At 38.8% G+C, this 72,089-nt stretch overlaps 1 protein-coding gene across 1 annotated transcript; it reads right to left on the bottom strand.

Annotated features, from left to right (window-relative positions):
* Positions 1–19,777: 19,777 nt before the first annotated feature.
* On the bottom strand, positions 19,778–60,686 carry CTSC (cathepsin C). The gene is made up of 7 exons (XM_082844514.1): positions 60,402–60,686; positions 57,807–57,952; positions 40,065–40,231; positions 36,907–37,062; positions 34,562–34,677; positions 27,907–28,038; positions 19,778–20,731 (listed from the first exon to the last, which is right to left on the bottom strand). Exons 1-7 carry the CDS (start codon positions 60,571–60,573, stop codon positions 20,229–20,231), a joined length of 1,392 nt encoding a protein of 463 aa, XP_082700640.1. The 5' UTR covers positions 60,574–60,686; the 3' UTR covers positions 19,778–20,228.
* Between the last annotated feature and the right edge of the window lie 11,403 nt (positions 60,687–72,089).

Below are 72,089 nucleotides of genomic sequence, written 5' to 3'. Positions count from 1 at the left end.
AACAGAATCCAACAGCACATTAAAAAGATCATACACCATGATCAAGTGGGGTTTATTCCAGGAATGCAAGGATTCTTCAATATACGCAAATCTATCAATGTGATAAACCATATTAACAAGCTGAAGGAGAAAAACCATATGATCATCTCAATAGATGCAGAGAAAACTTTTGACAAAATTCAACACCCATTTATGATAAAAACCCTGCAGAAAGTAGGCATAGAGGGAACTTTCCTCAACATAATAAAGGCCATATATGACAAGCCCACAGCAAACATCATCCTCAATGGTGAAAAACTGAAAGCATTTCCACTAAGATCAGGAACAAGACAAGGTTGCCCACTCTCACCACTCTTATTCAACATAGTTTTGGAAGTTTTAGCCACAGCAATGAGAGAAGAAAAGGAAATAAAAGGAATCCAAATCGGAAAAGAAGAAGTAAAGCTGTCACTGTTTGAAGATGACATGATCCTATACATAGAGAACCCTAAAGATGCTACCAGAAAACTACTAGAGCTAATCAATGAATTTGGTAAAGTGGCAGGATACAAAATTAATGCACAGAAATCTCTGGCATTCCTATATACTAATGATGAAAAATCTGAAAGTGAAATCAAGAAAACACTCCCATTTACCATTGCAACAAAAAGAATAAAATATCTAGGAATAAACCTACCTAAGGAGACAAAAGATCTGTATGCAGAAAATTATAAGACACTGATGAAAGAAATTAAAGAGGATACAAATAGATGGAGAGATATACCATGTTCTTGGATTGGAAGAATCAACATTGTGAAAATGACTCTACTACCGAAAGCAATCTATAGATTCAATGCAATCCCTATCAAACTACCACTGGCATTTTTCACAGAACTAGAACAAAAAATTTTGCAATTTGTATGGAAACACAAAAGACCCCGAATAGCCAAAGCAATCTTGAGAACGAAAGAAGGAACTGGGGGAATCAGGCTCCCAGACTTCAGACTATACTACAAAGCTACAGTTATCAAGACGGTATGGTACTGGCACAAAAACAGAAAGATAGATCAATGGAACAGGATAGAAAGCCCAGAGATAAACCCACGCACATATGGTCACCTTATCTTTGACAAAGGAGGCAGAAATGTACAGTGGAGAAAGGACAGCCTCTTCAATAAGTGGTGCTGGGAAAACTGGACAGCTACATGTAAAAGTATGAAATTAGATCACTCCCTAACACCGTACACAAAAATAAGCTCAAAATGGATTAAAGACCTAAATGTAAGGCCAGAAACTATCAAACTTTTAGAGGAAAACATAGGCAGAACACTCTATGACATAAATCACAGCAAGGTCCTTTTTGACCCACCTCCTAGAGAAATGGAAATAAAAAGAAGAGTAAACAAATGGGACCTAATGAAACTTAAAAGCTTTTGCGCAGCAAAGGAAACCATAAAGAAGACCAAAAGACAACCCTCAGAATGGGAGAAAATATTTGCAAATGAAGCAACTGACAAAGGATTGATCTCCAAAATTTATAAGCAGCTCATGCAGCTTAATAACAAAAAAACAAACAACCCAATCCAAAAATGGGCAGAAGACCTAAATAGACATTTCTCCAAAGAAGATATACAGAGTGCCAACAAACACATGAAAGAATGCTCAACATCACTAATCATGAGAGAAATGCAAATCAAAACTAGAATGAGATATCATCTCACACCAGTCAGAATGGCCATCATCAAAAAATCTAGAAACAATAAATGCTGGAGAGGGTGTGGAGAAAAGGGAACCCTCTTACACTGTTGGTGGGAATGTAAATTGATACAGCCACTGTGGAGAACAGTATGGAGGTTCCTTAAAAAGCTACAAATAGAACTACCATATGACCCAGCAATCCCACTACTGGGCATATACCCTGAGAAAACCATAATTCAAAAAGAGTCATGTACCAAAATGTTCATTGCAGCTCTATTTACAATAGCCCAGAGATGGAAACAACCTAAGTGTCCATCATCGGATGAATGGATAAAGAAGATGTGGCACATATATACAATGGAATATTACTCAGCCATAAAAAGAGACGAAATTGAGCTATTTGTAATGAGGTGGATAGACCTAGAGTCTGTCATACAGAGTGAAGTAAGTCAGAAAGAGAGAGACAAATACCGTATGCTAACACATATATATGGAATTTAAAAAAAAAATGTCATGAAAAACCTAGGGGTGAAACAGGAATAAAGACACAGACTTACTAGAGAATGGACTTGAGGCTATGGGGAGGGGGAAGGGTAAACGGTGACAAAGCGATAAAGAGACATGGACATATATACACTAACAAACGTAAGGTAGATAGCTAGTGGGAAGCAGCCGCATAGCACAGGGAGATCAGCTCGGTGCTTTGTGACCGCCTGGAGGGGTGGGATAGGGAGGGTGGGAGGGAGGGAGACGCAAGCGGGAAGAGATATGGGAATATATGTATATATATAACTGATTCATTTTGTTGTGAAGCTGAAACTAACATACCATTGTAAAGCAATTATACTCCAATAAAGATGTTAAAAAAAAAAAAAAAAGAACCAAGAATAGCTAAGTCACTCCTGAAGATGACAAGGTGTGAAAACTTGCTCTACCAGGTGTTGACTTATTATAAAGCCGTAGTAAATCAAACAATGTAGAATTTATGCAGAGATAGACAGACCATTTACACAGAAAAATAAAAATACTCTAGAAGGGATCAATAGCAGAATAACTGAGGCAGAAGAACAGATAAGTGACCTGGAAGGTAAAATAGTGGAAATAACTACTGCAGAGCAGAGTAAAGAAAAAAGACTGAAAAGAACTGAGGACAGTCTCAGAGACCTCTGGCACAACATAAAACACACCAACATTCGAATTATAGGGGTCCCAGAAGAAGAAGAGAAGAAGAAAGGGACTGAAAAATATTTGAAGAGATTATAGTTGAAAACGTCCTTAATATGGGAAAGGAAATAGTTAATCAAGTCCAGGAAGCACAGAGAGTCCCATACAGGATAAATCCAAGGAGAAATACGCCAAGACACATATTAATCAAACTATCAAAAATTAAATACAAAGAAAACATATTAAAGTCAGCAAGGGAAAAACAACAAACAACACACAAGGGAATCCCCATAAGGTTAACAGCTGATCTTTCAGCAGAAACTCTGCAAGCCAGAATGGAGTTGCAGGACATATTTAAAGTGATGAAAGGGAAGAACCTACAATGAAGATTACTCTACCCAGCAAGGATCTCACTCAGATTCAACGGAGAAATAAAAACCCTTACAGACAAGCGAAAGCTAAGAGAATTCAGCACCACCAAACCAGCTCTACAACAAATGCTAAAGGAACTTCTCTAAGCAGGAAACACAAGAGAAGGAAAAGACCTACAATAACAAACCCAAAACAATTAAGAAAATGGTAATAGGAACATACATATTGATAACTACCTTGAATGTAAATGGATTAAATGCTCCAACCAAAAGACACAGACTGGCTGAATGGATACAAAAACAAGACTCATATATATGCTGTCTACAAGAAACCCACTTCAGACCTAGGGACACACCAGACTGAATGTGAGGGGATGGAAGAAGATATTCTATGCAAAATGGAAATCAAAAGAAAGCTGGAGTAGCAATTCTCACATCAGACAAAATAGACTTTAAAATAAAGATTATTATAGAGACAAAGAAGGACACTACATAATGATCAAGGGATCAATCCAAGAACAAGATATAATAATTGTAAATAGTTATGTACCCAACACAGGAGCACCTCAATACATAAGGCAAATGCTAGCAGCCTTAAAAGGGGAAATTGAAAGTAACACAATCACAGTAGGGAACTTTAAAACCCCACTTCCACCAATAGACAGAGCCTCCAAAATGAAAATAAGTAAGGAAACAGAAGCTTTAAATGATACATTAAACAAGATGGACTTAATTGATATTTATAGGACATTTCATCCAAAAGAACAGAATACACTTTCTTCTCAAGTGCTCATGGAACATTCTGCAGGATACATCATATCTTGTGTCACATATCAAGCCTTGGGAAATTTAAGAAAATTGAAATCATATCAAGTATCTTTTCCAACCACACCGCTATGAGACTAGATATCAATTCCAGGAAAAAATCAGTAAAAAATACAAATACATGGAAGCTAAACACTACACTACTTAATACCCAAGAGATCACTGAAGAAATCAAAGAGGTAATCAAAAAATACCTAGAAACAAATGACAAAAACACGATGATCCAAAACCTATGGGATGCAGCAAAAGCAGTTCTAAGAGGGAGGTGTATAGCAATAAAATCCTACCTCAAGAAACAAGAACCATCTCAAATAAACAACCTAACCTTACACCTAAGGCAATTAGAGAATGAAGAACAAAAAAACCCCTAAGTCAGCAGAAGGAAAGAAATCATAAATATCACATCAGAAATAAATGAAAAAGAAATGAAGGAAACAATAGCAAAGATCAATAAAGCTAAAAGCTGGTTCTTTGAGAAGATAAACAAAATTGATAAACCATTAGCCAGACTCATCAAGAAAAAAAGGGAGAAGACTCAGCTCAATAGAATTAGAAATGAAAAAGGAGAAGTAACAACAGACACTGCAGAAATACAAAGGATCATGAGAGATTACTAAAAGCAACTAAATGCCAATAAAATGGACAACCTGGAAGAAATGGACAAATTCTTAGAAAAGCACAACCCTCCAAGACTGAACCAGGAAGAAATAGAAAATATAAACAGACGAATCAGAAGCACTGAAATTGAGACTGTGATTAAAAATCTTCCAACAGGGCTTCCCTGGTGGCGCAGTGGTTGAGAGTCCGCCTGCCGATGCAGGGGACACGGGTTCGTGCCCCGGTCTGGGAAGATCCCACATGCCATGGAGCTGCTAGGCCCGTGAGCCATGGCCACTGAGCCTGCGCATCCTGAGCCTGTGCTCTGCAACAGGAGAGGCCACAACAGTGACAGGCCCGTGTACCGCCAAAAAAAAAAAAAAAAACTTCCAACAAACAAAAGTCCAGGACCAGATGGCTTCACAGGCGAATTCTATCAAACATTTAGAGAAGAGCTAACACCTATTCTTCTCAAACTCTTCCAAAATATAGCAGAGGGAGGGACACTCCCCATCTCATTCTACCAGGCCACCATCACCCTGATACCAAAACCAGACAAAGATGTCACAAAGAAAGAAAACTACAGGCCAGTATCACTGATGAGCATAGATGCAAAAATCCTCAACCAAATACTAGCAAACAGAATCCAACAGCACATTAAAAGGATCATACACCATGATCAAGTGGGGTTTATCCCAGGAATGCAAGGATTCTTCAATACATGCAAATCAATCAATGTGATACACCATAATAACAAATAGAAGGATAAAAACCATATGATCATCTCACTAGATGCAGAAAGAGCTTTTGACAAACTTCAACACCCATTTATGATAAAAACCCTCCAGAAAGTAGTCATAGAGGGAACTTACCTCAACATAATAAAGGCCATTTATGACAAACCCACAGCCAACACCATTCTCAGTGGTGTAAAACTGAAACCATTTCCTCTAAGATCAGGAGCAAGACAAGGTTGCCCACTCTCACCACTATTATTCAACATAATTTTGGAAGTTTTAGCCACAGCAAACAGAGAAGAAAAAGAAATAAAAGGAATACAAATTGGGAAAGAAGAAGTAAAGCTGTCACTGTTTTTACTGATGACATGATAGAATACATAGAGAATCCAAAAGATGATACCAGAAAACTACTAGAGCTAATCAATGAATTTGGTAAAGTAGCAGGATACAAAATTAATGCACAGAAATCTCTGGCATTCCTATCCACTAATGATGAAAAATCTGAAAGAGAAATTAAGGAAACACTCCCATTTACCATTGCAACAAAAAGAATAAAATACCTAGGAATAAACATACCTAAGGAGAGAAAAGATCTGTATGCACAAAACTATAAGACACTGATGAAAGAAATTAAAGAAGATATAAACAGATGGAGAGATATGCAATGTTCTTGGATTGGAAAGATCAACATTGTGAAAATAACTATACTACCCAAAGCTATCTACAGATTCAATGCAATTCCCTATCTAACTATCAATGGCATTTTTCAGAGGCCTAGAGCAAAAAATTTCTCAATTTGTGTGGAAACACAAAAGACCCCGAGTAGCTGAAGCAATCTTGAGAAAGAAAAACGGAGCTGGAGGAATCAGGCTCCCTGACTTCACACTATACTACAAAGCTACAGTAATCAAGAAAGTATGGTACTAGCACAAAAAGAGAAATATGGATCAATGGAACAGGATAGAAAGCCCAGAGATAAACCCACACACATATGGTCACATTATTTTTGATAAAGGAGGCAAGAATATACAATGGAGAAAAGACAGCCTCTTCAATAAGTGGTGCTGGGAAAACTGGACAGCTACATGTAAAAGAATGAAATTAGAACACTCCCTAACACCATGCACAAAAGTAAACTCAAAATGGATTAAAGACCTAAATGTAAGGCCAGACACTGTAAAACTCTTAGAGGAAATGATAGGCAGCACACTCTATGACATAAATCACAGCAAGATCCTTTTTGACCCACCTCCTAGAGAAATGGAAATAAAAACAAAAATAAACAAATGGGTCTAATGAAACTTAAAAGCTTTTGCACTGCAAAGGAAACCATAAACAAGATGAAAAGACAACCCTCAGAATGGGAGAAAATATTTGCAAATGAAGCAACCAACAAAGGATCAATCTCCAAAATATACAAGCAGCTCATGCAGCTCAATATCAAAAAAACAAACAACCCAATCCAAAACTGGGCAGAAGACCTGAATAGACACTTTTCCAAAGAGGACATACAGATGGCCAAGAAGCACATGAAAAGCTGCTCAACATCACTATTAGAGAAATGCAAATAAAACTACATTGAGGTATCACCTCACACCAGTTAGAATGGGCATCATCAGAAAATCTATAAACAACAAATGCTGGAGAGGGTGTGGAGAAAAGGGAACCCTCTTGCACTGATGGTGGGAATGTAAATTGATACAGGCACTATGGAGAACAGTATGGAGGTTCCTTAAAATCTAAGAATAGAACTACTATATGACCCAGCAATCCCACTACTGGGCATATACCCTGAGAAAACCATAATTCAAAAAGTCATGTACCACAATGTTCATTGCAGCTCTCTTTACAATAGCCAGAACATGGAAGCAACTGAAGTGTCCGTCGACATATGAATGGATAAAGAAGATGTGGCACATATATACAGTGGAATATTACTCAGCCATAAAAATATACAAAATTGAGTTCTTTGTGGTGAGGTGGATGGACTTGGAGTCTGTCATGCAGAGTGAATTAAGTCAGAAAGAGAAAAGCAAATACCGTATGCTAACACATATATCTGGAATCTAAAAAAAAAAAAAAAAGTATGAAGAACCTAGGGGCAGGACAGGAATAAAGACGCAGGTGTAGAGAATGGACCTGAGGACACGGGGAGGGGGAATGGTAAGTTGGGACGAAGTGAGAGAGTTGCATGGACATATATACACTACCAAATGTGAAATAGATATCTAGTGGGAAGCAGCCGCATAGCACAGGGAGATCAGCTTGGTGCTTTGTGACTACCTAGAGGGGTGGGATAGGGAGGGTGGGAGGGAGGCACAGGAGGGAGGAGATATGGGGATATATGTATATGTATAGCTGATTCCCTTTGTTATAGAGCAGAAACTAACACACCATTGTAAAGCAGTTATACTCTGATAAAGATTTTTTTAAAAACTAATAAATAAAATGACCCAACTATATATTGTTTACAAGTAACACATAAAAACACAAACAAGTTAAATGAAAAATATATAAAATAATATATTCTTCAAACATAATGAAGTTGAATTGACTTGTGATGCAAAATGTTTGCCTACCTGATAACACGTTGCTATAAGAATCAATCAACCTTTCCCTTTTGACATATCTGTATCCCTGAATAAAACATCTTAAACCTCCTTTTCTCTGCTCATACCATGCTTTATTTGCCACACTTTCTATTTTTCACTGAACAGTACCCATGTATTTTTCTGATTGTTTGTTATAAACGTAACACTATGAAACATCTAAATTCATCAAATACCTCAAAGTTCACAACCTCATAATACAGAAACAGATAATAAGTGTTAGATGATTTGGTAAGGTACAGATATTTGGAAAAAGAAGTCTGGCAAAGACGAAGGTGAGGCAGATCATTACTTGAAGATATCCACGGCCCTCTAATTGGTCTCCTTGTTTCTAGTTTTTCCTTCCTCTCCAACTTTCCTTAACAACAGGTAAAAATATTATCAAAGTAAAGATCTAATTATATTCTTTCCCTGCTCAAAATGTTTTTCCCCACTGACCCTATCCTCACCAGCAGGTGGGTCTATTAAGACCCAGCGTATGTGGAATGAAACCCAGGCCCAAAGCTGCAGGCTTTCTTCCTCTCCAGAACCTTGAACACTCTCCTAGATTGTACTCCAGCCCTCCCCTCCCCCACACCTCCCTCCTGGAGCTCTGGCTCATTTTCCTGGGTCCAGATAACCTGCTTATCTATTATTTTATTGGGTCCTGACACTATGCCTATCTACTGCATCCAGGCACTAACTGGGAATCTTTTGCCAAAATTTAAACCATGTTACTGCTCCCATTTGTGCCCAGGAGGCTCCTGCCACCATGTTCCATCAACTGTTTAGGATGTCCCCTTAAATATCAATGCTGCCTAGCTCACATCACCGTGTTTCATTGGAATTTATATATTGGACTCTTGCTTCCCTTTATTTCACACCAACCCACCTCTGAGGTCCTAGATTGCTTTACAAGCATAGGTTTATCACACTGTTCCCTTTGACTCTTCCCTCATCAACTTCTAATCTTCCTTCCCCAAGAAAAAGAACAGAGGGTGATAAGAAGCAATAGACACAAGATAGAAATAAGCCAGAATTTCAATTATCAAATTGGAAGACAGTGAATTAATGCTTTTTTTTTCTTTTCCCAAACTCCGTAACTATCCCTTCCCTCCACCCTTCCCCCTCTGCTAACCATAAGCTTATTCTCTAAGTCTGTAAGTCTGTTTCTGTTTTGTAAATACGTTCATTTGTATCATTTCTTTTTAGATTCCGCATGTAAGCGATATCATGTGATGTATCTCTTTCTCTTCTATTGGCTTTTACTGTAGGGGAGAAGGCTATGTCCTTGTCTCATAACAAACACTCCATTTGGAGGTCCCAAAGCATTAAATGATATGAGGATATGGGTTAGAGGATGGTTAATTTACAGAGGCAGGGAATCCTGGTTAAAATAAATTTTCTAGGAAAAAAGAACATGGGTGATCCTAATTTTGGCAACAGGACATACTTATTTATGGGTACATTTGTAGACAACAAAGCCCACACTTGTTTTATAATAATACATCAGTCACAGGTAGGATAATTACCTTCAAAAATAGCGTACAAGTACTAATACTAAGGAAAGCATAAATAATTCTCCGAGTCATTATTGACTAAGAGTGGTGTATAATTTTCTGTCAGGTACAGTTAAAGGAAGAATTACTAACTTAATGCCTGATACGTTGCATTTCAGAAAATAAACATTGAAAAGAATGGGCAAGATAGAGAGTAGGCTTAAGTCTGAAGCTATGGGCTCAAGCACTGGTTCTTACAAATACTGTGAGCCAGACTTTTGGTCTCACAGAACCTCAGTTTTATATCTGTAAAATGGACTGTTAAAACCTTTCCTGTCTATCTCAGAGATTATTTGAAGAACAATATAAACAGTATACTTCCATTCAAAAGGTAATTATTTTGTCTGTTATTATGGCCACTTGGACAGGCACAGTGACTCATAATCAGGTCAACGTAATGTTTCAGTTTTGACACGTAAATGGTCATTAAGTGTTCTAAATCCTTTTTAACACAAGAGAGTTGAAGATCAGCTTTTGAGACCAGAGTTTTGAGCAGAGACCAAGATAATTCAGCTGCCAGCTACAAAGTACTACAGCAAGTGCCCGAAACACTACTCATTTTTGCATGGGAAAATATTTCTGCCAAACCAAGTTCTTTCCTATACGTCTCTATGAAAATGTTATTTTTCTTATCTCATTTTTGAATGGGGCTGTCAGGAATACGAGTATCAGCTGTTTTCCAGGCCTGGGAAATTGATGCAGTTCAACTGAATTTAAGGTTGAGGAGTCTTTTAGGGAATCCCGTGAGTTATGTCTCGAGGATAGGGACAGCACAGATTAAAATAAGCGCAGGTGTTTGGCCTCCAGTTTATAGCTGGCACATCAGGTCTGCTTCTGCAGAGACAACTCCGAGATAAACATTCCAGAACTGGCATCAGTGCCTCCTGGGGACAACAATTAGGAAAATATTTAACAACCAGTCATGTTATAACTGATTAGGAAATGCCATTTTCACTCTTAGTCATCCCAGCCACATGGCCAGAGTAGAAAAAGAGGGAGGTTTACTAAAAGCAGACAACAATATTGCTGAATTCCAAGCAACTGTAATCGAATATGGTCTGGGGAGGAATTAGACTTCTGATCTTGTATGTGCAGGTCCTTGCCTTTGCCAAGACTGTACAGGAACATTTTCCTGTTCTTATATTGTCATCCTGTGAGCTAGCAAAGACTCTGAGAGATTAAAATGTTGGAATAAATAGGTCTGAGTTTCTGACAACTGTTATGAAACTTTTACTAAATGAAAATACCTGGAAAGTTATATGGTTGAACTTTCGTTATTTGATAGAAAATATCTTCAAGGAATTCTGGCTTCCAAAAAGATAACATTTTAAAGAAAAACTGATGGCAGTTACTACAGACAGATACAACTGTTTTGACCTTACGTCTCCCATATTTGATATACCACACTAAACCACTTGCATCCTACTTAGGAGTTTCAAATAGAAAACTATTTTCCTCATAATATTTGTCACTCAACTTCTGTGTATCCCTACCAGCCAAGAAGATTTTGCTGAGTTTAAATTTCTGAAGTCCGCATTATGAAAACCACAGGTTTATTGAATGTCCATTTTTAGGTTACTAGCCTGTCCACCTTGAAATATTCCTGAGCTATGGGAAGCCATTAAAGGTTTTAAACAGAGATGTGACATCGTCAACTTTGCTGTGGTGAGGATTGGAGAGAGCAAGGCTGGAAGTAGAAAGGTATGTTAGGAGGATATACCAGTGACACAATGTACAGATCATGATAGTTTAAGGCAGAATAGTTTAAGGCAGATGTGTGGAGAGACAGATTTAACAGGTATTTAGAAATTAGAATTGGTAGGAGGTCACGACCAATTGAACATCGCGTGGGTGAGGAAGAGGAATAAATCAATGAAATACCTAGGTTTCTGATTTTGGAAACTGGGTGAATGAGGGTGCCAATAACTAAAAGAATGGAAATGAGCTTGCTTCAGGGATGGGACAAAGATGATGTACTCAGATTTGTGCATTTTGCACTGGCTAATGGGACTCATAAATCTAGGTACAAGTAGGAAGGGAGATATCTGGTTTAAAGTTATGGTAAGTACCATTATCATGGCCCCAATGATCTCCACCTCTTGGTATTCAGGCTTTCTGTAATACTCCGTCCTTGAGTAATTTGCTTCTGACCAATAGAATGTGGGAACATTGAGGATATCTCACGGAATATCTCTTCCATGATTAGGTTACAAAGATTTTGAATCCTACCTTGTTAGTACACTCCCTCTATTGCTATCATAGCTTGCACACTTAGGTGAACAAGCTCTCATATTGGAGAGGCCCATATGGCAAGGCACTGAGGGTAGCCTCTGGGCAGCAGCCAGCAAGAAACTGAGGCCTTTAATCCAAGAATCTGCAAGGAACTGAATACTGCCTACAATTTCTGGGTGAGCCTTCCCCAGGTGAACCTTCAGATGAGACTGAAGACCATAGGCTGACACCTTGACTGCAGCCTTGTGAGAGGCCCATGAAGCACAGAATCCAGTGAAACTGCACCTGGATTCCAGACCCACATCAATTATAAGATAACAAATTTGTGTTAGTTTAAACCACTGGGTCTTTGGGTATTGTGTTATGCCACAATTAGATAACTAATATATGAGCTCTGGAGATGGAGGCTAGATTTGGGATTCACCAGCACATAGATAATATATACTGACTGTGAAAAAGCTCAACTTGAGATAATATATAGTGATGGGGAAAGAGGATTGTATAGAGACTGGAGGAATAGTAAAATTAGGGAATGGGTGGGGGACCAGGAGTCTGAAAAGGGAACTGCAAAGAAATAGAGATCTGAAAGCTGGGAGGTGCAAGGTTAAGGAAGGCATGACCAAATATCAAATGCTGAGAAAAAGACTGAAAACTGCTTTAAGTAACAAGGCGTTTTTTTGCTTACCTTGATGTGAACAACTTCAATGAAGTGACCTGGTGGAAGGCAGATTTCATGACATTAAGGAGAAAACACAAAGAGAGAAGGTAAAAAAAAAAGCTTCCTTGAAGAAGCTTAGCTGTTGAAAGAAGGAAAAAATAATGGGATATTTGCTCTAGGATGAAAAGTTGGTGGCTTTTTATGAGGGGAGAGAGACCTGAGCATATTTACGTGATGAGGGCTTCTTGGCTGTGCAAATTTTGATTACATTTTCTGTTATATATAACATAGCTGTTATAACAAAACCAATACAGGAAATAACTTTATCCATTCATAACCCTCCTGCCCCTTTGAAGGTGCTTACACGTCCATTTGCTTTTTATGTAACAAAACACGGTATCATTTTTCTATGTATCATAACATAAACATTTCTTAATGTTGTTATATTGGAGGCACAGTTATTTTTACTACTGTGTAATATATTGTCAAGCTTGTGTACTGTAAATGACATATTTCCTATTTCTTGGACCACTAGGTTGTTTCCAACTTCTTATAACTGTAAATAATGCTGTCATTAATTGTGCAAAGTTGCTACAAAACAAAAACAGAGAGGCTCCTCCTAAGAGGTGTTTTCTGGATGATTGCCAAAGCCAGCACTCTTCATGCTGAAGGACTCTGAGCTGAATTCAGTAAAAATTTATGCAAAAATTGCAGGAGCCATTTCTTTTTTAATTTATTTTTTATTATCCCAAACTTTAAAATCCCAACAGGCAGGCAGTTCAAATATATAGAAAGAAATCCTTGAGTGCCCAGATTGACTTTAAACTTTCTGTGAACCCAGATGTGTTCTGTGAACCCATCCTGCATTGATACCTTTTCTACCAACATCCTGAGGTACACGTGGAATACAGCAGAGAAGGCCTCAGTCATCTTTCTTCTTTAATTAATTAATTAATTTTATACTGGAAAGAAGTTACTGTCCTTAATACCTTCCTTGCCATATCACTCCAAGTAAAATAATCCACCCTCCCTTGGAGGGCTGGACGCACTGCCAGAAGATACCTTCCATTTGAGCTTAGAGTTATTGTTGCAAATCTGCTAAATATTAGGTTTGCCAAATCCTTCCTGAGAATAGCTATCACATTTCTGGTGAGACACTTGTTGAAAGAAAAGTTTTCCCTGCTTTTGCAGTGGTCAGCTGAAATGCAACATGTTTAAGATAGAGTGTGTCATTCCTTTCTCACCGTTCCTCTCCTGACTTAACCTCTATCTCTGAGACCACCCTTCATTTATTCATCCTGGTTTAAGCTGAAGGCATCTCTCAGGGCTTGAGCGAGTATAATATCTACCTACAAAATGACAAAGAAGAATAAAACGGACCAGGGCCTGAAAAATGAACACACCACGAGGAGAAACACAGGAAGGACATCTTGAGGGAGGAAGTATAGAGCAGTTAAGAGCTGTGGTTCTACAACGTAGAGACCTGGGTTCAAATCCCAAGTAAATGCTCTTTGTAAGCAAAAATACTACAACCTCTCTTCTTTTTATCCTTATCTCGATCAAATGTTTGGTGGGTTGAGATGGTGTGTTCATCTTCTATGGCAGAATTTTCTCACTCACGTGGGCCTCCAATTATGATCCTACCTTCCCATTTGCTGCCCTCCTCCTTTTTTGAAATAAGAATTCATCCAATTTCGGATCCATCAATGAGCCCCATTCTTATTGTAAGTTAAGACTATATATTTAACAAGTTCCTCTTGGAACTTATCACTGGGTTCCTTTTGGGTGGGGCTCGTACACAATGGGCTCAGCCTGTTGTCTTGAAACTGAGGGGCAGTGCTCTTACCTTGTCTCACAACTTCAATGTGCCCCCACTCCCTGGGCCTTCCCTGCCTTTTACTACTCCTTTTGATTCTTCAAAGTTCAGCTCAAGTTCTGGAAGCTTCTGAGATACCCTCAGAATTCTCTCCCTCCTCCGAAGCCCATCACATTCATTTGGTGGTGGGGAAGAAAGCATAAAGGAGTTGGCATGTCGTAGTGCAGACTTTCTCCACCTTGGCACTGTTGACATTTGGCGCTGGATAATTCTTCATTGTGGAGTGCGTCTCCTCCCCCAGTGTGACAACCCAAATGTCTACAAACATTGCCGGATGTCCCATGAGGGACAAAAAATCACTTCTGGTTCAGACCCGCTGTTGAAGCCTGATCCTCATGCATCAGGTAATGTGCTAGGCTCTGTGCAGACTTTATTCATGGCCACATCCTATTTTTTTTTACCTTTTTCTTCTTTTTGCTTCAGTTTGCTCACTTATTTCTAACTTATTTTGTACTGCACCTTTACCATTGTAAACCTTTTTTTTACAAGGCAGGTAATATATAATCACTCACGGCTTCTTTGAAACTTTTTTTTTTTCTTAAGGGTGAGGGAGCAGCAAGGAATGCTTAAATTCAGAGGTCACCCTCAGATGCTCAAAATCCGTAGACAGACCTCGGCCACCACTCGCCTCCCAACATGGGCACCCTGCTCTGGCCGTGTCCGTGTCTCCAGCCCTGGCTTTGGCCACGCTGCCCTTGGCATCACCTTTTAACAAGTGAACACTGAAGACTAGAGATCTATGTTCAGACTATGGTTAGACAAAGGTCTAAATAACAAACCCTGGAGGATCAAAAATATCTGAGTTCATGATATCTTCAGCGCTGTTTTGTTTACTTTCTCTCCATAGACCCATCCTTGTTACTCCACTGAATTTTAGTCTACAGAACTGGGATTGTGTCTCTTGGGAATACTGTGCATTTCTTATGGTGGCATAGGAATAGTTATCTACAGGGAAAACAGGCTTTTCTTTTAGCTCTCCAGAAACCCCAAAAATGAGAGAATGGGGGGTATAAAAATCTGATACTAAAAGTATTCATTTTCTATCATTTATCTTATACTTCACTTGAAACTATTCAATACTTTTGAAGCTGCAGAAAATACATTACAAGAAAAAAACAAATCATCTCAATCATTACTTTAATGCACAGCCTTAGCTTCCTGGCATTCCCCTCATTTCCCCAGGGGAAGGCTATTTCTCCAAGTTCTTTCTTTTCAATTGATTTGCTAGGATTTCAATCTCTTTAGACCTTTTGCATTAGAGGAAGAAACAAGTCTGCTTTTTTCCCCTCAACTTGGGGGGTTTGGAGTTTATCACAGTCTTTCCTTATTTAACTACCTATAGAATTGAATTTGAATTCTATAAATTGCCTTTTAGGACCAAAAGTTCAAAATCAAAGTGTATCAGCATCACATCCTCAAAATCGGAGAAGGAGAGGTTAAGTTTCTTACTTTTGCTAGCTCCTCAAAGGCATGTGGGGAAAAGGGATCTTGATAAATGGACTTCTGAAAGGAGAAATGAAGACACCAACAAAGGCATGTGTTGCATGTTCTGTCCAGGGGCTAGTTTATCTCCTGCAATTTTGGTTTGCTGTCATCAAGAGGACATTGTGCAGGGCAGCCCTAATGTCTGCTGAGGATTCAATTATTTTACAGTCCAGGCGATTTTAGGCAAATCCACTTTGAATCAGAACTACAATTCAATGAAGTCAGTATTTTACAGCTAATGAAATTAAGACCTAATGGCAAACTAATGCACAACCAACGTACAATTTCCAGTCCATGCACTTCCCATCAGAGCTGAAGAATTTGTTATGTCTAAAGCTCTCCTGTCTTGGTCAGGAAGTCTCAACTTTAGGCCAAAAATAAATCTTTATTACAGTTAAGAAATATAAATATTAACATCACTATATTTAGAGGAAAACTGTTAGATTACACCTCCGAAACCAGAGCACTTGCCCTCAAGAGTTCAGAATAGGATTTCTGAGAACTGGAAAGGATCTTAGAAAGGATTTTACAGTATGAGGTCAGGTTGTCTCATAACATTTATATTTCTTTCTCCATTTTTCTTAATTGGGAGGCAGCAGGTACAGTAGAAAGTTCTTGACGCACTGGGGTCTAGATTTATCTTTATTAGCCGGAACCCCAGGCATGTTATTTCACCTCACTGAACCCATTTTTATTTTAATGACAGAGGTGGACTAGATGACCTTCCAGCTCTATTGTTATGTGAATCTGCTATGCTTATCCTGATAGGAAAATCCTGATTAGGAAAATCAAATTGTTACAACGTTAGCTTAACCTTTAGTTTTTGGGTTTTTTTTTTGCTTCAAAGTTACTTGCTGTCAGCTGGGTCTTGATTTTCAGCTCTGCTGTAGCAATCTAAACCTGATCGCCTCTCACACTTATTCTTTCCACACAGGCAGCAGCAGAGGCAATGATGTGGTGCGGGTTGTAAAAACTTCTGTACCAGAAAATCAAAATCAACTCCCTAATTCATAACGTTTTCGAAGATTTTTCTCCGTGGGTTTCTTTGCGCCATGTTCCTCTGTTGTTTTTTTCTCCCTTTAAAAAAAATATCCGAAGCCCCTCCTGTACCCTCTCAGGGTAGAGCTTGTTTATTAATAGAATACATGTGAGCTGCCTCCTCATAGCAAAAGATTACAATTTGAATTGGGAAAAAGATGACTTGAACAGTAACTAATATTTATATACCCTTACTACGTCCCAAGCACTGGTGTACCTACTTTCCATATATGAAGGCGTTTAACCCTTCAGAGCTCTGTGAAGTGGATACACATATCCCTTACTATCCAAATCTATTCGGTTCCTGAGGTCAGTGTTTAGAAGTCAGAGTTCAGTGAGCAAGTTTGAATGGCCAGGGAAACTTCATTATCTGAATTTACGTTAGTTTACCCACTTGGGATGGGGTAAGTCCTGACCTTAAACCAAATAAATGTCATTCAAAAGTGTAAACCGGACTTCCCTGGTGGCGCAGTGGTTGAGAGTCCGCCTGCCGATGCAGGGGACGCGGGTTCATGCCCCGGTGCGGGAGGATCCCACATGCCGCGGAGCGGCTGGGCCCGTGAGCCATGGCCGCTGAGCCTGCGCGTCCGGAGCCTGTGCTCCGCAACGGGAGAGGCCACAACAGTGAGAGGCCCGCGTACTGCAAAACAAAACAAAAAACAAACAAACAAACAAAAAGTGTAAACCCTTTTGGTTCCTTTATTATAATAGCAAGAGTTTACGGAGAGTTCAGACCGTGATAGATATTTATCCCATTATCCCCAGTTTACAGATGAGGAAACAGAAGCACTGGTAGGTTAAGTAAACTGCCCGAGTTCTCATGGCTCGTGTGGCAGAGCAAGCAATCTTACCCAGGCACTAAGGCACCAGGGTCAGGCCCGTGCTTGTGCTAGATGGCCCAGCTAAACTTATTTTTTGCTTTGTGGCCAATGGTGTCATCCACGCACATCACTACTGTAGCTTTTCTGGGCATGTGTTTGGGGAGGTTAGCCAGAGTTCCCAACCCATTTTTTTCCAGAGCTCATTTGCTCAACAGACTTTGATGATATGTTCTGTTAGCACCAATACAAACAAGTTTCAGACAATGAAACTTGCTTTTTGTATAGCTTAACAGTTTAATTACATGGCTTAAGGAACCATGATTTAGTCAACGTCTTGAATGAATTCCACCACTGTGGATGAAATGGTGATCTTTCTCTTATAGAGCAATAGGAAAAGCAGACCTCCCACAGCAGAAAATGCAAGTTGAAGGGCAGTGTAACTTGAGCTCTCTGGGCAATCCTGCATGCACCTCTGAAAACTTAGGCCCTTTTCAAACCATTGCTTGTCCTCAATTAATCATGCTTGTGAGACCTGCTTCCCATTGCCAGTTAAGTTCACAACTATAGTCCTTAGTCCTTCAATATTTCCTAGATTATTTAAAGAATGATACGAGCAACGATTTTCCTTCAGAGCTCAGCCAGGGCCCCCGTGAAATTGTGCAAAAGCATGGGTGCTCTTCACCTTCAGGACGTGCTCTCACATGTGTCAACTGACTGCTGTCCAAGTAAACACCAGAGGATGAGCTCACACTTAATGGGTTAAAGAAAATCTTAGCTATTAAGCTGACAGGTAGTATATCTTTATAAATTTTAGTGAAAAATAAATTCCTGCTTGATTTCAAAGTCTATTTACACTTTCATGTAGCAACAAGGCTAGGCATAAATTAGGATTATAATTATTACATTCCACCAGTAACAGTAACAAGGAAAATATACCTCCTTGGAGGCCTTCCAGATAATAAGAACTCTGGCTACGCCTGCCATTCAGAGTGTCTGCTTCTTTGTCATCATGTGGTAAAAAGGTCAAAGGTATGCGGCCGTGTACCAGGAGGCCCAAGAAGCCACACTTTAAATACGAGGCAAACTCCTCGAATAACCCTTCAGTTTAAGAAGAGTAAAAATGTCATTGTAGGGCTTCCCTGGTGGCACAGTGGTTGAGAGTCCGCCTGCTGATGCAGGGTACACGGGTTCGTGCCCCAGTCCAGGAAGATCCCACATGCCGCGGAGCGGCTGGGCCTGTGAGCCATGGCCGCTGAGCCTGCGCATCCGGAGCCTGTGCTCTGCAATGGGAGAGGCCACAACAGTTGAGAGGCCCGCGTACCGCAAAAAAAAAAAGAAAAAAAAAAAGAAAAAAAAAAGAAAAAAAGTCATTGTAGTGAATTGCAATACAAAAAGTACATGAGGTTTAAGACAAAACTGAGACTTAACATGTCAATGTGAAATTTCCAACTATGCATCTAGTATCCCTGGTGATTTTGGATACTCTGGTGGAAAGCACAGAGATTCAGTGTCTACGCCACTCAAGGAGAACCAGACTTAGAAAATCTAGGTTCTAATCTAGACTCATCATTTACCAGCTGTGTGACCTTGGATGAGTCACTTGCCCTCTGTATAAGCCTCAGTGCCTTTTTCTGGTTAAGAGGAAGTTACACTGAACCATCTTCAAGGTCCCTTTCAGCTCTAAAAGCCTTGTCGTTCTTGTTTATGGTTTAGAGCTCTAATTTGCCTAATTTTGCCTAATCTATTATTTCTAATGGATCCTATCTGTTTACTCAGTGTGGAGATTTCATAGCACTGTGAAATATCCCTTGGAGATCCCAAAGATCTGACCAAATATAAACTGCTAATATTCCACGAATTAGGCTATTACTGCTCAGCCAATGAAGGCTAACCAATACTTCCAAATGCAAGATACACCATAAGAAGGTTTAACCAATAACCAGACTCTTATCAAAACTCCTGTATCTTTTCTTTATAATCTCTGTCTCATCAAATCTTCAGAAGATAACTTCAGGGTTCACTAGACATTAACTGAGTATACCCCCTATTGTAAACGTTCATAATTTTGTTGTTTTTAGTTGAAATACCCTGATTTTCCTTTTTAAAGTATTTACATGAGTGAGAGAAGTAAATACAACTGAAGGAGTCAAGATTAAAAATTCTCTTAAGCACATACATAAATTTCATAATACATATCACCTGAATATTTACAAAAAATTTTTAAATTTAATAATCATTGCCATATTTTCTCACGATTTATACAATTAAAAAATAAGCCTGTGCATTCACATAGACTTTTAAAAATACAGCATCTGTTTGAATCACAAATGATTAGCAAAATCCATTACTTCATAGTTTACCATCATCCATAAAAACCTCATTTCACTGAATATTTAGGAAAAAGCAGGCTGGTGTTCAATGGGAAAGTATATTATGGTCAAGGGCAGTTTAAATTTTAAAGGCACAAATCTTCCTAGGGATCTATTTGTAACCTTTTGACATTGCAGTAGCAATACGGTAAAAGTCTCTAGTCTGTGAATAAGTCAGTTTCCTTTCATGACTGTTGGTGATCAGTCTGAAACGCTGGGAGGTACACCCTACAATTTAGGAATTGGTGTGGCCGCCAGTGCTATGCTTTCAATTGCACACTCATCGGTTCCTCTGCGGATCCGGAAGTAACCACCCTCACCCCAGCCAGAGCCCCAGCTGTTTTTAACAATCCAGTAATCCAGTCCAGAGGCCAAGTCAGTGCCATAGCCCACCAGCAGGACAGCGTGATTGGTCAGTTCAAAGGGGTTGAAAGGGTCTCTCAGACCAGTGTGGTGGTAGATCCCCTTGTGGTAGTGGAAGAAGTCATCGTAGACTTCAAACGCAACTGCCATGGGCCCATGATGGACCAGCTCAAGCTTCATCAGGGCTTCATTGCAGCCCCCATAGAAACCTCCCACATAGTGGTACTCGGAGGAGTAGTAACGGAAGCAGTCCTCTTTCAGTTTGCATGGAGAATCTGTGCCTGTGTAGGGGAAGCAGGCCTCTTCCACCAGCCCAAAATCTTGGGCATACTTTCCTGCGATGAGGTATGGGAAGCCACCTTCACAGCCTTGAGGATGAAGAACACACAGAGTTATTATTACCCTCTATTAGAAAGGGGTACAAAACAAACTGTCCCATTTCATATTTTTTCTTTTCTACGCCATTAATTATTCTTTATGTCACCCCCAGAAGTTGTTTCTTAGCTTAAATACCACTTCATTCATCCATCCATCAGCCATCTATTTGACACCTCATATGGAAGGTAGCTTCGTGGTTAAGTGGGAGGCTCTGAAGCCTGACTATAGAGGCTCAATCCAAAACGGGGTTAAGAATCGATAATTTCTCTGTACCTCTGTTTACTTATCTGTAAAATAGAGATAGCAATAGCACCTTCCTTGTAGGATTAAATGAATTACTTCATGTAAAAGCAATAAAAGTTCGCTATTATTGTCATTATTAAATAGCCAGACACTTCCTCAAGGAAGTCTTCTCTGACCGCCTCTTGCAGAAAAGTCTAAATTAGGTCCCCATATCCTTCCTCCAGTCCTGGCCCTATTACAAGCATATCTCAGAGACACTGCAGGTTCAGTTCCAGACTACCACAATAAAGCAAATATCACAATAAAGTCACACAAACGTTTTGGTTTCCTAGTGCATATAAAAGTTATGTTTACAGTCTACTGTAGTCTATTAAGTGTGCATTTTGTCTAAAAAACAGTACACACACCTTAATTTTAAAATGCTTTATTGCTAAAAAAAAAAACCGCTAACCATCACCAGAGCATTCAATGAGTTATAATCGTTTTGCTGGCAGAGGGTTGGAAATATTTCAAGAATTACCAAAATGTGATAAAGAGACATGAAGTGAGCAAATCCTGTTGCAAAAATGGCACTGACAGACCTGCTCGATGCAGGGTTGCCACGAACCTTCAATTTGTAAAAAACAAAAAACAAAAAACCATGCTGTATCTGAGAAGCACAATAAAATGAGGTATGCCTGTATACACATCCAGAACCCTTTTTCTTCATTGTTCTTATAATTATTTAGTTTCTATTTTCCTCACGTAACTGTAAGCTTCATGAGGGTAAGGACTCTCTTGATACTTCAGAGTCCCCAGGGCCCAAAAGTCACAATGTCAGAGTTTAATAAGTATTTCAGAGAGAAGGAAAGGCTCACTGACAATCATTCACCAGCAGTTTCACTGGTGGACTGAGAAAGTCTCTGGTAGCCAAACCTGGGGTTGAAAGCAGAAAACTTTAAAATGAGAATGTTTCTCCCTGAATCAACGGCAGCCGGGCTTTCTACACACCTTACGTATAGCCTGTTCTAGAAGCCTACGTACACAATTTTTAAACCCTTCTGGAGAGAAACCAGTTCCGTATGATTTCAATAAGAATTAGGTTTCAGAATGAGACCGTATTTGGGACTGAGATTCATGCTTAGAAGCTGAGTGGCCTTCAAAATACTATAGAACAACTTCATGTCTGTTCCTTGTCTATAAATAGGATAACAGCTACTCTTTCAGGGTTTGAGCACTGTTGGTAATGCATGTAAGAGGCTCCTAAGAGCCAGTGCTTACTCAAAATATAGCAATTATTGACATGTTGCTGGATGGTACAGTGAATTCCATGAGAAACCACTCGATAATAAGTGATACGGCCAGAAGTTGCACCCAGGATTGTTTTTTTTCCTGAATTTTTGAATTTTATTTTATTTATTTTTGTATACAGCAGGTTCTTATTAGTCATCAGTTTTATACACATCAGTGTATACATGCCAATCCCAATCGCCCAATTCATCACACCACCACCCCCACCTCCCCCACCACTTTCCCACTTTGGTGTCCATACGTTTGTTCTCTACATCTGTGTCTCAACTTCTGCCCTGCAAACCAGTTCATCTGTACCATTTTTCTAGGTTCCAAATATATGCATTAATACACGATATTTGTTTTTCTCTTCTGACTTCACTCTGTATGACAGTCTCTAGATCCACCCACGTCTCAACAAATGACCCAATTTCGTTCCTTTTTATGGCTGAGTAATATTCCATTGTATATATGTACCACACCTTATTTATCCATTCATCTGTCAATGGACATTTAGGTTGCTTCCATGACCTGGCTATTGTAAATAGTGCTGCAGTGAACATTGGGGTGCATGTATCTTTTTGAATTATGGCTTTCTCTGGGTATATGCCCAGTAGTGGGATTGCTGGGTCATATGGTAGTTCTATTTTTAGTTTTTTAAGGAACCTCCACACTGTTCTCCATAGTGGCTGTATCAATTTACATTCCCACCAACAGTGCAAGAGGGTTCCCTTTTCTCCACACCCTCTCCAGCATTTATTGTTTGTAGATTTTTTGATGATGGCCGTTCTAACTGGTGTGAGGTGATACATCATTGTGGTTTTGATTTGCATTTCTCTAATAATTAGTGATGTTGAGCAGCTTTTCATGTGCCTCTTGGCCATCTGTATGTCTTCTTCAGAGAAATGTCTATTTAGGTCTTCTGCCCATTTTTTTTTTTTTTTGTGTGGTACGCGGGCCTCTCTCTGCTGTGGCCTCTCCTGTTGGGGAGCAGAGGCTCCGGACGTGCAGGCCCAGCGGCCATGGCTCACCGGCCCAGCCACTCCACGGCATGTGGGATCCTCCCGGACCGGGGCACGAACCCAAGTCGCCTGCATCGGCAGGCGGACCCTCAACCACTGCGCCACCAGGGAAGCCCTGCCCATTTTTTTGACTGGGTTATTTAGTTTTTTAATATTCAGCTGCATGAGCTGTTTATATATTTTAGAGATTAATCCTTTGTCCGTTGATTCATTTGCAAATATTTTCGCCCATTCTGAGGATTATCTTTTCGTCTTGTTTATGGTTTCCTTTGCTGTGCAAAAGCTTTTAAGTTTCATTAGGTCCCATTTGTTGATGGTTGTTTTTATTTCTATTACTCTAGGAGGTGGATCAAAACAGATCTTGCTGTGATGTATGTCAAGAGTGTTCTTCCTATGTTTTCCTCTAAGAGTTTTATAGTGTCCAGTCTTACATTTAGGTCTCTAATCCCTTTTGACTTTATTTTTGTGTATGGTGTTAGGGAGTGTTCTAATTTCATTCTTTTACATGTAGCTGTCCAGTTTTCCCAGCACCACTTATTGAAGAGACTGTCTATTCTCCATTGTATATCCTTGCCTCCTTTGTCATAGCTTAATTGACCATAAGTGCGTGGGTTTATCTCTGGGCTTTCTATCTTGTTCCATTGATCTATATTTCTATTTTGTGGCAGTACCATATTGTCTTGATTACTGTAGCTTTTTGTATAGTCTGAAGTCAGGGAGCCTGATTCCTCCAGCTCTGCTTTTTTCCCTCAAGACTGCTTTGGGTATTCAGGGTCTTTTGTGTCTCCATACAAATTTTAAGGTTTTTTGTTCTAGTTCTGTGAAAAATGCCATTGGTAATTTGATAGGGATTGCATTGAATCTGTAGATTGCTTTGGGTAGTATAGTCATTTTTACAATATTGATTCTTCCAATCCCAGAACATGGTATCTCTCTCCATCTGTTCGTATCATCTTTAATTTCTTTCATCAGTGTCTTAGAGTTTTCTGCTTACAGGTCTTTTCTCTCCCTAAGTAGGTTTATTCCTAGGTATTTTACTCTTTTTGTTGCAATGGTAAAAGGGAGTGTTTCCTTAATTTCTCTTTCAGATTTTCATCATTAGTATAAAGGAAAGCAAGAGATTTCTGTGCATTAATTTTGTATCCTGCAACTTTACCAAATTCATTGATTAGCTCTAGTAGTTTTCTGGTAGCACCTTTAGGATGCTCTATGTATAGTATCATGTCATCTGCAAACACTGACAGTTTTACTTCTTCTTTCCAGATCTGGATTCCTTTTATTTCTTTTTCTTCTCTGATTGCTGTGGCTAAAACTTCCAAAACTATGTTGAATAATAGTGGTGAGAGTGGGCAACCTTGTCTTCTTCATGATCTTAGAGGAAATGCTTTCAGCTTTTCACCATTGAGAATGATGTTTGCTGTGGGTCTGTCATATATAGCCTTTATTATGTTGAGGTAGGTTCCCTCTATGCCCACTTTCTGGAGAGTTTTGATCATAAATGGGTATTGAATTTTTTCAAAAGCTTTTTCTGAATCTATTGAGATGATCATATGTTTTTTATTCTTCAATTTGTTAATATAGTGTATCACATTGATTGATTTGCATATATTGAAGAATCCTTGCATCCCTGGGATAAATCCCAGTTGATCATGGTGTATGATCCTTTTAATGTGTTGTTGGATTCTGTTTGCTAGTATTTTGTTGAGGATTTTTGCATCTATATTCATCAGTGATATTGGTCTGTAATTTTCTTTTTTTTTTTTTCTTTTGCAGTATGCGGCCTCCCACTGTTGTGGCCTCTCCCATTGCGGAGCACAGGCTCTGGACGCGCAGGCTCAATGGCCATGGTTCACGGGCCTAGCCGCTCCATGGCATATGGGCTCTTCCCAGACCGGGGCACAAAACCGTGTCCCCTGCATCAGCAGGCGGACTCTCAACCACTGCGCCACCAGGGAAGCACTGTAATTTTCTTTTGTTGTAGCATTTTTGTCTGGTTTTGGTATCAGGGTGATGGTGGCCTCATAGATGAGTTTGGGAGTGTTCCTTCCTCTGCAACATTTTGGAAGAGTTTGAGAAGGATAGGTGTTTGCTCTTCTCTAAATGTTTGATAGAATTCACCTGTGAAGCCATCTGGTCCTGGACTTTTGTTTGCTGGAAGATTTTTAATCACAGTTTCATTACTTGTGATTGGTCTGTTCATATTTTCTATTTCTTCCTGGTTCAGTCTTGGAAGGTCATACCTTTCTAAGAATTTGTCCATTTCTTCCAGGTTGTCCATTTTATTGGCATAGAGTTGCTGTAGTAGTCTCTTAGGATGCTCTGTATTTCTGCGGTGTCTGTTGCAACTTCTCCTTTTTCATTTCTAATTTTATTCATTTGAGTCCTCTCCCTCTTTTTCTTGATGAGTCTGGCTAATGGTTTATCAATATGGTTTATCTCTCAAAGAACCAGCTTTTAGTTTTATTGATCTTTGCTATTGTTTTCTTTGTTTCTATTTATTTCTGCTCTGATCTTTATGATTTCTTTCCTTCTGCTAACTTTGGGTGTTGTTTGTTCTTCTTTCTCTAGTTTCTTTAGATGTAAGGTAAGATTGTTTATTTGAGATTTTTCTTGTTTCTTGAGGTAGGCTTATATAGCTATAAACTTCCCTCTTAGAACTGCTTTTGCTGCATCCCATAGGTTTTGGATAGTCGTTTCATTTTTCACTTGTCTCTAGGTATTTTTTGATTTCCTCTTTGATTTCTTCAGTGATCTCTTTGTTATTTAGTAACGCATTGTTTAGCCTCCATGTGTTTGTGTTTTTTACGTTTTTTTCCCTGTAATTCATTTCTAATCTCATAGCATTGTGGTCAGAAAAGATGCTTGATACGATTTCAATTTTCTTAAATTCACTTAGGCTTGATTTGTGACCCAAGATGTGATCTATCCTGGAGAATGTTCCATGCACACTTGAGAAGAAAGTGTAACCTGCTGTTTTTGGATGGAATGTCCTATAAATATCAATTAAATCTATCTGGTCTATTGTGTCATTTAAAGCTTCTGTTTCCTTATTAATATTCTGTTTGGATGATCCGTCCATTGGTGTAAGTGAGGTGTTAAAAGTCCCCCACTATTATTGTGTTACTGTCGATTTCCTATTTTATAGCTGTTAGCAGTTGCCTTATGTATTGAGGTGCTCCTATGTTGGGTGCATATATATTTATAATTGTTATATCTTCTTCTTGGATTGATCCCTTGGTCATTATGTAGTGTCCTTCCTTGTCTCTTGTAACATTCTTTATTTTAAAGTCTATTTTATCTCATATCGGTATTGCTACTGCACCTTTCTTTTGATTTCCATTTGTATGGAATATCTTTTTCCATCCCCTCACTTTCAGTCTGTATGTGTCCCTGGGTCTAAAGTGGGTCTCTTGTAGACAGCATATATACGGGTCTTGTTTCTGTATCCATTCAGCAAGCCTGTGTCTTTTGGTTGGAGCATTTAATCCATTCACGTTTAAGGTAATTATCGATATGTATGTTACTATGACCATTTTCTTAATTGTTTTGGGTTTGTTTTTGTAGGTCCTTATCTTCGCTTGCATTTCCCACTTAGAGAAGTTCCTTTAGCATTTGTTGTAGAGCTGGTTTGGTGGTGCTGATATCTCTTAGCTTTTGCTTGTCTGGAAAGCTTTGGATTTCTCCATCGAGTCTGAATGAGATCCTTGCCAGGTAGAGTAATCTTGGTTGTAAGGTTCTTCCCTTTCATCACTTTAAGTATATCATGCCACTCCCTTCTGGCTTGTAGAGTTTCTGCTGAGAAATCATCTGTTAACCTTATGGGAGTTCCCTTGTGTGTTATTTGTCATTTTTCCCTTGCTGCTTTCAATAATTTTTCTTTGTCTTTAATTTTTGCCAGTTTGATTACTATGTGTCTCAGTGTGTTTCTCCTTGGGTTTATCCTGTATTGGACTCTCTGTGCTTCCTGGACTTGGGTGGCTGTTTCCTTTCCCATGTTAGGGAAGTTTTTGACTCTTCAAATATTTTCTCGGGTCCTTTCTCTCTCCCTTCTCCTTCTGGGACCCCTGTAATGCGAATGTTTTTGCATTTAATGTTGTCGCCACGGTCTCTTAGGCTGTCTTCATTTCTTTTCATTCTTTTTTCTTTATTCTGTTCCGCAGCGGTGAATTCCACCATTCTGTTTTCCAGGTCACTTATCTGTTCTTCTGCCTCAGTTATTCTGCTATTGATTCCTTCTAGTGTAGTTTTCATTTCAGTTATTGTATTGTTCATCTCTGTTTGTTTGTTCTTTAATTCTTCTAGGTGTTTTATAAACATTTCTTGCATCTTCTCGATCTTTGTCTCCACTCTTTTTCCAAGGTCCTGAATCATCTTCACCCTCATTATTCTGAATCCTTTTCTGGAAGGTTGCCTATCTCCACTTCATTTAGTTGTTTTTCTGGGGTTTTATCTTGTTCCTTCATCTGGTACATAGATAGCCCTCTGCCTTTTCATGTTGTCTATCTTTCTGTGAATCGCACCCAGGTTTTCTGACAGAAGACATTATGATCTCTCTACTATCCCATCCTTTTGCCTTTGCCAACAATGGCAAACTACATACAGGTAAACAGTGCCTGAAATACAACACATACCTTGAGCATACTGGCTGCAAGACACAACCTCCTGAGGACTCAAGATTGGGGTCTGGGTATTGTTGGTTAGTATACGGATTCTTGCTTCCATCATCCCCATAGAAGCAAATGAGTAGCAGCTTCCACAAGACCCTGGTGATAGAAAAGAAGGATATATAACCCAAGAGACCTTTGACGCACTCAAAAAGAATCATAGAAACCTTAAGTGCATGACATACATTAATATATTTATATTGAGTGTTGCGGTTTTTGTTCATAAGGATCAGCACAATAAAGAAGATTCAATCAAAGAATGCTACTGACCTTACAGGCAAACATTAAGATTTTAGTTTTTTCACCAAAAGGCAATCATTACTATATGGGGCTTTCTTGAAAATATTTTGGGAGAAAAAAAACCGAACTTCTGCAAAGCATTTGACAATATTCTTTTTTTTTAACATCTTTATTGGCGTATAATTGCTTTACAATGGTGTGTTAGTTTCTGCTTTATAACAAAGTGAATCAGTTACACATATACACATGTTCCCATATCTCTTCCCTCTTGCGTCTCCCTCCCTCCCACTCTCCCTATCCCACCCCTGTAGGTGGTCACAAAGCACCCAGCTGATCTCCCTGTGCTATGCGGCTGCTTCCCACCGGCTATCTATTTTACATTTGGTAGTGTATATATGTCCATGCCACTCTCTCACTTCGTCCCAGCTTACCCTTCCCCCTCTCTGTGTCCTCAAGTCCATTCTCTATGTCTGCATCTTTATTCCTGTCCTGCCCCTAGGTTCTTCAGAACCTTTTTTTTATATTCCATATATATATGCATTAGCATACAGTATTTATTTTTCTCTTTCTGACTTACTTCACTTTGTATGACAGTCTCTAGGTCCATCCACCTCACTACAAATAACTCAGTTTCATTTCTTTTTATGGCCAAGTAATATTCCATTGTATATATGTGCCACATCTTCTTTATCCATTCATCTGTCGATGGACACTTAGGTTGCTTCCATTTGGCAGTATTCTTAATAATGCAGAAATGATTTACATTTGCAACATTCTGAGCCATCAAACTGAGAGAAAATAATGGAGGGATACATATAAGCTAAGCTTTTAAATACCTCCAGAGAGGCATTTTCTAAAGCCCTTGTTGGGTGGAATTAACCCTAATAATGGCTCAGGTATGGGTGTATTATAGTAGAGAGTTGGATTCAACCAGGGTCAAGGAGGCAAAATACAACAAAGTCCAAGGAGGTAAGAGAGTAATTACAATGACAGATATGGTATTTAAGGTGGCCAGTAAGGAAGTAAAGATATAAAGCAGATGGAGGTAGTGAAATGGAAAATGAATTGAAAAGTAGCTGTATGGAGGTAGGGGAGAAGGGAAAAGAAAACAGCTTTATTTAATATGTAAATGTTCTGGCAAGACAAAATAAATTTACTTAAGAAGCATATGCTAGGAATATAGTTGCTGCTTCAAGAGAAGAAAAATATTGTATTATGAGGTAATTTATATAAAAATATTTTTATCTGTTTCTTCAATATGTGTGAGTAGAAGAAATACACAGAATAAAATATGGAATGTATGTAACAAAACTGGGATTTCCACTTGTTACAATTCTAGAAAGAAATGAGCATAACTTAATCTCCCCATTATGATACAGCCTCTTTCACCTCTGCCACTGATACAATTTCTACATGGAGATATGCTTGTACCAAACCTGAGACACTGGTATTAAATGCAGTTGACATGTTACTCAAGTTACTAATATTAATTAGTTACCAAATTACTTGAATGGTAAGCACTCCCTTGTGCACGTAAAGTAAGATGAACGAACAGACAATATTACAATTCAAAACACTCATTCTACATAAAGAGAATGCTGCCTTTGTTCTCTTTAATAAGTCTGAATTTAGTTAGTGAATGTCTTCCTCCAAAAAGTATTAAGAAGAACACTGTCCATTAAAAATATGAGGGGCACTGTTTTTCTCTTCTCCAGGTAACTGTTCATTCATGTCCCTCCCTGAGTACAAAGGAAAGCCAGGATACTCTATGCTCAGCCTCTAACATTCTTAAGCCTACTTGAATTACTTAATACCGTTTTCCTCAAACTAAATTGTGAATTTCTTTGAGTATTTACAGGAAATCTGTTTTCTTCACCTTGATGCCTGATGCAATGAAGGAACTCAGTGCATCTCTGTAGAAAGAAAAGTCAAATTATGAATAAGTGGATACATATTTATATCCAGGAAAGAAGGTTATTTCAATGGAAACAGTTAATATTTACTTTTAGTCCATTAGAGCCCTATCACCCTGTAACTGCTACCATTCTGATGGTCCCCAAAATTCTCCCCGTAAACATCTCAGATTTATCCATACTGCTTTTGCCACTGAGGGATCACCTAAATTATGAAGATTAGAAGAGAAACATTTGGAAAGGGGCCTTGGGATTCATCTAGTGTGCAACCTACTCAATAATACATACACTGAGATTCAAAAAGAAGCATTGACCTGTCCAAAGTCACAAAACTAAAGGGTGGCAGGTGCTAGCATCTAAATGTCTCCTAATGCAGAGTACTGTCTTTTTCCATTTATAGATCAGTATCTACTTTAAAGAATTTTCAAATTTCCTTTCCCTGTCTTCTAGTTACTAGATAGAATGAAATTAATGTGCACACTTTGTTTTCAAAACCATCCAAATAATACTATCCTTAGGACTCCTCTTTCAAATGACAGAATGTCAAAGAACTAGATGAGTGACAGTAAATGGCCATGGCCAGTGTTCCTTTCTTGAGACATCAGGATCTTTCAATAAATAACATCACAAGAGTCTAGAAATGGCCCCAATTTGGCCATTTAGCATTCTTGGCCCAGGGCAGCCACAGAAATAATCTCTCTTGGTATTAACTATTAAATCCTCATCATCTGACCATCCAGCATTGTGGGAGGGACAGGCCACATGTACATTCAAGGGCTCAGAATGTGCTCTGTTAACAGAGAGATCACAGGAATGAGGAAAGGAGATAACCTTCCTCAAGTCCTTGATGTTCCCAGAAGGTCAGCTGCCAATGTAAGTAATGCCTCTTCAGAAGTCAGGCAAGAGTCTAGATTCTGTAAATCAACTATACTTCAATAAACAAATAGTAAATAAATAAACAACAAAAATAAATAAAAGGACCATTTTCTCTTAAGAAGACTACAGGGCAATAAAGAAGAAGAAGGGGAGATGATCCAGACAGAGCTCTATGGTAATCATATTTCCACAATCTCAAATAGGTATGTGATTGTCAGATGGTTTAACTATATTCAGCTGTAACTTCTAACAGTGGAGAGAACACTGAACTGGGAGTAAGGAGCCAGGATTCTTTTTCCCTTCCCTCCCACCCTGTCACTCAGCTGTGTGACTCTGGGCAAGTCACTTGAGCTTTTTGGCATTTCTTTTTATCTTGTGTGTAAAAGGAATAGGGTGGAGCAGTTTAAGGCCCCTGCCTTCCAGTTTTAATATAAACAGTAGTTAGAACAAGACTTAAACAAACTAGATTTTAAAGTTAGGAAAACCCTCTGCATTTCCTAATTAATGTGACCTGAAAGACACTCCCCTTCTCTCTTGAAGATGCAATCATAAATAAAGACAGCACAGCTGGGAGAAGAACAAAGAAAGTCCCATCTCTTGCAACTTCCTAGCTCTCTTCCCTCTCACACATCAAAGTAAATCCTGGCTACATGGCTAGTGCTTAGAGATGTTAACACGTGTAAAGGTAAGAATTTGCCCCCATCCCCGCCATATTTTTTTTCATTAATCTTGATTTGCTCTCCAAATAGAGAAAAGTTGTGAATTCCCTTAACTGTGGGTAATTTTGAATTCTAGGTTATATAGAACACTGGTGTATTTAAGTTAGTGGAAATTTCCAAGTAGCCCAGTTAGTAAGAATAGAAAATAATTTTTTCCCAACCTAAAGTACAGAAAACCAAAAAGAAATCAAAAGAGGAACAACTAAGTACATTATTTTCTCAGACACCTAACAAGATACTACAGATGAGGGATCAGTTTAAAAGCAATTAATCTGTCAAAGCCCTCCGTTTTTAAATTGCCCATGTCTGTACAAACCATATTTATAACACTCAAAGAATATGGAATATTAGAGATGACGATACCTTTTACCAAGCCACAAGAAAATCATTGTCAAAGGATATAGCTTTAGAAAGTCTAATTTCCTTCCCCTGAATAATTATCTCATCAGTAGTCAATCATATATTTTGTGGAGTGGAACTAAATATTTCTTTCAACCTTTTCCTAAAGAATTTTAAAAACGCCCTGTTAAAGCAGTTATTATACTGTATTTTAATGTTTTGCTTGCAGGTCTTGCTAAACTGTAGTTTCTAGGATGAGGACCATGTCATATTGGTCTTTATATCCTCAGCCATTAAACAAAAATTACTGGACTTCCCTGGTGGCTCAGTGGTTAAGAAGCAGGGGATACGGGTTCAATCCCTGGTCCGGGAAGATCCCACATGTGCAGAGCAACTAAGCCCGTGCGCCACAACTACTGAGCCCGCACGCTCTAGGGCCTGCGTGCCGCAACTACTGAGCCTGCGTGCTGCAACTACTGAAGCCCATGTGCCTAGAGCCGGTGCTTCACAACAAGACGAGCCACCGCAATGAAAAGCCTGCACACTGCAACGAAGAGTAGCCCCGCTCGTCACAACTAAAGAAAGTCCACGCACAGCAGCAAAGACCCAACGCAGCCAAAAAAAAAACTCCTAACATATTAGATACTCTATAAACACTGCAACACAGTGGAAACAACCATGTGCCAAGCCCTCAATAACCAACACTTGACATGCAGTATTTACTTAATCCTCTCCAATAAGGATAGGAAACCTGTTTGATGACAGAATAAATTTTATTCTCTTAATATCAAACCTTTAATCGACTTTCCATTCATTTCTCAATTACCTTCAAATTTCTCTCATTCCCAGTCCCTCCTTTCCAAGGAAGCTATCCTCAGAAAAGGTAGGGATGGATTTCAGGACCCACACTTTCTCTAGAGCCAAAGAGTCTCAGAATAACTGGTACAAAGGAAAGACAAAGAGATGAGACCTCTGGTGTCAGATGAAGGACAGGAACACTGCTGCTGTAAGACCTGCTCAAAGCTCCATATATTCAGAACACTTTGCAAGAATTCAGTCAGGATGAACTGAAGGGTTGGTGGTGAATGTTGAGAAGTGGGAGAGGCTGATTAGCATTGAATTTTAGGAAAGGGGAAGGACAATTTATCTTTGGGTGTTATAAATTTATAATCCTCTCTCAGGAGACACTAATCAGAATGTTTCCAGACAGTAAATACTACGCCCATTTTATAGTAACAAAGCAGTCATGTGTACTGTAATTATCTTCAAAATGAGCTTAGAAGTAATAAACCTGAGTATTATATAAATGATTCTCCAATCATTGTTGGCTAAAATTTAGGATAAAATAATTTGCTCTCAAGTGCTATGAGAGGAAACATTATTAAATCTACTCATCCTGTATCCAATTTCCAAAAATAACATAAAATGCAATTACAGTGATAATTCTGATAAACCTGGGCTCTGCCTCCAGCCCACCGTTCAGGAAGCTGAGTTAATACTTACCATTATATGTCTTATCCTGGGGTAAAGTTAATTGAAAGGTCTTTACACAGCTCAAAAAATCTACTTTACCAGAAAAAAATTTAAGGATTCATTTTCTGGGCTCCTAAAGTAATTAAAGACTAAATGATGGGGGGAGGAAAAAGGGGTAGAGTGGGCAGACAGGTAGTAAAGAAGGATTCCAGCATAAAGAAGATGTGGTATATATACACAATGGAATATTACTCAGCCATAAAAAAGAATGAAATATTGCCATTTTCAGCAACATGATGATCCTAGAGATTATCATACTAAGTAAATCAAAGACAAATATCATATATCACTTACATGTAGAATCTAAAAAGTAATACAGATGAACTTATTTACAAAACAGAAACAGACTCACAGACATAGAAAAAAACTGGTTACCAAAGGGGAAAGGGGAGGGATAAATTAGGAGTTTGGGATTAACAGATACACACTACTATATATAAAATAGATAAACAACAAGGACTTACTGTATAGCACAGGGAACTATATTCAGTGTCTTTTAATAAACTATAATGGAAAAGAATCTGAAAAGGAATACATATATATAAACTGAGTCACTTTGCTGTACACCTGAAACTAATACAACATTGTAAATCTATTATACTTCAATTTTTAAAAAAAAAAAGGATTCCAGCAAACCACTTGCAGAAGGAAGACCAATTTTGGCTGCATGCAATTTGTTTCTACACAAGTCTCTGCGACTAGGAGGGCAAATGAGTTTGGCTTACGTATCACTCTAATTTCATTAGCTACCTGGAACGCACTGAGAAGGATACTGAAGAAATGCTGAGCTCTGCTGGAGAGATTATCTACTACCAAAGTCTGTCATGGACACAAAAAGAAGTGAGTATTCATTAGTTATATATTTTCCATTTCTTTACTAAAGTGGATCATAACCTATTCACCTCTGTATCCCCAAAATCTGAGAGCCTGGCACATAGTAAATGTTTAATAAATATTTCAGAATGAATTAATGAAAAAAAAAATCAGATTTTTTTTTTTTACCTTGGTTTCGAACAGGAGTAACAAAATTGGTACCACGAACATTTCTCCAGTCCCAGGATGCTGGCAAATGCAAAATCTTTTTCTGTATTTCAGCAGTTATTGGTGCAGGTTTGGGCCTAGGATGGAAATAGACATTTGATGTCAATATATATTCTTTCCTTTGAGGATGATTCCATGATTTCAACCACCTGGCTGGCTAGAATGTAGATTCAGGTCCAAAGAGCACTTGTCTAGCAGTGTTTCAATGTGTCTATTATACAAAAATGTGTCTACTATACAATGTGTCAATTATACAACTAAGTTGTATAAATTACTCATTTCTTTTTCAGGATCTAGTAATTTTCCCCGGTGAAATCATGTTGGTTTTGTATATTGCCATTGCTAATTCTAGTATGCCTAAATAGCTGCATTCTCTTACTTTTAATAGATTTTGACCAAGAAAGCAGATGTGAGAAATTGAAGATGGCCTACAAAGGATTTTGAGAAAATAGAGGAATGACTGATGTTTGACTCTGGAGATGGTGGTGACGGTAGCTGTAAAAGAAGTGAAGGCATGTATATAAAAGATCTCAGTAGAAGCAGGCAGACTAGCTCCATAAACAGATGAAAGTAAGACACAAAGATGGCCACCAATGGCTTTACCACTTACTAGCTGTGTAACATTCGTCAAAGACCTTAACATTACAAAACTATGATCACCTCCTATTAAGATGGGTACAATCATGCCTACCGCAAAGGACTGTTATGAAAATTCAATGTAATAATGATTAACAAGTGCTTAAAACATGGCCTTGTCTCTGATAAGTCCTTACTAAATTATTAAGCTATTAGGATGATCACCACCACCATCATCATCCTCCATGTCATTAAGACTAAATACGCTGCTGATACATTTAGGTGACTATCTAGCACAAAACAGGCAATTGTTAACTTCCTTCTTCCTAACATCCTATAAAGGCAGAGTGTTTGCCCATCAATGCACACACAGATAAAACAAAAGCAATGTGACAACAAAGCTCAGTGGTGTGAAAATGAAGACAGTGAAAGAAAAATCAGGGAGATGGAGAAGTGAGAATTACAAACATCACAGGCACACTATACATTATTGGCTTTCAATCATTTGGGTCCAGATTCTTTTAAGAATCTGCAGAGAGCTCTGGACTCAGATGTCCATAAACAATACGTTTTTCTACAAGAGTTTTTCAGAAACATGGCACCTGACACATGGCAAAGCAGTTGGGGCTGAGGCTCAGTCTTCCAGACAGGAGTCCCAGTCTCTCTGGGCTCCAGTGCTGACCCCACCTCCTCTGGGTTCTCCTTTGGCTTGTTACTGAACAGGTCTCAACTTCTCGTCTCACGCAGATACAGGATGGCTCTTTCACTTTAGTGAATCTGAGAAGGAATACGGTATGCTCCCATTCCCAATTTCGACTAACCAGAGCATCTCACACACTAGTCATTCCTCAGAATACACTTTGAGAAACACTGTGTAAGATTCTTTTCAGATATGGGTAGAACTGTGAGAGAAACTACATAGTCTGCTAAATCCAGCTATAGTTTTGAGGGAATAAATCTACCAAATTCCTGACTGTATAAATTCAAAGAACGGTATAACTTTCCATAAGAAATACACCATGGGGTATATAAACTAAAGATGGGAGGGAAATGCCACGCTGGCTGAAGGTAGCAGAGGTATATTGATAAATATGGAATATTTTTTGCTGGACCTAAAAACAGAGAAAGGATTTTGAGATTTTTACAGGTGGCAAATTTGACAGTTTCTATAGGTAAGTTCAGGGGTATCTGAGGCAAAGGGAGTGTCATGAATGGAGGTAGGTGAAAGTTTTCAGGAATTTTCTGTCATATTATTTGAAAGCAGGTCAAGGTAGTCAATACAGTTATGGGCAAATTTAGGTGGCTTTGATTACCAGGCTAAATTTATTCATTAGACAATAGGTAGTGATTCAATCATAGCTGGGTGTAAGAAGATGTAACAGGCAGTATTTCATAGAATGGCTAAGAGTGGGGACAGGGAGGGGTAGAAACCAAAGAGAGAGAAGGCAGGAAGCTGATCCATTATACAGGATAGAGATGACAAAGCCCTAAGCCAAAGTGTAGAAAATAGAAAGAGAGTAAAGGAAATGGCAGATGCTGTGAAAGCAAAACCCATAAATAGGGCTTGGAGAACATCCGAGTCTGTATGAATAGGAAAGGGAGATGGTCAGGGAAAAGATAACATAAAAAGCCTAAGTTACAATGACCAATAAAATGATGAACAGCCCAGGGAGGAGGATATCAATTGATACAAATATCTTTACTAGTGGTAAAGAGATGTGCTTTATTACCTTGGAATTCTCCGGCTGTGGCCACCACCTCTCCTAATCATATCTTTCAGTGTAAGAGTCTCATATTCCATGTATGCAGTCGCAGTCCAAGACTTCTGAATGGCATTGATAGCTTTCACAAAGTTGTGGTTATATTTGTAGAGCCTATTAGAATACCTGCCAGCAAAAGTAAGACAGCTTCAGATACACTCTTTACTGATGTAAATAGATCCCGTTAAAATAGGCACTCTTATACTGTGGGCCTGAGTGGAAAGTGGTATAATCTTTCAGGAAGGCAACTGGATCTGTCAATCTCTATCAATAGCCCTCTATATCTCTATCAATAGCCTAGAATTGGAATGTGTCCTATGAAAATAAAAGTTCAAGTGAACTAAGATGTATGTATAAGGATGTTCAGTGAAACATTTTTATACCAGTGATAGATTATAAACATAAATATTCTAAGGTAAGGGATGGATTAAATAAATAATGGTACTTCATTTGCTATATAGTTTATTCAGTAAAAATATCTGGAAGATTATTTAGTGATATGGAAGACTTCACACTATATTAAACAAAAAAGCAGAATATCAAAGAAGTTTATATAGAATTAATCAATTTTTGTGAAAGTGAACATTTATATTTATACCATAAGTACATACAACCATGATTATCTCTGAGTGGTGACATAGGATCACCACCTTTCCCCCACCCTCTACAATTTCTACAATGTACCTTTTACACTTTGTAATAATAAAAAATAAAGGCGGAGGGGGGGAGGACAGCAAAACTGTATACAATATATATATAGCATGGCAAGCATTATAACCACATGATGGAAAAAAAAATGGTTCCATAGGGACATTTGGTTTATATCCTTGTTACTCAAATTTGGTTCTTGAGCCAGTATCAGCAGAAGCACCTGGAAGCTTGCTAGAAGTATCCAACCCAGGCCACCTGAATCAGAATCTACATTTTTAACAAGATCCCCAGATGATTCACAGCAACATTAAAATCTGAAAGGCACTGGTTTACCTGCCAAATGCTTGGATATAGATGTAAACAAGTCGAACACACAAAGAGCATGTTTACAAAGCAAGAGAACTGAGGGAGGTGATTATTCATTTAACTTAAACATGTAGCTCACGTATGTTCCAGGTGCTAGGAATGAACAGAATTCACCATGTTATTTCTACTAAAAAAGATTCTGGCCCCGGAGCAGCTAAGCCCGTGAGCCACAACTACTGAGCCTGTGCTCTAGAGCCCATGAGCCACAACTACTGAAGCCTGTGCGCCTACAGTCCGTGCTCCGCAGCAAGAGAAGCCCCCGCAATGAGAAGCCCACGCACCGCAACGAAGAGTAGCCCCCGCTCACCACAACTAGAGAAAGCCCACGCACAGTAACAAAGACCCAATGCAGCCGTACATACATACATACATAAACACATACATACATAACATTCTGTAACTTAAGTGTGACTCACTACCCAAGACTTTCATTAACATTCAATTATGCAAAGCAAGATATACATAACCTGAGTAACATGTTAGGCATATTTTGAACTTTTCTTTCTCTTTTAATTTAGATGTTCGCAGAGAGAGTATTTTGATATAGTCAAAAATCCTGGGAGCACTGAAAATAATAAGAAAAATGTGCAACCACATTGATAATGTGTTAATGTTTTTATCAAAATCCTTTCCCATTTGTTGCAAAATGTGAAACCAGAGAGGTACCTTTATTAAATAGATTATAAAACTGCCTGTATTCTATTTCTGACAACACTAGCACACAACAAAAGCCAGTTACAGTTGTTGTTTCTTAAGACACAGGAATATATTTTAAGTTGTAAATGTCTATCTTGAAATCAGATCATTAAGAGCTGAAAGAGACCTTGATGGTAATTTAGTCCTAAATGCTTACTTTACAAGTGAGGCAACATAGATTCTGAGCACTCCGGTTAGTAGCTTCTTCACTAAATGAGGCAATGTTTGAAATGTCAGAAAAGTACAAAGTAGTAGGGTGAAAAGTGAACAGCTTCATAGGAAAGGTGTTGCTCAAGGATCACTCCAAACAAAGCAATTTAAAAGCTAAGTTCAAAATGGAGGTGATGAATTAGTCTAAATCTTGGGGAGTACTTCCCCAGACAAGTGCGATTTGTCCTCTTTGAACTCATGTCCCCCCACCTTCTCTGCTGCAGAGTCATTCACTGCCAGTGTGGTCTGGCTTTGGATGATTTGTTCATGTACACTTTCAGTGGATTTCACAACCAAACAAAACAGAAAATTTGCTACTGCTAATATTTATCTTTTCCTTCCAAACTAATAAAAGTCTGAAATCTCGTGTGGTTCATAGTTACTTACACTGGACCTAACTCAACAAAAACTTTAACTGAAAGTTATACACTGAATTGTGTCCTCCTCAAATTCATGTGTTCAAGTTCCAACCTCCAGTACATCAGAATGTGACTGTATTCAGAGACAGGGCCTTTAAAGAGGACATTAAGGTTAAATGAGGCCATATGGGTGGGCCCTAATCCAATATGACTGGTGTACTTTTAAGAAATGGAGATTAGGACACAGACAGGATGACCATGTAGAACAACAGTGGGCAGCCATCTGCAAGCCAGGGACAGAGGCCTCAGAAGAAACTAAACCTGCTGACACCTTATCTTGGACTTATAGCCTCCAGAATTGTGAGAAAATAAGTTTCTGTTGCTTAAACCATTCGGTTGGTGGTACTCTGTTATGGCAGCCCCAGGAAACTAATACGCTACATAAATACTAAGAACTTTAATTGCAGTTATTTATTTCCTTGTTTAAAACTTATGTTCAATTAGCATCACCTATATTTGTTGCAACATAAACATACGTATCTACAAGTATTATGCAACATATTATTACATGGCAATAATAAAATGACTTTTCTGTATAAGTCACTGCAATTCTGTGGTCCTTTATATAACTATTCTTTAAAGCTATCATTGGTCCATTACTTTTGAAGTACTTTGAAAAACTTTCTTCTCTATCACTCAATGTATTTTTCCAGGAAAGTTGTACATAACATGGCTTATGTTTCTAAGTCAAATAAATTTTATATAATCAAATTAAAATTTCCAAGAATTAAGACAAACATACATATTATAAAAAACTATATGTAACTTTCATTTATGACAACTCACTTTTCCTGGAGATTCTCAAGGTGTGCTGTGTTCACGTTCACGTTCTCAAAGGTATTTCCCTCCTTCTTTCCTGTGAAACAAGCCCAGTTCCTGCCCAGCACGTCATGCACCCAGCCAGTCATGGTTTCATGGCAGTAACTAGTTACCTTGCCGCCCTCTTCTTTATACTGCAATCAAATAAGAAAAGGAAAAGCCAAGTGAATCTGTGTTCCTCTCTCAGGTCTGTTTCCTTGTCTCCCATTCACAGTAAAGATGCCCCTTTTTCGTTTCATCTTAGGGACCAGTCACTGCCAACCAAAACAAAAACTGAGAGGTTTCAGTTTGCGAACTATTCTAGAAAAGGAAGAGAAATAAACTTTTCTACGATTAGCATCACTGATTACCAAGCAAAATTTACACAACAAACACTTCTGGGGAACGAAAGGCAGGGAAAGAAACTCACATTTTTAGAGCATCTGCCCCATTCCAGGCATTTTACAAAAGTTACCTCATTAAGCCTATGAGGAGACAGGCACCAATAATCCCATTTTACCAGTGAGTAAGTGGAGGTTCAGCTCAGAGAGGGTAAGCAGCCCCTACCTAAGGTAACAGAGCTGTGAAGTGGCAGAAACAAAATTCTGCTCAGTTTGTCAGACTACTTTTCCACTCAGAGAAGATATATTCCAGAAAAATACAAGAACATACGGTGAAAAATTTCCAAAATATTAAAATTTTTTCTTCTGTTAACCTCCCAATTTATTAGTATATTCTAATCATGAGGGAGTTAAAGTAACTTGATTATTAAATATTCTCTCCACTTTATTTCACTAATATGGCCCGTTGTCTTATGTCGATGTTAACGCTGAAAAATAACTGCAGTTGACCCTTGAACAACGCAGGGGCACTGATTCTCCACAGTCAAAAATCCACATATTACTTTATAGTCAGCCATTCCTATCCTGGGCCCTGCTTCCAAGGAATCAACCAGCCTCGGCTCATGTAGTACTGAAGTACGTATTTATGGGAAAAAAATCTGCATATAAGTGGACCCACATAGTTCAAACCCATGTTGTTCAAGGGTCAACTGTATATAGTGACAGATCTAGGATCTGAACTCAGATGCTTTGGCTCCAGAGCCTAAAAACCCTTGTGTTATCACATGTCCTCATGGAGGAAAGGATATATAATCCAGAATGAGAGCGGAGAGCATGGGAGGAAGAAAAGAAAATAATGCACGCTAAATTTCTTTCTGAAGGGACTTGGATATAGACGATTTCAGGCACTGACTTAATTTCATGGAACAGAAGCACAAAAGCAGTTCAAAGGCAACACAAACAAATCAGCACAGCAAGCAGCTGTGTTTCAATGCTTTTCTTTACAAAAGTACACGGTTGGTTTTGGCCCTCAGGATGTAGTTTGTGGACTGAATCTAATATAATGGATGCTACTTTACCTATGCTGAGGGGGTGGCAAACTTCTTTTTAAGGGCCAAACAGTAAATGCAGGTTATCAGTCCTCTGTCATCATCACTCAACTCTACCACTGCAGTGTGAAAGGTACGCAGGAAACGCATAAGTGAATGAACTACATTGTGTTCCAATAAAACTTCATTTACAAAAACAGACTTATAGTTTGCAAACCCCAAGTTTAAAGGAATGTGTAGGCTAAACTACTCTTAAAGGTAAAACTACCTTACTGCATCTGACTCTGAATTCAAATCATATTGAGGCATAGAGTTAAAAATGTATGGCCTTAGAATTCAAAAGAGCTAGGTCTGAATCCTGGGATTCTTGCCACACAAGGTAAGTTACTTTGGGCTATTCATATGTACATTTTGCTTCTTCCTTGGTGGTTCCTAACACTGTGAAGCCAGTCTCCCTACCTCTGGCTAAGAATATCTCCACTAGCATGAGTTTGGCTCACCACTCCTCATTTCCCTGCCAAAGCCCCAACTCGGGATACAGGAACACTGAAATAAAGGCCTAGGACACGACCAGGCTGCAACACTGGAGGGTATGTTGCGTGAAAAGGTTAATAAAGTTTATATTTATTATGCTGAACTATCTGTAACTACTATTTTTATAATCAAAACCTGTTCGATATTGGCAACCTCGTATGATGCAGACAGGCCAGCCGGGGGTAGGCCACTGCTCACCCCCACCAGTGCTGTTATTAGAAAGCAGTCTGACAAGGCTTTAAGAGTTTTTCAGAGCTACCTTGTAGAAATTGTCAAATACACATAAATGAAAAAAAAAGGCTAAACACAGGAAGATGTTCATTACAGTAGAAGAGGCTAGGGAAGGCTGCTTGCTTTTATAAATAGTGTTATTGGAACACAGCCAGACCCACTTGTTTATAGGATTGAATATCTTATCTCTGGCTGCTTTGGTGCTACAGCAGCAGGACTGGGGAGCTCCCAGAGACCATAAGGTTCACAAAGCCTAAAACATTTACTATCTGACCCTGTTAAGAAAAAGTTTGCTGACCTCTCTGTATAGAACAATAAAAAAAAAAAGAAAACCTGGGAATTCCCTGGTGGTCCAGTGGTTAGGACTCCACGCTCTCACAGCTAAGGGCCCAGGTTCGATCCCTGTTTGGAGAACTAAAATCCCACAAGCTGTGCGGTGCAGCCAAAAAAAAAAAAAAAAGAAAGAAAGAAAGAAAGAAAAATAACCTATGATGTATTAAGAGGAAAAAACTACAAGATAGTACTTAAGTGGAGTGCAAATAAGTAAAATTTTTATGAAATACTATTTTTAAAAAATGAAAGGTGAAAATGATCTTTGGGTGGGATTTTCTTGGTTATTTACAAAATGAAGATAGTTATATACATTTCGTGAAATTCATCACTTTAAAAAGGTGATGAATTTCCTAAGGATAAGAAACATAGCCTACAAAGCCCTAGAAGAGGACACCTACAAAGGATGGTTCAGATGTTGCTAGAGACTAACTCTGACCTGTCTAGGATTATGATTACACTTCCTGAAAAAAAACATGATTTGTATAACCTATTTTGTATTTTGCTAAGTTCTTTCACTTATTTATCAAATGCTTATTGGTCACATAATATTTCCCAGGCATCACGTTAGGTGCTAGGTGCTAGGCACACATGCACATATGTATTGATGCAGCCCCAGACCTTAAGACGCTGGGTATTCAACGAAATAAACAGACATGTAAATAAGGTGGTTATTTATTTGAACCCAGATCATGTGGTCCAGCAAGTTAACCATGCTTGAAAAAGCCTGGGAAATTTCCCCACCTAAGCAGAAAATTTAGATCACAGATGAAATGACTTTCTCAATGTACCAAAAGAGTCAGGGGCATTCAAGTTAGAAGAAATGGGCCCCATGTTTCTCATCAGTGTGCTTTTTGTTCACCTAGTTGGCACAACTTATAAGCATGATGGCTAACACCAAATGAACTTCCCCTGTGAGGAAAAGGCTGATTTGTTATTTTGATTGGAGGGGGAAAAAATATCACTGAAGCATGACCGATTGTGCTAAAGATCCTTACCGTTCATATTTGTTCAACAACTCTATACCCTTCACCATCAATGTTACAGAACTACAGGACCTTAACATTTACCTATCACATCATACTTTATAAACATTTTACAGATTACTCAGAAATCTTAGAGGTTCAAGAGAACATAAAGATAATACAGTCTCGGGGGACAAAAAAAGAGACCTAAAAGAGATGGTTGAACTAGAATTTATAACCAAGCATTCTTCCCAAATACCATGCAACATTTCTTCATACACTTTGTCTTCTCACAAAGTGCTAGAGAAATAAACATACAGGTCAATTGCCAAAAACACGGAGAGGAGATACCTAGAAACCATGCAGGAAATGCTTAAGCAATTTGCAAAGGGTTTTCACCTATTATCATGTGAGCCTCACAATGATCTTTTGGGATAATAGGCATTATGTTTTTCATGGGAAAAAAAAAAAGTGACTTTGCAAAGTTAGAGAAGAGAGAATTAAAATATGAGTTTAAAGGTTACAAGAATCATTGCTTTATTCATTATTTCCTTTAAAAAACAAAGCTGGAAATTAATTGGCTCTCATGAGTCAGATCCAAACTGTTGCCCAAGACCCTTTTTAGGGGTCACTTAAATTCTCCAGTAGCCCTAATGGTGATTTCCCACTATTCAGGTGTCTATGTTGTCCTGGCTAGTCCAGGCTTTTTACCCTTTCTGTCAAGGGTTTTTGATACAGGGCAGAGGTAAAGGACTTGGTCTGCAGGCTCGACTACCTGGACTGGATCCAGCTCTGCCACTTACTGGCTGTGTGATCCTGAACAAGTTACTTACCCTCTCTGTACTTTCAATGTCCTCATCTATAAAATCAGGATGATGATAACAGACTCAACCTCATAGGTTGCATTTTATGTATACTAACCCATTTAATTTTCCTAACAGCCTGTGAGGGTTGTTCTTTCCACGTAACCACTGTGAGAAGAGGATTTTTTTGTTTATTCATTAACTAGGACACTGGCACTAGAAAGCAATTAGTTATTGAATGAGTGAATAAAAAAATGAATAACAGAAAGAACAACAAATGCCAAGTCCTATTTAAACAATAACACAAGAAACTTAGAAAAATTTATAATTAAAAGAAGAGTGACACTTTTATAATTAAAAGAAATTTATAATTAAAAGAAGTGGGTCACAGAGACCCAAGTTCTGACTTCGCCTATTACTTCAGAAATGTCAGTTTTCCTCCCCAAACCTCAGTTTCCCTACTTGTAAATTTAAGTTGACCTGAAAGTTCCAAAATATCCCTTCAAGTTTCCTAACTACACAGTCCTTACATCTGTGGATTTCTTATTTATTATTCACAAAGCCAGGTAAATAATTTAGACATACTCCTTACTTACATAGAATATTTATACATTCTAAGTAACCCTAAATAATCCTAAAACACTACAACTGTTTTTACTTAGCAAATTACCAAGAGATGCTATCTTTATGTACCACTTCTTATACATTAAATTGATGGAATTATTTTCCATTTAAAATTTTTATTTTATTTTATTCTGTAGTTTTCCCAGTCTAAAATAATTTGGTCTTCTTTTAGAACCTGAAATTACCTAATGAAAGGTAGGACAGGACTGTGATGCCACTGTGCAGGACAGCTACAACTTAGTAGAAAAGAGATATTTAACCCCCCAAGAAGCCAAGTACTCAGTACCTTAATTTGAGAGGACCACACACTGTGCCCCCGTTATTTTCTTGATTTGAATGTTCTCAATGTTTGTCATTTTTCCTGCTATTGTAAAATACATCTTTTGTGATTTCTGACATTATTACCAATTAAGAAGTTGAAGTTTTGGCCACACTATCCAGCTTGAAATGTAGCTTAATTTTTTTTCTAAGGGTTTTCATTTATTTTATTTATATAAACATCAGTCTCTGAATACTGCCTTGCACAGATGGCATAATTTAAGTTTCTATTCATTTATGCCAATTTCTATTGCAACAAATAGATAATTGCATAAAATCTGAAGGAATTCCAAACCCTAGCACTTGGGTTTAGAAAACTACTAGGATTCAGTAACTCTCCATTTGCTTCTTCAAGATTAACGTTGGGTTGCCAAACATTCTTGAAACCACCAGTCTTCAATTTCCCATTCACTTTATCAATTCTCCAATTCCATCCAATTACCTACTAATGTTAACCAACTGAAAAAGAAAAGGTTGGGATATTTTAGAACTTAAGTTATTTATCCCAGATCTCTTTCTCAACTGCTTTTTGACACTAAGGGGGGGGGGGGATCACTTATACCTTTTGTTCCACTGTTTTCCTGATTACAATTAGCAAATATTTGAATACTTCCTTTACATAATGCACTAGCTATGAGAAAAATGTACTTTAATGAAAAAGGACTCTGCCCTTTAAATCCCTGTTCTGCCACTTATTTATGTAACCTTGAGCAAGTCGCAACTAAGGAGCCTCAGTTTCTTCAGCTGATAATGGGAATGATCTCTACTTCACTGGATTCCTATTGAGAATAAGGATGACACTGAAGTTTGAAGAGTTTAAAAAGTTATAAAACACTAAACAAGTAACAATATAAACACTACCAACTGTTACCACATGGGATACAAAGCCATTTAAGACTTTACTCATGCTGTCAAAGAACTGATACTCTAGCCCAAACTGTCAACTGAGCAGTTGATACGGGTTTTATCCTGTCAACCAGTGATTTTCCAAAATGAGAAGACAATCCATTAAAATATCAGAAAGAAAAATCTTATAATTTCGATTTCTATTTGTAGCATAGAAATAAAATTGAAAACCAACCTCCACTATTATTTAATATACAAAGCAACACTGATAACCCCACTCAGTTCCAATGTCAGATGTTCACCTGTTATGTGCAGTATGCTGCCTAAAGATGGTTAGGACACAGCACATTCCCTTTTATACGTGCGTGCTTAAACTCACTTATGTACATCTGATGTACTTAAGCTAACTCGCACAAAATGAACATGTGGCTTAAAATAATACTTGCAAAGAAACCAGGATTTGCAAACACTAATGATGTAAATATAAGAAAACATAGGAAAATAACAAAGCTTACATTTGCCCTATTCCTGGTATGAGTTTTTGAAAACATGTTTTGAAATGGTTCCAGCGTTGCGGTATTCACTTTTTAATCTGTTTTATCCATAAAGCAAATGTCTCCGTTTTAAAATTTGCCCATTAAATTGTCATCATTTAACACCAAACATCATTTAAATACCAAACAGTAATTCTTCTAAACTCTACCAGTGACACTTTCATACTTTTAACAAAATGTGTCAAAATTAAAATTCTTTACTTGAAACATTTTAACTAGAAAATTGTTTCCAAATGTTGAAAATTGGCAGTAATAAAAATGATGGGTAACAGAAATCCTTACATTGCTTTTGGCAACAAAATCATGATAATGAAACATAGTTTTACATTGTTTCCAAAGAATATCATAATGAGATATATTTTGGCAGGACATGTTTTTGTGACAATAAATAAATCAAATATTTAATCATTTAATATTATTTCATGTTTGATAGCAAACATGTTAGTATCATAGTGCATGTATATAATTTTTTAAATGTATGTATACATACTATGGAATACCTATTAAAAATCTGGACATCTAGGTCTAATCCATCAATATCATTCACCATTTCAGAAAAGAACACCTTGCATGAAGTTAAATGGTTTGATGATACACCACACATATAGAGAGATTACATTCCAGAAATACTGAAGAACAAAGAGTGTTTATTCAATTTTTTGCCATTTGTTTACTGTACATGTCTACGTAAGCGCAGATTAACTGCTTCCATCTGCTGTCAGGTCTGGAGTGTGAATGAAGCCATTAGATGGCAACAAAGGAGAAGAAGGCATCTTTTGCTAAATTGGTATTTTTCCAACCCAACCAAGAGTGTCACATCTTACCTCAGAAACAAACTTCCCTGGCAGTTTCAAGGATTAGCTTCCGTTTTCTGCCCACTAACCAGACTTAACCATTTATTTAAAAAGTTGAATTTTAATGAGTTGTGAGACTGCCAGGAAATTGCTGCGGTGGTTGCAACCAAATAACCTGCAGCATTTTACTGAAGGAACTGGCAATCAGATTTACACATGAAAATGGCGGACCATAAATTTATTTCCAGGGCTGAAAAGATGTTCCATTTAAACCAAAATATATGTTCCAGAACTAGTTCAGAAAACAGCAATCTGACACCCAGCAAGGCAGACAAAGTCCCTTGGCTCATTCCTCACTTATTTGCTCATAATCTCTTAAACTGTAAGGTTGTTAGAAATTTTAGAGTTCATTGACTCTAACCTTTAGCTGGTGCTTCTTAAGAAGGAGGGGGTGGGGGCACAGCCCACAGCACCCTAGGCTAGTTTGAGTCCTTGGTTATCCAGGCTTTGGGGAGCCACTGCAGTCACAGATAAAGCTCACTATTTCCCCATGACAGCTAATTTACTTTTTAGTAATTCTGAAAGTTAGAACTTCACTATTTTTAACTCTGAGGTTTATCTTAGCCTCTACAGTCTCACACAAAAAATTAAAATATATAAGCAGAATAAAATGTTAAAGTCTCATCTGTTTTCTACAAAGTCATTCAAAAACTATGGCCTGAGGGTCTACCATAGCCTCTAAGGACACAAAGTAAAAATACTTTCAGAAACACAACAATAAAACAACAGAACACAATGGTATATTATTCAATTTTCTTTCTCTTACAAATATTTATTGAAGCCCTATTATTTATCACATATTGAACTATACATAAGGAATAAAATGGTCATTAATACAACGTTGATCATTGCCCTCAAGGAGTTTAAAGGCCAGAGGAAAGGACAAACAGGCAATTACAACAGAGAATGCTAAACAGTAATCTATTATGGGGCCTACTAACACAAATACCTGCAATTTTGTACCCAAGTTTTCTCTTTCATAATCAAACCAAACATTTAGATGCAAAGATACTCAAAGAAACGGGGTGGGGGGGGGAACACTTTAGTAGGGGTGATTTTAGATGCCTTGCTAAATATATTCTTACACACATTGGTTGCTTTGTCAGTATTTACATCCGGACAATCAGTTTGAAAATATACAACTCTTACAGAACGCTGTAAGTATGTAACCTAATATTTTTTTTAGAACAGAGGACCAAAAATATAAACATAGTACCGTTCCTGATTTGGGCTTCTAGAACCCTATAGAATTAATTCTTTGTAAGCTGGTATTACTTTTGAAGTCTTTGAAAAGACAAGAGAAATGTGGATAATTTTCCAAACTAAAGTTCCAAGATAAAGTTCTACATGCATTAGGTGCTGAAGATACACAGATCTTCAGTCTGGAAGAAGATGACACGCTATCAAGTCATTCCTTTTACAGCAGAGTTAGTACTACCAGGGCAGAGATACCTGCAAAGTACAATTGGAACCAAAATAAGAGCATTCCTCCCAGTAAGGGAGAAAGCTGGGGAATTTCACAGAGGTGGCATCAAGATCCTGAGTGACAAAGAATCATCAGGATAGGGCTTCCCTGGTGGCGCAGTGGTTGAGAGTCCGCCTGACGATACAGGGGACGCAGGCTCGTGCCCCGGGCCGGGAAGATCCCACATGCCGCTCACCGGCTGGGCCCACGAGCCATGGCCGCTGAGCCTGCGCGTCCGGAGCCTGTGCTCCGCAACAGGAGAGGCCACAACACGGAGAGGCCACAACACTGAGAGGCCCGCGTACCGCAAAAAAAAAAAGAATCATCAGGAGAGAAGAAAGTATCCAGGTGGCAGTCGGATGTACTCTTATTTAGTTTTTATAAGATATAACCTTCCCAGAACAGCAGACCAATGCCTCTCAAATGATATAAATAATTATCTGAACCAATAAAGTAATGATGACAACCTACTATCTAGAGAAAGACTCTTCCACTCAAGAAGCAATTCAAGGGATGCAGAAAAGTCCTCCCAGACAATTAGAATTAGGTGTAGCCCCACATTTTTGGTTTGCCAAGGCTGATGTTTAATCGGCTCTAAACAAATGAGGAGGAGACTAGTTCATTGTTTATTAACAGGAAAGACCTAAAAGACAGCAATCAGTTAGAACAATAGTGTAATTAAGAAAAGAAAACTTGGGCTTCCCTGGTGGCGCAGTGGTTGAGAGTCCCCCTGCCGATGCAGGGGACACGGGTTCGTGCCCCGGTCTGGGAAGATCCCACATGCGGCGGAGCGGCTGGGCCCGTGAGCCATGACCGCTGAGCCTGCGTGTCCGGAGCCTGTGCTCCGCAACGGGAGAGGCCACAACAGTGACGGGCCCGCGTACCGCAAAAAAAAAAAAAAGAAAAGTAAACTTAGCAAGGGTACTTAACTTGAAGGTTACAAAACTCTCCTTCAATTTGGAGAACCATAAAGAGAAGGAAAAAGTAAATTTTTGTCTTGAATAAGGTACCTGGGCTTAGGAAAGAAAGTCAGTAGTCTCATTTGGTAAGGAAATCTAAGGTTCAAGCCAATTCTTCTCCTAAAATTTCAACAAGAGCCAATACAGTGCACTGAACTAACATTTGTGATGCTTACAGACTATGATTCACCAGAAAACCTGCCCAAAATGTGACTTCAAGTACCAATACTTGTTTGTGAAACAAACTTGACAAATAGCCCATATCATTCTACAGTTAGAAGCTGTGTGAGTTTAAGCACTGTATGAGACTAATTTTCCCTATCTGAAAATTGAAGCTAGTAATATCTACTTCATGGGATTTTTGTAACATAAAGCATGTCAAGTTCTTAGCACAAGGCTGGCACCTAATTTTAAAAAACACCAAAAAAAAAATGTATTAATCATACCATCTTTCTGGGCAGGGGTACTGCAGATCTATGATCTATAAAAAGAGACCCTTCAGCCGTTTGGTTTATCTCAGAAAGCCTCCTCCCCCAAACATGTCCCCCTGGGACCATCTTCCCACCCATGATGTATCTGTACATCTCAAGATATTCTGAAGCCTAATTTTATTCTTATAATAGGTGTCAAGGTAATTAGAGAAAGAGAAGGCACTTGGGAAGTTCATTTAACTGTGAGTAAAATTTGCACTGTTAACAAAATCAAACAAACAAGTCAAGTCCTAAAAGCAGTCTGAAAAAATCATTTCAACAGAAGAGTTTTCAAAAGAGAAAATAAGAAAGAAATGTATGTTGCATATTGTTCCTTTTATTCAAAGGCTGAAGGGCGAAGCCACCTAAGACTTCCAGGTTTTTTTTCTTTTTCCTGCTTGGTCTTTGGTTGTTCACATTCCAGAATGGCAGTTGCTGCTTTCCAAGGAAGTGTTCAGGAGGGCAGCTGCCTTGGAGGTAGGTTACCAGGACTCCTTTGTATGTTACATGCACATAAAGACTCCAGAAGGGACTGTAGCTGCTAGAGGCCTCCTGCTAGCTGTTAGAGGTAGGTAGGTCCACTGCCGCATGCTGCTCTGCCTCTTGCCTCTTAGCCCCAAAGTCTGTTTTTGGCTGTGGTTTTAAAAAAGCCCCTCAACAGATGCTCTATTTAATAACTAAAAGACAATAAAAACTAGAGTTACAAGCCAACAAGGATCATACTGTCTCTTAAAAATTTAAACATATTAATTTCTTTAAGTGAAAAAAAAATACTAGTATTTAGTATTTCAGATGCAGGTATTTTTTCATGCTATTTAAGACATTCACAAAAAGCCGCCATTCTCAACAGCTGAATGCTTAAGCAATACATATCGTGCATGCAGCCAATATGCTCAAGAAGCACATGCAGATGCATTTTAAGTTAAATGCTACCAAATAAGCCTAATATAGTTTTGAAATGTAGTTAAGAAAGAGGCTAATCTAGCAACCGAGACATAATAACATATACGCCTTACAAATTCTAAATGTAGGCTTAATGCTACTTGGATCAATGTTTCTAGGTACAAGACTATTTATCCCATTTACATTTACAGATCAAATACTAGGGTCAATCTTTTCTGCTGGTAGAAGCATCTCCCTAATAAGGAGAAAGAATGAAAGTTTTAAGACAGAATTTTGTAAACTGCATTCTGAGGATACCTTAAATTTTTGTGAGGAAATAATGGTAAACTTATTTTAGAAAACCTTCCTATCATATCTCCCTTCTCAGCTATCACCATACAGTATATTAAAGATTGTGAGAAGTTCTGAAAGAAAACTATTTAAGGCAGTCTACACTTACTCAATTACCAGAAATAAATTCAGAAGAAAGAGCTTATTGGTTTCAGCTCTAATTTTCACTTTGATGTTTTATTAGTGGCTGCCTAGAACAACCTTTAAAGCTTAACAAGATGAAGCGATACAACTTATGAGTAATCCCTTCCTGGCACATGTGTGGGCCACCGCTGGCCCATTAAACAGTTTGAAAAACGCTGATACAGGATAAGGCTCTGGTGCTTTCAACACTTGCCCCAGTTCCCTTTTTCATATCTCACTTCCTTACTTAAGAGCTAAGTAAAAGAGGAAGGGAAAGGGGAAAATCTGTTATATGAAATGTAAGGGAGGGTAAGTCCCTATTAACTTTTTCTCTCTAACCACCCATTTTTCCATCAAAATTTTAGACATCTCAGTTTATGGATCCAGAGAGAGCAATGATTAAAACATCTATTCTGAAAGTGTGAGGAGAATGTACAGAGTGAAAAAGATCCTCTTCTCCCTAGTCAACAGTCTGTTCTGAGAAGGAACCAGTTTAAAAAATGATAGGTGATGTCTCAAAGGGATGACTAACAGGTACGTCAATTTCTCTGGCAGAGCCACCTTCTCTACTGGAAGACAACTAAAATGCCATGGTTCACATGGGTCCCTCTTGAGTCTTTTTAGAAAAGAATGAGCAACCTCAGGCAGCATAGCTACTTCAAGGATGTGAACTGAATTTGAACCAACCTTTCCTTAACTGGGTCTTTATCTTTTTGGTTTCATGTCCACTTACGTTATAAGCATCATGCTTGAGAAAGCTAATCTGATGTGTGCAAACAGAACATACTAACATGAAAATAAATGTGAAGGCACATAAGAAGTAGCAAATAAGCAGGCTCAAGCAAGAAATCTATAAGAAAACCATAATCTCTCTGTTCTCCATCTTCCTCTCCCTGATGAGTAAATAAGCATTAATTTTTATAAGCCACCAAGGAGGAGGGAAGCTTGGTTTTAGTAAGAAAGTTAAAAATATTTCAATGGAGCTCACCCAGTTTGTTCCTCAGGTGTGGCATATCATATATCCCCACAGTTCCCAGTTGCATGAAAAACTGACTGATAAAATCAGTGACATCCTACGAAGGGTTTACAATGGAAAACTGAGTCATTACGTTGAGATTAAGCAACATCATGAAAGAAAACAAATACCCAGACATGTGTTAAGTGCTTAACTTCTGATTCTTTTCCTCAATTTAAACACTTTTAAAAGTAAACATCAAGTTATTTTTTTAAAAAAAGACAAACTCATCTTGGTGTGTTGAATCTGTATCAAAACAGGTAAATCTATCCCAATAACAAATATTCTGAAAGTTTGTTATATCTTAAAAATGAACCCAGAAGGCACAACAGAAAAATTGCGCGAGACTCCCAAATCCTTTACTGTAGGAACACATGATTCACATTTCTAACTGTTGTGACAAGCTTGAAATCTGTAAGTCACTAGCACACAAAATGGGTAAATAAATCCTCTGGTATGGATTTCCCAATATACTGTTCTTGTTTTGAGTACCAACCTGCTTTAGAAATACTCACGGTCGTGTTTTTAGCTTATAGTTCTACAAAGACTGGTAGGTCCCAAACAAAAACTCAATTAGAAATCAGTGAAGTCTGCTTAACTATCCCCAAATTCAGTTTTCAGCCTCATGAGTCTAGTTTCCCTTCTATGCATCTTCTTCAGCCCTTGAGTAGCTTAATGTCCAAAATAAAATCTGAGTTCATTCGCTACTGCCCCCTTTTACAGCCTCAGAGAAAGTAAAGTGAGAAACAGTAAAAGGTTAGAAAGCTTATGCAACTTGAGGGTATTCTTTGAAGCTGAGTTTGTTTCATACCACTTCCTTCCTTGGCAATTTGGTAGAGGACGGTGTAGAGGAGCTTTATACATGCTCATGGTAAAAAATGAACAAATTCCACAGAAGTGTAAAGAAGAAAAAAACAATTGCTTACCCACCCATCACAAAGTCAGCCGTAATCAAACATCCTTTACATTATTTTGTTACATTGCGTGTTTCTATACAAGAGGTTGGTTGTTTTTCATCTGCAGCTACTTTTAAAGGGTGCAAATTTACTGGAGTGTGCCAATTATAATCAAATGGTAATGCTATTAAAATTTGATAGTCTTAGAAACTGGCTTGTGCAGATGGTCTTTTATTTTGGCCAGCGCATTATTTTAAAGGAAAACTGAATCTGAACATCTCTAGGGAAGTTTCCATTTTGCCATAGGTTGAATAACTCCTTATTGTTTTACAAAAGTTGTTTTAAATGCTTAGGTATTTGCCTGGGTGAGCCCTAAATTCATGTGAGTTTGTAACCCCGCCAAAGTTTTCTGATAACTGAATCTATGCTGGAAGTTGAGTAGAAAAAAAGTGTCTTTCAAAAATGTACACCTAGTGCTTCCTGCCTAACTCAAACTATGTATAAATTTCCAGTGTCAAGATTTCCTTCCAAGCTTTTATCTAGCTTAAAGTCCTATGTAAAAAAAAAAAAAAAAAAAAAAAAAAATCATCCCCACTCCACTCCCAATTTCTTAAGCCGTTAAAACCAAGGGAAAAAAGGTCGAAGAACCTCAATTCATGAAAAATTCTGCTTATTTTCCAGGTGAGGCCTGAATAAGTAGAACTTAATAAAAGCAAGTTCCTAGCAATAAAAGTGGTGTCACAACTGCTCCGAAGTTGGCATTCAGGGAGAATGATGTGGAAGCTGTCTGTTCTGTTGAGCTGCAGGCTGATCTGGGGGAACAGAGGAACAGAAGGCGGAGCAGGAACCTAATAGAATACCTTGCATGTAACACCCGCTCAGCAAACTAGCAGGAACAACTCAAAGAAACAACCTCATGAAAGCATATCTGAAGAGGGCAAAAGGAAACAAGTGGTAGGGTCTGCTGTGAATTAAGGAAGACTCCTGGAAATCCAACTGATTTGTAGAATAACAGTGGAGGGTCTAAATGGCAAAAATTTGTCAGATACTTCTGCAATAGCAGTAGGTTGAGTGGATTATGGCGTAGTTTACATAAGGCACCTAAACTTGAATAGTAAACACTGCTTATATCTTGATAATTGTTCTTTTTTAAAAATAAATTACTTTTCATTTAAAAGATACTTCTAAAATCTGTAGGAAAAAAATCTCACATGCTTTATTCATTAAATAGGTGAGGTTTCTTGAGTTACACACCCAGCATGGATTCCCCAGCACCACTGTAGGAAATACCCCGAGGCTTACGGTAAAATCCAGCAAGCCTTTAATGTTAACAAGTATCATTCCAAAAGTGTTTGACTGCCCTATTATGTAAAGTCAACTCCACTTTATCATTTTTCTTAAATTTGTTAAATTCTGCTACTCCCCATTACTTTTTCAGTTGGATTTGCTAAAAGAACATGGCATTTTATCACTCTGCAAAATATGTTTATCTGGAACTACTTGATTGTGTTAAGAGAAAGTTTAAAATCAAGTATCTTGTGTACGTTCTGTTCTGCTTATTGAAATTATGATCCTTATCACATGATCTAACTACTGACCAGAGTGGCTGATTTGTTAGGAGGAAAAGAAAACATGGTCCTGATGATGGTTCTGGTCAAATGAACACTTTAAAAAATACACTGAAATCAGTAGCAAAAGAACACTCTTCTACTTTTATTCCTAATAAGAGAATGCTGTCCAGAAGCCTATGATCAGGTAGGGTTCTACCCTACAACCAGTGTATGCACTGACTCTTCCCACATATGGTTGAGAACACTTACAACTTCATTTGGCTTTAAAAAGCCTTTATTGATCTGCAACTAATGTTCTGAGGCTACAGAAAAATACCAAATTTGCTTATACTGTGACTTAAAGAGAAATAGAGTTGACCCTTGAACAAAGGAACAACGCAGGGTTTGGGGCACCAACCCTCCAAGTAGTTGAAAACCCACCTATAACTTATAGTCAGCCCTCAATATACGGGTTTCCACATCTAAGGAATCAACCAACCCTGGATCACCATTTGCAGATTCAACTAACCTCGGACTGTGTATATATTTACTATAGTATTTATTATTGAAAAGAAAATCTCTGTATAAGTGGACCTACGCAGTTCAAACCTGTGTTGTTCAAGGGTCAACTGTACAAAGAAGTGTTCCGATTCCTCATTCAGCTACCAGCCATTCCCTCTGTCCCCACCATCTCTGGACTCGTATTCAAGCTGAGAGCAGACAGACTGATGGGAAAATATTACCGGAGGGAAACTGCCCTTGCCTGTTTCTGATTATGTCTCAGGTAAGTAATGGTGTCATTAGAAGTTCCACCACCAGTTTCTCCAATTCTACAGAACTGAAGAATGAAAAGTCTTCTAAGCCAAATGGGTAAAACTATGCACTCATCTATTTATATACGACACCCTATCCTGTACTTAAGTAATTTATGCAACGTATTTCTCAACTGAATTCTACTTCATTTTCATGTTTTAAATAAATATCGATTACCTATTTTGTATCAACAAAAGGAGAAGAGGAAGGGAGAGGTGGGAAAAAGCAGGGGCAAGAGGAAGAAGTGGAGGAAGGAGGAAGGTACATGGTAACAACTGTCTTGAATATTTCTTTCCTTGTGCCTCAATTCCATAGGCAATTCACTCCCCACCTGAAGGCAAAGAACTTTTGAAGGACTGTAACAGAGTACCTACAAAGGTCTACAAAGCCCTAGGCTCATCAATATGCAGGCCAAGAATTATATTCAGATGGAATCACATTTACTGCATACACACTACAATTTTTAAAACTCATACAGATACTGCTATGATTTTTAAAAATACATAGTATCTAGGGGTGATATTTAAAAATATTTAATAACTGGTCAAGCATGGGCTTCAACTAATAAAACAGACTGCTGGCCCTCAATGGCCAGCATGGATGGACCGGTTCCCACCAGCTGAATATCAGACAGCCAATCCAGGTGAGGGGAGACAACTTTTCTCTTTTCTTTTTTCAATTAAGAAGGGGTCCTCGTAGTTAAAAAAAAAAAAAAAAAAAAATTGGGCATTACTATTCTTAGAAATTTGGTTGGCTCAGATGTTAACAACATATCCTAGTTAGTGATTAAGCCACAACCCACATGAACGATCACAATAAATTTAGAAATTAGTCTTTTCCTGGTGCTTTGTCTTTCATCATCTTTAACAGAATCATTCCCTCACCTTCCCACAAATTCCTGTAATTGGCCAACTCTTACCAGATGTTTTAAAGGCTACCGACACTAACCCATGAAAAACTGTCTTTACTTATACTTTATTTAGAATAAGAAACAGCTAGTCTCAGGTTTGCGTATTCAATTTAGTTAAACTATTTAATACCCTGCTAATAGGAAACGTTCCAACTTCAGAAGGATATCTGGGATGGACTGCAATTTGTGCTCAAGTATTTTACCTTAGAGTGTGTCTGCAATTAGAAGCAATGTGTAAGACCATAAGAATGGACAACGGTTCTTCCCTAGTGAGAGAAGAAAACAAGCTGGGCTGGCCAGGCTACCTTCTGCTTTCATTAGCCCAAGGAGTAACTCCAAGGCTCTCCATCTCTGTCCCACTTTAGTCAAATAAATTATTCACATTAATATATTTAGTACATTATACTAGTTCAATGAGTCATTTAGGTCAATTTCTCAAAGCTAACAAACGATGATAAGAGGGACAGTATAATAACCTCAAGATAATAATAAAAACCCTATCTTTCCAACAGATTCAGTACAAAGCCAATTGACTAAGGCAACAATTAGAAATAAAGACGTAGTTATAAAGAAAATAAAGAATTTAGTCATACTTACCAAAATGTAAATTTAAATAGAGATGGATCATACATACTCAAATATAGATCATGTATTTTTTTTAAACCTACTGAAGTTATAATTTTAAATAAAGTGGCAAAATTACACCATCTAATTTCTCTTCAGAAAATTGGTATCCCTTCTGGTTATCTTCTTAATCTAAAATTAAAATACTGAGGGTCTCCTCATTAGAAGAAGCTTCAGTTATCAAATCATTGAAAATATGAATGTATATTCCAACAAAACTAACCTTAAAAAAGGCAAACCACTTGTAGTCATTCAACACAATCTCAAAGCCTTGATTGTAAATGATGGTGAAATGGCCAGAATTGCCAAAGTTATCATATGCTGTATCCAACTTCTTAAGGTGCACCACTACTTCTTTTTCTGGTGGTCCTGAAGAAAAGAAAATGCACAACAAAGGAAAATTATGTGGACTTCAATGGGAGGTCAAAGCTCCTCTATAATTTCCATTATTTTTAAGCTGCTTTCCTTTCATGCTACTGAATGTGGGTGGATCTGGCTTGTGAATGTATCAGAGTCCCCGTTTTGGTGCCTCCCTCTGTATAATCCCAGAGGGGTCTCAGGCAAGAATGTGAAGCAAAGGCTCAAAAGTACGTCAAGTAGCCCAGAAGGCAGAGAGACCCCAAAAAGTACAGCCACTACCTTCCCAGAGCATCCAAACACTGAAGAAATTTTTCCACTGAAGAAAAGGAGAAATGGGGTATGTTGAAAATGACCAGCAGAAATGAGAAGACAAAATGGTAATCAAAAAGTGGAAATATAAAAAGACTTGCTACCAGATCATAAGAACAAAGGAAATGATCTCTTCAGAGAAGAAATGGGATGGATATCTTTCTTCTAAATGGCTGTACAGTTCAGAACCTCAGAATCTGAATCCTTTCAAAGTATTCAGCAAACTCAAGGTTTTTATCCTATACAGCTAATTTGTGCCAAATGGAACTAAACTTTTAACCTTCAGAAAATGGGGACTCAGATCTGTGGGTGTCTTTAATTGATTAGATTAAGGTCAAAGGTATGGAATATAGGCAGAGAGGCTGCCTGAAAAGGGTTCTGCTGTGTCCAATCTGGAGGTTTCCACACTTTGGACAATTTTTCCATGTTTCAGATTAATGCTCAGAAATAGGGGATTCCATGTGACAGAACACTGCAAATCCTGATCTCCTTTCTGCTTTGGATCTCCAAGTTCAACTTTTAAAAGAGAAAATGGTTATAATGCCCAGTACTATGAAATGCCACACAGTCATTTGGAGTTGGACAGTTGAGTAAGTCTGTTTAGTGACAGATGACCTGGCAATCTCTGTTCCGTTAACAAGGAAACTGCAGTTGAGAGCTTCACTCATTCTGCACAAGCCACAGTGTGGTAAAGGTTTGGGCAGAACGAGAGTGCCTTTCCTGACCCAAGACTGTGTGTTTTTTCTTCTCCCTTCACTAAATTCTTTGTCCTTGGGATAGCCATGTTATCTGAGGGCATATGGAATGTTCCAGGGTGTTCAAACACTAGATATTTATTGAGAGCCTTCCATGACCCCTGGCACTGTGCTTGGCTCTGGGCATTTCAAAATATAATTATTTGCCAAAGAGGTATAAAAAAAACACAAAACTTTTATATACTACTGAGACAGGCTGGGACCTGGGACCCTTTGCTGAAGTGCTGCAATGCTTGCACCTGGACAAACCTCCTCCAGCAACAAAATACAAAGAAACTATATGGGACTAAAAATAACTGCGTGCATGCACAATTGGGCCCCATTATGGACAAAAAGATACAAAAAAGCAAAAAACTTAACTGCCACTTCTGAAGAGCCCTGTGCAGAAACTGGGTGTCCGGAGCAAACACTGGGTATTGCGCATGCCCCCTGCACTCAACACCCCCAGAGGGGTGGGCAAACCACCCAAGCCAGCCCTCTCCCCACCCCCCGCCACTGGACACAGCCCATACCCTCTCCCCATATAAGGAACAAGCTTGTTACTTGTTCTCACTAGCCCTGCGGCAGCAGGGGCCCAATAAAGCCTTGCCTGAATTTCTTGTCTGGCCTGTAGTCAATTTCTGATTGGCGAAGGCCAAGAACCCTGGTGGGTATCACTACCCCCCCTGCAATACATGAAACTGTGTAGTGGTACCAGAAGCTTTCTCAGGTCCACATCAATATCTCTGGGCTTGGGCTTCCCTGGTGGCGCAGTGGTTGAGAGTCCGCCTGCCGATGCAGGGCACAAGGATTCGTGCCCTGGTCCGGGAAGATGCCACATGCCGCGGAGCGGCTGGGCCGGTGAGCCACGGCCGTTGAGCCTACGCGTCCGGAGCCTGTTCTCCGCAACCGGAGAGGCCACAACAGTGAGAGGCCCGCGTACCGCAAAAAAAAAAAAAAAAAAAATCTCTGGGCTTAAGGGCTCTTTCCCACAACCTAATAAAAGGAAACTAAAAGCTATATTCTCAAGAGTCTTTGAGCTCATTTTTCACTGGCACAATAAAATACTGCAGATGGGATGAGGAGATAAGATTGCACGGTCTCAACTCTTTAACAAACCAAACAAACCCAAAAACAAGAAACGAAAACCATGGCGGGGGGGGGAAGTTCTTGCAAAAAGTGTTGGGGGCCCGGGAATAACCAAGACCGAGCGAAGTGAGACGTTCTCAGCAGCTCCACGTTGACGTCGCTGCCCTGGAGCGGTAGAGGGCACGCCCCCCATGGACCCCAAGTCCCGCCAGGACCTCCGGGCCTCCCCCTAGCGGGGGCGCTGCAGGGAAGGGCTCAGGGACCAAAGGGAAGGAGCCCCGGGTAGGCACAGGAAGGAAGCGGGTGCAAGGGCACCGGCGGCTTACCCATAACCGAGCAGTTGACCTCGCGCTGAGAACCGCTGCGGCCCACGTGGAAGACCCAGGTGCCCAGCAGGTCAGGGTAGGTGCAGTTGGCAGGAGTGTCGCAGTGCACGTTGCTAGCGCTGAAGAGGAGCAGCAGGAGGGCGGCGAGCGGCGAGCCGGGCCAGGGACCCATGCTGGCAAGGCCCTTAGGAGAAGTGAGGAAGGCACGCGAGCCACAGCACTGAAGGCGGGGACTGAGGCCACAGCTGCTGTGCTATAGTGCCTTAAAATAGAGGTGCTGGAAACCGGCAACCCGGAGGGGGGCGGGGTCTCGGGGCCGCGGGGGCTGGGCGCCTGCCAGTGGCACCGCCCCTTAGGTAGGGGCTTCTGGAGAGCGCGCCCGTCACCTGGCGGCCGTCGGACCTCAGGCCAGCACCAGGTTCAGGTGCCAAGGGACACCTCCAAAGAGGACTGCAGAGCCACAGCTGGTCTGTGCGCGCCCCAGACTGCGCTCCTTCGCTCCTTGAGAAGTAACAGAGAGAGAGAGAGACTAAGAGAAAAAGAGGAAGAGAGAGAGAGACGGAGAGACAGAGAGGTGAGGGGGAGGGGAGGCTAAATGTCAGAGACTGAGAGAAGCGCGGTGAGGGAGGCGGCGGGGGCGGGGGGGGGGGAGGGGGTCCCGAAGGTAGGAAAAAGGCCCAGAGAAAGAGCGACCTAACTAGTGGAGCTTTCTTTTACTCGCTTGTCTTTCCCACTTCGTCCTCATTCAGTTAACTTTTATCCTCCGAACTATTTTACGTGCGACCCCGAGCCAGCCCAGCTGTTTGAGAACTGCTCTTCCTTCCGTTTTCCAAAACTTTCACTTCCTTTTGTTTGCTGGGTTTTGTCGGTTTCCTGTTAATGTTGTTTGCCTGTTATCCACAGGGGAATTCAGTTGTAGTGCAAACTTGCAGTTTTTGTGTATTAGGATTTTTTTCCGCCCGCTAACGTTATAGGATTTAGTTGCGCGCACGCAAACACGCACAGGCACTAACGCCCTTGTTTTGCAGCTGAAAAGCGGGTGGCCCAGAGGGGAAGCAAGTCGCTCAGGGTGAGGAAGGGAGCTGGTGGGAGAATGCTGGTCTTATGAGCAGGTTCCAGGGTGTCAGTCTCATCGCCAGTAATTATAAGGTAGCACTATTTCCAGGTGCCTCCTCGTTCAGTTTAATTATCATCCTTTTCTGTGAGAGCTCCTCTGCCTTTCCTGGCTGTTGTTGGAAGTTGGGGCTCCTTTTGTGCACAGAGCCTTTTAGGTGTCAGGCCCTGTGCAACATCAAGGACAAGTGATGAACAAGACAGACTTTTCTGTGCCCCTGCCCTCTAGGGCACGTGCATTTTGCCCTCAAAACACTGGTTACAAATAAATACTTGGATGTCCACCTTCTCCACCAGATTGTAAGCATTCAAAGGGAGCAAGTCACATTATTCACCTTTGTCTTCCAAATTCTGGCTTGAAAATACTTAGGAAGTGTCCTGGGGTGTTAAAATAAATGTACTTAATAGCCTTATCTTGGTTTCCAGGCCGGAAAGCCAATTTTGATTTGGCAAAAGGAGTTTCCCTTGAAAGCTCGTAAATGAAAATACTCTCTAATGTAGTCACAAACTGCAAAGGCAAGGGTGGAGCCAACACCCTGCTTCTAGGTTTTATTCCCCGTTACTTAGGATGAAAAGCTGAAGCGTATAATTAAACTAGCACACTTACTGTTTAGAGATAAACTGACAGAGTAACATTGCCTTCCTCATCTCTGGGAAAATGCGTCATTGGTTGTTAAAACGTTAGAACTTTCACTAGATCATCAATTTTGAAGAGCTGAACAGTCAAGTTGGAAATTTCTTTGATGGCATGATCAAAGTAGCACAAACAATTGTGAAGAAAGTTGAAAACATCTCTATTCAGTTAATAAATATAAGCGAAAAGGATTTTGGAGGCCTCTTAATCTAATAGATTCATTTTACTATTGGGAAATGAAGATCCAGAGATAATAATAACTTGATGAATGTCACAGTTGCCTTATCAGATGGTCATTCAAATATCATACCTCCATTATTCATGCTAGAAAACTCTTGGTCAAGTTCCCAGCAGAACAAAGTACCTTCCTGTTGATTTATCTAGAAGTTGCATTCCTAAAAATTTGATATATTTAAAATGATATAAAAGTCAGTTTATATACAAACCAGATTTTGGTACTAGTCTCAGATCATTATAAGCAGGTTTATAGAGAAGGAGCATTGCTTAGCAGTCGTTCTCAAACTGTGGTCCCAGGACCAAAATGACCAGCAGCATATGCATCTCCTTGGAATTTGCTAGAAATGCAAATTCCTGACCCCCACCCCATACCTACTGAATCAGGTCCCTGCAATCTATGTTTTAACAATCCCCTTTCAGAGGATCCTGACACAGATACAGCTTGAGTATCACTGGCTTGGAGATGAACAGCAAGGACTTGTATCACACTGCCTAAGTTTGAAGCATGGCTTTGCTACTCACCAGCTATTTGATTTGGAGGAAGTTATTTTACTTCTTTTTGTGCCTTGGTTTTCTCATCTATAACATGCGCATAATTGTTATAGACCTATGACTACCTCCAGTTTTGAGAAGACTAAATGAGTTCATACAGATTCTACAGAGAACTGACTACATTTATTATAGTGTATCTTTCTACTAGAAAACTATCCTTATTAGTTAGACAGTAGATTCCAAATCCTGTTCTCCTTTGTAATCCTAGCACCCTGAATAATTTCTGGCACACAGTAAGTTCTCATATATCCGTTGAATGAACGAATAGTATCATGGACATAAATACTTCTGTATTTCATGGTGTTTGGCAAAGAGCATCATGATTCCCATATCCCCTGCCTTGTGAATAAGTTTGAAAGCCACTGTTCAGGAATGTATATCAAAACAAAGAAGGATCAAAGAAATAGAAAAAAAATTTGACATATCAATGTAGAATGCCATTTGGTATTGTATACACCTCTGTCATTGGTAGTCAGAATAACAACCATAATAATGTCATTTATTTAGGACTTTACATTTTATCAAGGTAATTCACATATATCATCTCATTTAATTATTACACAATTGTGTGAGAAAGAAAGCACCACTTGTTCAGGTCTTGTGATGCCCTAAGTACTGTACTTTGTTTCTGTCCTTCTGATCTCCTAGGCACATGTCAAAACTCTCTCTTCTGTGACCTCATGTTCCTGAGTTCACAATTCACAGTAATTATTTGATTGACTGCCTTTTCCACTAGAGTCCATGCTTCTTGACAGCAGGACTATATTATTTTTGTACCTCAAGGTTTTTGTCAGAGTTGGACAATAGCCAATATTTACTCATTCATCCTCTCAATAAAATTTATGAAAGAAAGGAAGGAAGGCGGGAAGATGAGTGGGAAGGAAGCTCATCGTCATTTGCACAGTACATTCACATATTATGTCCATTTGATAGTAATCTCCCAGATAGTATTACTCCCATTTTACAGATAAGAAAACTGGAGCTCAGAAAGGATAAGTGATTCTTCCATGGTCAAACTGCTAGTAAGTATAGATCGGATAACCAAAAAAGGCTTCTGTTTTTAAGTTAGATTGTTAGAACGGAATTAAGCAAGTGAAGCTTTATCTGCTTCTTGATAGAGTCAGATATAAAATTAAGAGAAAGAAAAGTTCTACAGAAGATACATGTTGAGGCAGCTGTGAAACTAGGAATTACTGAGATAATCTCTACTATTTGATCCCTTTCTCATTTCATTATTTCCTTCTGTTAAATGAACCATGAGGACTTCTCTGGTGGCACAGTGGTTAAGAATCTGCCTGCCAATGCAGGGGACATGGGTTTGATCCCTGGTCCGGGAAGATCCCACATGCCACAGAGCAACTAAGCCCTCGCACCACAACTACTGAGCCTGTGCTCTGGAGCCTGCACGCCACAGCTACTGAGCCCACGTGCCACAACTACTGAAGCCTGCATGCCCTAGAGCCCGCGCACTGCAACTACTGAGCCCACATGCCACAACTACCGAAGCCCACATGCTCTAGGGCCCACGTGCCGCAACTACTGAGCCCGTGTGCTGCAACTACTGAAGCCCACGCACCTAGAGCCTGTGCTCCACAACAACAGAAGCCCACACACTGCAACAAAGAGTAGCCCCCACTCTCCACAACTAGAGAAAGCCTGCATGCAGCGACGAAGACCCAGTGCAGCCAAAAATAAAATTAAATAAATAAAAAAATAAAAGAAGAAATGTGTATTTAAAAAATAAAAAATAAATAAACCATGTTTTTGAAATGAAAATTTTGAGAAGCATTACTTTTTACTGATACACCAGGATTATCCTATAGGTCACACAGAGTAAGAGCAACCCTAAAGAGCCAGTGAACTTAATGAATGTCTCTATTTTGCTCTTTTTTCACCACCACCACTCTGGTCCAACAAGCTATCATTTCTTGCTAGTCAACCCAAATTACCTTCTAATTTCATCCGCTTTTTGTTGAATTCAATGTAAAAGCCAGGAACCTAGGTGTCATCCTTGACTCTTCCTTCCCCCAGGCCCCCCCCCACCCCAAGTTGATCAGCCAATGTATCATACTGAGTCTACTCTCACCATTGTTATTTTTTATTTAAATGTAAACCATATCATGATACTCCCAATATTGACAAGTGGAATACTTCCCAATAGGTTACCTTTTGTATCATCTTTGAATAAAATTCTGCAAGACCCTGTACAATATGCCCAACTTATCCCTTCATCCTCCCAGTTGTCCCAGAAACCCTTGCCTTCTGTTGGTCCTCAAACCCGCTAGATTCCTTCTGTCTCCAGTACCTTTGCACTTCGCTAGTCTCTTTGCCTGAAATCATTTGCTGTTTTTCCCATGACTGCTCATTCTCACTGTATGACATTCTCACTGAAAAAGATTTTATCTCCTCTAGCCATGCTATCTGAAGTGGCCCTCTCTAGCTATTCATTTTATTAGTACTCTGTTTATTTCTGTGTAAAAATTATAAATACCTGTAATTATTGCACTTTCTTGTTTATTATGTATCTGCCACACTGGAACAGAAGCTCCATGAGGTTTGGGCCTTGTCTATCTTGTTCACCACTGTATTACCAGGACATAGTAGATGCTCAATAAATATTTATTAAATGTTGATTGAAACTCCTTACTCTCCAACTTTAGGAATCAGATTTATTGGAAGCAAATTTTCATGGGGCAAATGTTAAGTCACTAGATAAATTTTATATTTCTCATCTCATACTGTTCACTTGCAGAGATATTCAACTAGTATAGGGACCAACTTTTCAGCCCCAGCAACATCTGGAATTTTAAGTTTATATGCCTGTGTGGATTAGTTTGTAAGTTGTCGAAGTTGACCTAAAACTACTTCGTATGCTATCAGGAAGTCAAGTTATAAACACATGTTGGACAAAGGAAAGCTAAACCGTATCTTAGCATTTTAGTTTCAAAGTTTTGCAGTTCAATTTGACTTCCCTTCTTTCTCTAGGTTATTGCTGAAAGGGAAATATGAAGTCAAACGAGGTAAAGTCTAGAATAGCAAACTGTAGAGAGTCTTGGCATGAAGAGAACAAAACCAGAACAGGGTGACCGATTTAAAGGTCAAGACTATCAGTTTCTCCAAGGTGAGAAAGGGCATTCCTTTTCCAAGAATCACATTACTTACCCAGGTAATGGTATGGGAATATTTAAAATATTTCATTTTAATAAGTTGAACATAAGCTGACTTACTATTTATTATTACTTTTTACTTATTTGACAAGATCACACTGATTTATGCATTTCTCTCATTTTTTAAACAACCCTTAGAATTTAAAAATAGTTCAATATATAAATGAATAACTTTAGTTCATATACAATTAAGGTAACAAATTGAGTAAAAAAGCCTTCAAATTTATCATCATTTTCATTTGTTCCTAGTCCTTTTTCTAAAAGGACGTATTTATGTTTTTATTATATGATGAGATAATAATATTCAATAAATTACATTAAATATATTTTGCCATTGTGCTACAGATTTTTTCCCCTACCCCCGCTTTTTCTTTCCATCTATACCCTGCCAAGCAAGGCAACCTATGTTCCCTCCTTGGTGTGTATACTTACAAATTTTTTACTAAAATTCCCCAGCCACTTAAAATATGCATAAGGAGCAGGACACATAATGTCTAGATCCAGAATGCCATGGTTTGAATCCTGATACCACTTCTTACCGCCTGTGTGACTTTAGAAAAGCTATTTATTTTCTCTGACTCAAGTTTCCATGTTAGCAAAACTGGGATAATAATAGTACCTACCTCATAGGGTTGTAGTGAAGTTTTGACTGAGTTAAAATATGAAATACTTAGAACAGTGCTGTCACTTAGTTTCCATTCTTTCATTCTTGTCAACCTTATTTCATTCTTAATGAAATTCGTTCTTAAAAACACATAACAGAGGTTTCTTCACATCAAGAAATTGAATTCATTTTAAGGAAAATAGCTGCATGGTACTGCTAAAAGAGGTTTCTTCACATCAAGAAATTGAATTCATTTTAAGGAAAATAGCTGCATGGTACTGCTAAAAAAAAAACACCACAGGTCCAAAATGGCATCACATGTGCTAAAAGCCCATGATACCAAAACACAGATTTAATACCTAACTTAATTGCAGTTTTGATTTTCCCCCAAATGTAATCTTAATCAACCAGTTTGGAATTTTCTGGTTAGAACCAATGAGGTAATCTCAGCCATCTCTAGCCTACTCCTCAGAGGAAGAACAGGCAATCTGCATGATAAAACCCTTGCCAGCCCCTGCCCTCCAAAGAAGATGTCCTGGCCCAAAAGAACCTTTTTTTGTGTGTTTTTTTGCTAGTGACTTTCTTGCCCCACCCTCCTTTCTATAAAAGCCTTCCACTTTGTGCCACTTCCCAGAGCTCTCTTCTATTTACTAGATTCATGAATCCTTAAATAAAGCCAATCGTGTCTTCAAATCTACTCAGTTTGTTCCAGGAAGGGGGACTGCTTCCAGAGCTCAAGAGTGGGCTCTTGTCTAACACTGGGAAATGAATTGTCCAAAGATACAGACGTGCTGACAAAGCAAGAGACTTCATTGGAAAGGGGCTTGTTGCAGAGCAGCAGGATAAGGAAACCCAGGAGAACTGCTCTGCTACATGACTCGAACTCAGATGTTATGGGAATGAGATTAGTTTCCGGGTTGTCTCTGGCCAGTCATCTTGCTTGGCCTATATTTGGCTTGACTCAGGGTCCTGCCTGGTGGCATGTGCATCTTTCAGCCAAGACGGATTCCAGCGAGAAGGACTCTGGGAGGTTGCTCATCTCCTCCCTCTTTGGGCCCCTCCCAAATTCTTCCATTAGTTTTCAGCGGCAGCGCTGTGTTCCTTATCCGGACCTCCTATCCTGAGACAACTCAGGCAAGCAGACCTGGCCAAGGCAGGTGGTTTCTGTTAACAGTTCCCTAACAGGTTGAATTTTGTTTTTAAGCAATACTTAAGGCATGTAACAAATCTAAGTATTATTAAATGGGCATTTGGGTTGTTTCCAGGTATTTTAGCATTATTATTTTTTGCCATTGCAAACAATATTGCAGTAAGAATTTTTGAGTATACATCCTTTCTACAGGTGCTTTTCTTTCCATAGGAAAGTGACAACCATGTCCCTTCCTTATAAGCTTACTTTCTTTTTCCTGAGTTGTTTTAAATCTTTTAAATTGTCGTAAATTTAAATTTTGATATTTTAAGTTGTTTTAAATTGGTTGAAATGTTTTAAATAACTGTCATTTAATTTTAAATTTGTATCTTGGAAGCACCTAAGGTCTGCTTTTGTATCATGGTATCATATACATGTATATACATATTTGTATATGGTATCATACAGGTCTTTTTATTTAGGCGGTGGTAGCGGTGCTGTTTATGAAATAAACCTTATTTTCCCTCTAAATTTAAACACCAAATTTGAATATATATTCAGTTCCTGTAAGTACTGGAATATTTTGTTTTGTTTTACTGATTGATTTTAAAGTAAGTTCGCTTCCTGTTCTTCTTTTACATATATTTCTCAGCTCCCACTCTGTATCAATTTAAAATTGTATGTTTTGGCTACCCCTCTACTATTTCTTTTAACTTTTTATTTTATATTGGAGTATAGCCGATTAACAATGTTTTGATAGTTTCAGGTGCACAGCAAAGTAACTCAACCATACATATACATGTGTCCATTCTCGCCTAGACTCCCCTCCTATCCAGGCTGCCACATAACATTGAGGAGAGTTCCCTGTGCTATACAGTAGGTCCTTGTTGGTTATCCTTTTTTTTTAATTTATTTTATTTTTTTTTATTTTTTGCGGTATGCAGGCCTCTCACTGTTGTGGCCTCTCCCGTTGTGGAGCACAGGCTCTGGACGCACAGGCTCAGCAGCCATGGCTCACGGGCCCAGCCGCTCCGCGGCATGTGGGATCTTCCCAGACCGGGGCACGAACCCGTGTCCCCTGCATCGGCAGGCAGACTCTCAACCACTGCGCCACCAGGGAAGCCCAATTATCCTTTTTAAATATAGCAGGGTATACATGTCAGTCCCAAACTCCCTAACTATCCCTTTTCTCCACTCTTGCCCCCCTGGTAATCATAAGTCCATTCTCTAAGTATGTGAGTCCATTTCTGTTTTGTAAATACGTTCATTTGTATCATTAAAGATTCCACATATAAGCGATATCATATATTTCTCTTTGTCTGACTTACTTCACTCAGTATGACAGTCTCTAGGTCCACCCATGTTGCTGCAAATGGCATTATTTCATCCTTTTGTTATGGCTGAGTAATATACCATTGTATATATGTACCACATCTTCTTTATCCATTCCTCTGTTGACAGACATTTAGGTTGCTTCCATGTCTTGCCTATTGTAAACAGTGCTGCAATGAATATTGGGGTGCATGTATCTTTTCAGACCATGTTTTTCTCCAGACATATGCCCAGGAGTGGGATTGCAGGGTCATGTGATAGCTCTATTTTTAGTTTTTTAAGGAACCTCCATACTGTTCTCCATAGTGACTGTACCAATTTACATTCCCACCAACAGTGTAGGAGGGTTCCCTTCTCTCCACACCCTCTCCAGCATTTATTGTTTGTGGATTTTTTGATGATAGCCATTTTGACTGGTGTGAGGTGATATCTCATTGTAGTTTTGATTTGCATTTCTCTAATCATTAGCAATGTTGAATATCTCTTCATGTGCCTCTTGGCCATTCTTATGTCTTCCTTGGAAAAATGTCTGTTTAGGTCTTCTACCCATTGTTTGATTGGGTTGTTTGTTTTGATGATATTAACCCTCCTGAGCTGTTTGTAAAATTTGGAGACTAATCCCTTATCGGTCACATCATTTGCAAATATTTTCTCCCAATTTGTGGGTTGTCTTTTCATTTTGTTTATGGTTTCCTTTGCTGTGCAAAAGCTTTTGAGTTTAATTAGGTTCCATTTGTTTATTTTTGTTTTTATTTCCATTACTCTGAGAGACAGATTGGAAAAGATATTGCTGCAATTTATGTCAGAGAGTGTTCTACCTGTGTTTTCCTCTAGGAGTTTTATAGTGTCTGGTCTCACATTTAAGGTCTTTAATCCATTTTGAGCTTATTTTTGTGTGTGGTGTTAAAGAATGATCTAATTTCATTTTTTTACATGTAGCTGTCTAGTTTTCCTAGCACCATTTGTTGAAGAGACTATCTTTCCACCATTGTATAGTCTTGCATACTTTGTCGTAGATTAATTGACCATTGGTATGTGGGTTTATTTCTGGGCTTTCTACCCTGTTCCATTGACCTATAGTTCTGTTTTTGTGCCAGTACCATACTCCTTTGATGACTATAGCTTTGTAGTATAGTCTGAAGTCAGGGAGCCTGATTCTTCCAGGTCCATTTTTCTTTCACCAGATTGCTTTGGATATTCGGGGTCTTTTGTGTCTCCATACAAATTTAAGATTTTTTGTTCTAGTTCTGTGAAAAATGCCATTAGTAATTTGATAGGAATTGCATTGAATCTGTAGATTGCCTTGGGTAGTATAGTCATTTTGACAATATTTATTCTTCCAATCCAAGAACATGGTATATATTTCCATCTGTTTGTGTCTTCTTCAATTTCTTTTATCAGTGTCTTATACTTTTCAGAGTACAGGTCTTTTGTCTCCTTAGGTAGGTTTATTCCTAGGTATTTTATTCTTTTTGATGCAGTGGTAAATGGGATTGTTTCTTGAATTTCTTTTTCTGATCTTTCATTGTTAGTGTATAGTAATGCAACAGATTTCTGTGTATTAGTTTTGTAGCCTGCAACTTTACCAAATCCATTGATGAGCTCTAGTAGTTTTCTGGTAGTGTCTTTACAATTTTTGATGTATAGTATCATGTCATCTGCAAACAGTGACAGTTTTACTTCTTTCCCAATTTGGATTCGTTTTATTTCTTTTTCTTCTCTGATTGCCATAGCTAGGACTTCCAAAAGTATGTTGAATAAAAGTGGTGGGAGTGGGCATCCTTGTCCTGTTCCTGATCTTAGAGGAAATGCCTTCAACTTTTCACTGTTGAGTATGATGCTAGCTGTAGGTTTGTCATATATGACCTTTATTATGTTGAGGTAGGTTCCCTCTGTGCCCACTTTCTGGAGAGTTTTTATCGTAAATGGGTGTTGAATTTTGTCAAAAGCTTTTTCTGCATCTATTGAGATGACCATATGGTTTTTATTCTTCAAGTTGTTGATGTGATATATCACACTGATTGATTTGCAGATATTGAAAAATCCCTGCATCTCTGGGATAAATCCCAGTTGATCATGGTGTAGGATCCTTTTAATGAATTATTGGATTTGAGTTGCTAGTATTTTGTTGAGGATTTTTGTGTCTGTGTTCATCAGTGATACTGGTCTCTAATTTTTTTTTATGGTATTGTCTGGTTTTTGTATCAGGATGATGGTGGCCTCATAGAATGAGTTTGGGAGTTTTCCTTCCTCTGGAAATTTGGAACAGTTTCAGAAGGATGGGTGTTAGCTCTTCTCTAAATGTTTGATAGAATTCACCTGCGAAGCCATCATGACCTGGACTTCTGTTTGTTGGGAGTTTTTAAATTTCAGTTTCAATTTCAGTGCTTTTGATTGGTGTCTTCATATTTTCTAATTCTTCCTGGTTCAGTCTTAGGAGACTGTACCTTTCTAAGAACATGTCCTTTTCTTTCAGGTTGTCCATTTTATTGGCATACAGTTGCATATAGTAGTCTCTTATGATCCTTTGTATTTCTGTGATGTCAGTTGTAACTTCTCCTTTTTCATTTCTAATTTTATTGATTTGAGTCTTCTCCCTTTTTTTTGATGATTCTGGTTAAAGGTTTATCAATTTTATTTATCTTTTCAAAGAACCAGCTTTTAGTTTCATTGATCTTTGCTATTATCTTCTTTGTCTCTGTTTCATTTATTTCTGCTCTGATCTTTATGATTTCTTTCCTTCCACTAACTTTAGTTTTTGTTTGTTCTTTGTTCTCTAGTTGCTTTAGGTGTAAGGTTAGGTTGTTTATTTGAGGTTTTTCTTGTTTCCTGAGGTAAGATTGTATTGCTATAAACTTTCCTCTTAGAACTGCTTTTGCTGTATTACATAGGTTTTGGATTGTTGTGCTTTCATTTTCAT

Source organism: Leucopleurus acutus, assembly GCF_964270905.1.
Source record: "Leucopleurus acutus genome assembly, chromosome: 8".
NCBI classification, from domain to species: domain Eukaryota; kingdom Metazoa; phylum Chordata; class Mammalia; order Artiodactyla; family Delphinidae; genus Leucopleurus; species Leucopleurus acutus.
This window is presented reverse-complemented; position numbering and strand designations above follow the sequence as displayed.

Excerpts from the sequence above, each read along its gene's own strand:
- CTSC (XM_082844514.1), bottom strand. The coding sequence starts at position 60,573 with ATGGGTCCCTGGCCCGGCTCGCCGCTCGCCGCCCTCCTGCTGCTCCTC. Across the intron at positions 40,232-57,806 it reads AGTGGTTTGCCTTTTTTAAG|TATAAAGAAGAGGGCGGCAA; the intron begins GTTAGTTTTGTT and ends ATTTGATTGCAG. Across the intron at positions 34,678-36,906 it reads CACAGCCGGAGAATTCCAAG|GCCCAAACCTGCACCAATAA; the intron begins GTAATAAAGCAC and ends TTTCCATCCTAG.